This window comes from Euphorbia lathyris, chromosome 6 (assembly GCF_963576675.1).
Source record: "Euphorbia lathyris chromosome 6, ddEupLath1.1, whole genome shotgun sequence".
In the NCBI taxonomy this organism is placed as follows: domain Eukaryota; kingdom Viridiplantae; phylum Streptophyta; class Magnoliopsida; order Malpighiales; family Euphorbiaceae; genus Euphorbia; species Euphorbia lathyris.
This window is the reverse complement of record NC_088915.1, coordinates 23056104-23128192: the sequence shown is the minus strand read 5'-3', so window position 1 is coordinate 23128192 and position 72089 is coordinate 23056104. Positions and strand designations below refer to the sequence as shown.

Here is a 72089-nt window from a genome sequence, read left to right as displayed (position 1 = left end):
AGCTGAGTACATTGCTGCTAGTCATTGTGTTGCTCAAGTCCTATGGATTAAGCAACAGCTCGAAGACTATGGTGTTCAAACAAAGACAATTGAAGTCAATGTGACAACAAAAGTGCAATTGATCTTTCAAAGAACCCAATTCAACACAGCAGAATGAAGCATGTCAGCATCAGACATCACTTCATTAGAGACCATGTACTCAAAGGTGAGATCAAGTTGACCTTTGTCCCAACGGACGAACAGCTTGCGGATATCTTCACGAAGCCACTGGCTCGTGAGCAGTTCAGCATACTGAGAGAAGCTATTGGTATGTTTAATCCTCTTCAGTAAATTCCTGAACTAAATGAATATGCATGCTGAGTGAATTACTATGCTGAATGATTGTTTTTGCTGTGTACTCATTTAAACAGCAAATACTGAGTAAACTTGCACACTGAGTAAGTTAGTTTAAACTTAAACTTAGAAATAATCCCATTATGCAATACTGACCACTCAGAATATCAAACGATTAGTATTCTAAAGGCTGAGTGTTATATCCGTTAGAATCATTGCAAAAGCACGCGTATAGCCACCTAGGATGACGTACGCGCCGAATGTGTCATAAATGCCAGGATTATTGTCGGTTCACAATCCCGAGGCAAAACTGACACATGGATTCGATAAGATCCATTTCTCACCTCTATAAATAATGGGTAATTCCCCATTTTTATTCTTTACGCTTATCGAATACTCTGGCAAAGAAATTCTTTCTCTCTAAAAATCCCTCTAAGCTTTCCCATCCTCAACAATGACTAAGGTTTCCTACAACATCTCCGGTGCTGGCCACTCTAATCCCAGCTCCGATGACACTTCCAGGCAAACCTCTGTGCCGGAACCTACCAAAGTCACCTCGCCGAGCAAAGGAAAAGCTGGCCAAACCTCTAGTCAGGGAAAGCCTGTAAAAGTCAGAACCTACTCCAAGGTTTTTGAGAACGTCCGCGAATGGAAAGTTGAGCCCTCAAGATGGGTATCAGAAAACTTCGTACAAAACGAACAACCCTTCTGCGAGTGGATTTCACAAAATGGCTGGACGGAGCTGTTTTCGGTTAGGGATGACACCTACCCTGACCTGGTAAGGGAGTTTTATCACAACCTCCGCGTTGCAAATGACAACACTGACTATCTGTGTACAGTGGTGAAACAGAAAACCATCTTCATCAACCCTCTCTACTTAGGAAATCTTCTCAAATTAAAAACTGAGGGAGCAAGGCTGAGAAGATCTGGAGATCAGGATGGAACTGGGTATGCACACAACTTCTGCAAACCTGAGGGCCACTCAGGAGAAGTCTCAGCTTCATCCATGGGTCAGCACCAGAAGATGGCTCATTACTTGCTGACCTACTTCATCTACCCGAAGATCAACTACACTACATCAGCAACAAACTTCGAGCAATGCTTTATATGGCATATGCTGACGTACACATCGATCAATATGCCAGTCTTTCTTGTCGCTGGCTTTCTATGCAGCTCTGGTACGCTGAGGCTAGGATCAATCATCACCAGAATCCTCATTGACCATAAAGTTGATCTCGAAGGTGAGGAGAAGACTCGAGGATCTGAGATAACAGCTGCCTCGCTGAGAGCATTAAAATTTGGACAGCCTTTGAAGAAAGGTAAAGCTACTGCTGCTGGACAAGCTGAGGGAACTGCTGAGCCAAAGAAAGAGAGAAGGACTAAGGCCCCAGCTTCCCGCAAAAGAAAAACTACTGAGACTCCTTCCAAAAATGTTGAGTCTCCAGCAAAAAGACAGAAGTCAACTGGTAAGTCAGCTAAGAAACGAAGCAGGCAAGGTGAGCCTGGAACTGAGGAAACTGCTGAGCAACCTCAGAAAAAGGAGAAGCCTTCTACACTGACTCCCCTCAACGCCATACCTACAGACTTTGTTGTACCGGGTGACTCTCACTTCACCCAGTGTCAAGGTATAATAGCTGAGTCCGAAGAACATGAGGTACAACTGGATGATCATTTCATCTCACAAGTTGAGGAAGAACTTGATGGTGACAGTACCGAAGAAGAAGAAGAAGTGGCCAGTGGTCAGGATGACGCTGAGGACTCTGAAGAGACAGCCAGTGAACATGAGACTGAGCAGGCCAATGCTGGGTTTGCTGCTGGAGATGAGCAAGTACTTGATCAACACAATGTTGATCCAGTCCAAGAACAAGCTGACCAGCCTCATGATGAGCAACACGAATCTTCTCCTTCTCACTCAAGAGATCCTAGTCAAACTGTCACTCCACCTCGTAGAAGAAGAAAGTTGGTTAAGGCCAGTGAGAAGCCTGTCAGTGAAGATTTTGTGCCACCACCAACTCTTCCTGACTTTGTCATCTCAAAGACAACTAAGGACCCCTCTACAGTCAAGCTGACATTTTTCAAACGCCAACAACCCTCTACTGCTTCAGCGTCCTTAGAAAAGCAAGCCTCTGTTTCTTCTCAACAGGAACATGCCGACCAAAATGCTTCTGCCACCTCAACCAGTCAGGTTGAGCCGATTACTGTAAATGCTATTTCTTCAAGCATGGTGCTGACTACACACACTTCTGCCGTCAGCACAGACAGTATTCGGATTACCACTTCTCCAACTTAACTCTATGCCGATCAATCAACTATACCTAAAACTCAAGTGCAGATTGAAAATGCTATTCCAGTCACTGACCAGGTCACTCCTTTCACTCCCCTTCCTTCCGGTCACACTGATGTCCCTGAAGGCTCACAAAGCTATCTGAATGCCACTGAGTCCGGCAAAAAGATCGTTGACTCAGTGCAAGCATTGATCAGAGACCTTCAACAGTCCACTCCTCCTGCTGCTGGGTCTTCAACTTTTGAGAATACTCAGCTTTCCCAGGTCACTCAACTTCTCAACGAAGTTAAGGGACTCAAGGACTTGCTGAATGTAATCATTACCTTCCAAGCACAGCAAGCTAAGCAGGATTCAATCGCCAAACTGGCTGAGATCCAGCTGACAACCGTGCAACACTTGAACTCTTTACACCAACAAGTTCAGAACTTATCAGCTGTGCATCCCGACTATGCCACTTCATCTGAAATCAAGATGCTCTTTGCTCAGCTTCACACTAAGCAACTCAAGACCAACGAGCAAATGGTTTCTTACAATCAGTGCTCAGTAGAGAAAATTGGTGAGGCTATTCGCTTGCTTAATCTGAATAAGCAAGAGATGGATACTGACGCAATGAAACAGAATGAGATGCAGTCTATCATACAACAAACCTTCAACCACATTCGTCATAACAATATTCAACGTCAGTATTACGACACAGCCCTTTTAAAGACCTTTCACCAAATCTTTGCTGGTCTTACTAAAGCTCTCATCTGGCAAGGCAAAGCTCAAGCGTTTAGCGTAAACATGCTCAGTGCTGCTGAACTCAACGTACCCGAAGAGGTATCAGCTGATGGAGTTGCAATTTTTGACGGCGTCAACGAAAGCGCTGAGAAACTTAAGGAGCTGTCTAAAGAACTGACTCGAGCTGTCTTAACTGATGCTTTCAGACTTCCTCCTCCTGATGCTGACAAAACAGGGGAGAAAGAACAAGCAGCTAGAGCTCAGCATGAGCGAAGTCAGTCTCAACACAAGAAAAAGAAATAGATAGGCTAGCTCAGTATAGACTAAGTCAGATGTAATCTATATGCCTTATCTATAAGTTTTGTTGTGTAACCACTGACTACTATCAATATATCATATCTGCATCTTTTATTCCTATTCCTGAGTTATGATATATGTTAGTATATGTTACTGTGTACTGAGTCATTACGTATCTTCAATTAAATCAGCTATGTTTTATACTTATAAATCTTATTGACTGAATCAAATGCTGATAACATGTTTGACATTGACTTATGTGCTTATAAAACATTGTCTGTTAAGAACTCATTGAACAACAAATTACTCAGCGCACTCTATATGATTATACCTTCCGCTTAATACTGAGTAAATAGAATATGTTTAATAAGCTGACCTATATCTGAAAAACTGACCTTAGACTTACTCGAATTAAACCTTTAAATGTTTAGAGTAAAACTAAGTCAGTAGCTCAACCCTTACGAGGGGAGTTTGCTAAGTTGAAATAGGTCAACTATCATGGGGGAGCTCAATACTGAGTTCCTAGCTGAATAGTTTTTCCAACATCAAAATGGGGGAGTTTGTTGAAACACCTTTCCACATAATTTTGATTTGACAAAATTGTTTAAGTATAATTGAAATACATATTCTAAACACACTAAGTTTAAATGCTTTGATTTATTCTACTAATGTGTTTGTTCAATGTTGAGTTAAATTGTTTATAAGACACAAGAATTAAAAGGCCCAAGACCAATACGGAAGTCAAGGCCCAAGTCAAACAACTCAATACAACTCGGCCCGCGTTTGTTAAAACGTTATCGCTTTGGACAAAACGCAACTCAGCAAGAGAAGGATCTAGAAGACCTTCGGGAACAACTTCAAGATGAAGCTGCTGAGTAGTCTCGACAAAGCGTACAAGACAGCAGCTGGCTAATGAAAACCTCCAGACAAAGTATTTCTACTTTGGGTAAAGTTCAGACGACACAGTATGCTGTCCAGTTGACTTTACCATAAAAGGAGAGACAGTCTGCTGAGCTGACCGAGAACAGAAGATACACAATTCTGATTGGCCGAGAGCTCTGAGCAAGTCAGGATGACAACGACAGGTAGCCGTTTCCCTCCAACGGTTATTTTGAAATTCGAAATGACCGATCCCCAGACGTCTCTATAAATAGTGCCATCAGAAGCTTCATTCAATACAGAACTTGATCAAGCCATTACGCTGACCAAATTTCTACACAAGTTCTTCAAGCAAAGAAGCAAAGAAAATCTTACACTACAATTCATACATTTGTGTAAAAGTCTAGAGTGATTATTTCAATCGTCTAAAGTGTCTTAGCAAATCATTGTATAGGACAAAACACCTATCATTTCTAGAGATAGAAAGGAGAGGCTGAGTACTCGGTTATAGTACTCAGCAAGAGATTAGGATTGAGTAGATGTATAGAGGAAGGTACTCTTGTTATACTCAGTTGCTAAGATTGTAAAAGGTTTGAGGCTCTACCTTTAAAGAGCTCAGTAGAGGATTCGAAATCTCGGAACGTGTTCCGGGGACATGACGTAGGCTTAGAAGAAGCCGAACCTGGATAAATCTGCTGAGTAAAGTATTTCTTACCTTTAACTCCTTATATATATTGCTTACTTGAAATAACCAAAAACTGACCAAGTAAAGAGGTCAAGTTGAGTTGTGCGCGTTGAACATCTGAGCTCAGGAATAGACTCTAAGTGCTATCTCCTGACTCAAGCTAAGAAACTGATCTAGTCACCAGTTGACTAAGCCAGTATCTTGCTGTTTACTCAGCGCCGCTGTTAAAACCTTTTTCCTTAGAAAAAGAAGTCTGCCCTAATTGCAAAAAAAAGTTTAAATAGTTCCTAACCCCCCCCCCCCCCTTGGAACTATACTTGCAACCTTACAAGGGACCAACAGACCCTTCTTAACACCAAATTAGCTGTTGTTGGTAAAATGTTTAAACAACCCCTCCAAATAAAATTCCGAACCTGGGGAGGGACTCGCATTTTCCAGATTTTTCGCCATAAAAATCCATCCCGAGATTCTACCATGTACATGAGTGATCTGTAAGCCGATTTAACAAAATATACACCACTATGCTCCTCCTTCCAAAACCAATTGTTAATTATAGTCGAGCTTGTAATTGGGATACTTAAGATATTTGCACAGTCGACCTCATCAAATAGATCACGAACCACATCCACATCCCACCTTCTAGACCCAACTTCGAACAAAGAAGATAGCGGAGCATTATTGATTTCCTGAGACAGCTCAGTTATGGGAAAATCATACTCATTCCCTTGAATCCATGGATCAGTACCAATTCTCAACTCATCACCATTACCAATATGTCGTCTACAGCCCCTCTTTGACAAGTCTTTTGCAGTGACAATGCTTGACCCAAACAAAGCTAGGATTTGACCCTCGAGCAGCATTGAGGAAATCACAATTAGGAAAATACTTAACTTTAAAAATACGAGCCACCAGTGAATTAGGTTCTGTGATGAACTGCCACCCTTGTTTCCCCAACATCGCAAGGTTGAAATCATGCGACTTCTTAAACCCTAAACCACTCATTTCTTTAGGAACACATAATTTGTCCCAATTCAGCCATTTAATTCCTTTACCATTCGCGCACCACCAAAATGAATTAAACATTCGCTCAATCTCATTGCAAAGCCCCAACGGGAGTAAGAACACATTCATAGCATATGTTGGTATGGCTTGAACAACTGCTTTCAAAAGAATTTCCTTCCCAGCACGTGAAAGAACTTTTGAACGCCAATTTTTTAATCTCAGATAGACTTTATCTTTAACGAATTTCAGTACCTCCTTTCGACCCTGACCAATTAAAGACGGTAGACCCAAATACCTCCCGTGATCTCGAGTTTCCGTCACCCCAAGAATTTGACAGACTCCGCCTCTATCCCAATTCTTCACAATACTGCTGAAAAAAATAGCAGATTTTTGAAAATTAACGACTTGGCCAGATGCCAATTCATATTCATTAAGGACATGTTGAACAAATTCTGCTTCATCAACCTTAGCCCTGAAAAATAAATAGCAATCATCCGCAAAGAACAGATGACTAATTCTAGGAGCCCGTGGGGAAATGTGACATCCATACCAAATTGATACCCTTTCTTTCGCTTGGATAAGTGCACTAAGACCTTCCGCACATATAATGAATAAATACGGATATAAAGGGTCTCCTTGCCTCACACCTCGACTGGCACAAATAAGCCTGATAGGGGTCAAAAACTCATATCTTTTAGTACGGTTTTAGAGATTATTTTGTATCTTTTATTATCTTTTTATTTGCTTTAATAGTAATTTATCATTGTTTTGTCAATTTTAGATTTTTAAATTACTTTTTATCATTTTATTAAATATTCCTAACTTTTGTCAAGTATTTTATCACTTTTAATGAATTAATCTCTATATGTTATTTTGAGTTTTATCTGTACCCAAAATTAAGGAATTAACCTACCAAAAATAAATCAAATTTGACTTGGTAATTAAAAAGGATTTTTGGTAGGATAATTAATTAATTTTGGGTGAATTATCTAAATAATATTTTATGAGATTATATGCAGATTTTTAGAGATAAAAGTGGAGATTTTTAAGGATCGGAATCAGGGACCCACTCGACGCATCAAATTCAAATAAAAATCATGCAGAAATATTTTGGCAGATTTTTAGGGATTATCTTTGGGCTTTTTGTATTTAAATAATTAGATTTTTTATCCCCAAAGATAAATTAATTTTTATTAGATAATATTTGCAGAGTTATTTTTCCATTATAATAGCTTTTTTTTTTTTTGGTAGGACAAGGAAAAAAAACAAACAAACAAAACGAAAGCCTAACCCGGGATCAGCCTAGGGTGGCTGACCCCAACCCTATCCTCAAGCAGAAGGGACAAAATAGAAGAAGGAGGAATAGAAAGGGTAGAAACACCTAACATCCCCCCATGCCCAGCCGCAGCCAAGCAATCCGCCACACGGTTTTGCTCCCTAAAAATATGGGAGAACCTAATAACCTCAAAAGCAGGACGAAGCCTCAAAATGGCTTTGATAAGGTTCTGGCAAGAGAGATAAGAAACCTGGGAAGCAGAAATCCTATTGATAGCCTCCAAATTGTCAGATTCCACCACCAGCTTCTTAATTCCCATGCGAATGGCAAGCTTAATACCTGACAGAATCCCCCAGAGCTCTGCAGAAAAGGCCGAGCCCAATCCCAAGTTATGGGTAAACCCAGCCAGCCAAGCTCCACCAGCATCCCGAAGAACTCCTCCAGCAGCAATTCTGCCATTGCTAAGGCAGGAGCCATCCGTATTCAACTTCACTACCCCTTCAATAGGCTTACTCCAACCAACCAAGTGGACCACCTTAGCCGGGGAGGGATTACCCAGGGGCTCCCCTTTAGAACTTTGCAAAATAACCGAAAGTTTTTTGGAAAAGAAGTTTAATAAATCAGGAATAAAGGTAGTTTTCTTAGCAAATAACTCATCATTCCTCCATTTCCAAATATGGTGACAGATAAGAGCAAAGAAAATGTCGCCGTGCTCCATATTGGCCAATAACTTCCCCTTAGCGCCCTCAGAGAACCAGTCAATTGCAGAATGAGCCATGAAGGGAGGAAGGGTATGGGCAGGAAGAACCCCCTCCCAAATCTTCTAACTATTAGGGCAATCCCTCAGAGCATGGAAAAGTGTCTCCATATGACCCCTGCATCTACTACAGGTTCCTGATTCAGTCAAGTGCCTCCTCTGCATCTACTATAGCTTTTTATTAATTAGTCTTTCATTAGGAAAACTTTTTATTAATTAGTCTTTTATTAGGAATATGTTTTATTAATTAGTTTTTCATTAGGAATAGGTTTTAGTTTTTCATTATAAATAGTTCCATTTGTTAGCAATTATCAATCAGTCAGTTTGTAATTATTTTAGAGAGAGTTTTTGTAATCCGGTTTTCACCTATCAGTTTTTAGTTTTAGTTTTTCGATCCTTTTATTATTGTAAAAACCATAGCCTTCCTCTTGAAGAATCATCTCCACCTCCTCCATCTCCTTCAACCTCTATTGAAGAACCTCCGAAGTTCCATTCATCGAGGATTGTTCAAGGTCCATCCTTAAGTCATAGGAAGACGCCTGCATTGGTAGACAGGTTCCCTGAAAGGGATTTTCCTTCTCTTTTATATTTTGTTTGTCTCTGATCCACGTTATGAATCCTAGGCTCATTGTATCTTCGTGACAATACTTTTCATCTTTAATAATATTATAGTGTTGTTTTCTTCAATTGGTTTATTGCTTTTACCTTTGTCTTACGCTTTGTCTGATTGGTTTAACTCATTCATAAATCCAAACATTAAGTTGGCACATATTGCGAGCTGAATCTGACCTAGTCAGTGCCTATATAATTGACGACCCTATAGATGATTAAGCCCAAATTGCTGAGCCTTAGAGCTAGTTTCAGCCTTACAATGGAATCACGAACTAGGTACCTCAGAAGGATAAGTAGGGTTAATCGCCTCGGACACAAGTGACTTAGATTAGGTTTTAAATCAGTTATCTAAACAATCCATCTTCATTATTATCGTATCATTCCATGTCCCTTCGGGCAATTACATGAGTAAAGGATCACGTAGGAGTAGAATAACTTAGCTAGGAGTAGAGAAATTTAATTAGTAGTAGTTTAACTTAATCAAAATCAATCTCAAACCCCCCAAAGCCTAGATAACACTAGAGACCGAGTAGCTTGATACTTGCAAGAATAAATCTTGTGGGTTCGATACTTGGACTTGTCCAGATTTTATTACTTGATAACGACAGGGTACACTTATCCCTTAGTGAGCTTAGCGGGCCAACACCACGAGACGCATCAAGGCCCTAACTGATGATCTTCAACTGCAATATGATAACTGACAGTAGAAATACAAACCATAGTTAAATCAACCCATTTATTGCTGAAACCAAATCATGTCAAAACATCCCGAATGAAGCGTCATTCTTGTCTGTCATATGCTTTGCTCATATCTATCTTGAGTGCAGCCAAACCTTCTTTTCCTTGTCTTTTCCTATGGAGTAAATGAGTCGTCTAAAAAGCAATAAGAATGTTATCAATAATGGATATACCAGAGACAAAAGCACTGTGTGAATCAGATATAAGAAGATTCAAAAGAGGCTTAAGTCGATTTGCAATGATCTTAGCTATAACTTTGTATAACAAATTACAGAGAGCAATGGGTCTCAAATCTCCTATAATCTCAGGATTATTCTTTTTAGGGATAAGAACAATATTAGTAGCATTCAATCCTTCAGGCATCCTACCACTTCGAAAAAATTGCTTGCAAATTTTAATGACATCAGTTCCAACCAGAGACTAGAAGGATCGATAAAAACCAAGATTCATCCCATCCGGGCCTGGAGCTTTGTCAGCATGCATACTAAATACATCCTCCTTAACTTCAGCATCAGAGATTTCCTCCAACAATTCTGCACTATGAGCTTCAGTGATGACTGGTTCAATACAATCAATCACCTCAACAAAGAATGAATTTGATGATTGAAATAGAACAGAGAAATACTCCACCATGGTATCCACTAGACCTCCATCCCAATCCTGCCAGACCCCATTCACGTCTCTAATTTTCTCAATTTTATTAGTTTTTCTTCACCCAGAAGCAACGGAGTGAAAATACTTCGTATTCATGTCTCCTTCCTTAAGCCAATGAGCTTTAGAACGTCGTTTCTAGTAAATCTCCATGTCCCCCAATAATTCAAAGTATCTTTTTGATTTTCAAGCAAATTCAGAATAATGCCTAACCTCCCTTCCACTTCGCAATCTGCACAGGTCACTCTTTATTTTATCAATCTCTTTTTTTATTCTCAGCAAATACTTATCACCCCAATTGAGAAGAACTTCTCCACACTGTCGAATTTTATCACAAATATCTTCCGTCGGGTTTCTCCTCCACACTTCCTCCACAACCGTGCAACAATGTGGATCAGAAATCCAAAAAAAATCAAACAAAAAACGATTGATCCAAACATGATTTCTTCTACACAGCAGGGTAAGAAGAATTGGTAAATGACTAGATGATGAATAATTGATCACTTTAATATGCGTTTGAGGAAAAAGATTAAGCTAGTTGGTGTTAGCCAAACCTCTATCTAAACGCTCTTCGACCCAATCTTCAGAACCACGTCCCCGTTCCCAAGTGAAAGGATAACCCGGTGCACCCAGGTCCACCAATCCACTCTCCTCAATAGCATTTTGAAAACCACGTAGCAGCCATTGGGGATGAGGAACCCTTCCCCTTTTTTCCTCATTAGCTAACAAGTCATTAAAATCACCCAAGCAAACCCATGGTAACCCAGAAACTGCAGCAAGATTCTGAAGCAAATTCCAAGACTCAGCGCGTTTTGCCCGTTCCGGAATGCCATAAAAACCTGAGAGTCTCCAGGTTGTCTCAGAATACAAATTAATCGTTACATCAATGAAATTCTTCGATGAAGATGAAACACAAACCAAATCATTAATTTTCCACAGCAGACCCACACCACCACTATGGCACATGCTATTAACCGAAAAACACCCAGCAAAGCCCAAATGTCTCCGAATAGCATCAAGTTTTGCTTCATTAATCCGTGTTTCTGAAAGAAAAATAACATCTGGTTTATAACTTCGAGCTAGATTAGTTAGGAACAAAATTGCTCATGAGTTGCCCAACCCACGACAGTTCCAAGCCAAAATGCTCATAATATTGGACGGGCCTGACTTGCAAAACCCGTCGATAACTCATTTTTTGAACCCACCTCCTTAATTACATATCCATCTAGCTCTTTGTCACCCTCTACATGATCCTCCTTTCTTCTTCTTTTTGGATCAGTTACAACAACACCCTCAATTTGAGTGTCAACTACAGAATAACCGCCAACCCCACTATCGTTTCACACCACCATAGCGCAACTGCTTGCATTTTTTGCACCACCTGGAGTAACCTCTTTGGTTTTGCAACTGTCAGAAGAATTCACCACACAATCAGCCTCTTCTATAACAATGTTCATCTGACCACCACTTCCACTGCCGGACCGCTGTCCAGATTTATTCACAAGCCACTTACTCCCCTTGGAATGATTAGACCGATTGAACTGAACAAGCATATGTGATCCATATGGTCTCTCAATAGGAATACCACCAACTTCATACACTTTTGGACAGTTGTATTCAGTATGATCCAATAGACCACAAATGAAATAGAGACGCCTTTTCTCATATTTGAACTCTACCCAAAACCATTCACTAGACTGCTTCTTAGGTTTCATTCTCCTTTTAAGAGACGACGAGACATTTAAACTAACCCTGATACGCATATACGTCCTCCAGATTCCTTGATAATTATTCGGATCAGATGAGATAAAGCTACCCAAATAATTCCCAATCATCATAGCCACACGTTCCGATATGAAACCACTGGGCAAATTGAAAGCCTGCACCCACAAATCTACATTGTTAAGAGGCACTTCAGTTGGAATATTAGAATCAACCATCTTATGCAAAAAACCATCAAGACTGAAATAATAAAATGAAATAATAAAACTAAGGCTTAAATTATTGTTTGGCCTTGGATCTATCTAGAATTTTATGATTTAGTCTCAGGACTATTATTTAATCACATTTGGCTTCCAATTTATTGCAATTGGTGAAATTTCATTCAATTTAGATAGATTTAACAGAACAATTATCTCATCGACATGTGGTGTATTTTTGACATTTGGACTTACATATTTTAGTTTAGGAATTTGTTTTAATTTTTTTTAAATCTAATTAATTATTTTTACATAAGAAAATCTATGTGACAAAAAACTTATCACGTGTCTAAGTTCAAGTGTCAAAATATCACCATTTGTCGAGGAGGCTCCGCCAAGTCTCCATTCAAATTTGATAAAAATTTCACCAATTGAAATAGGTTAGGAATCAAGTATGACCAAATAATAGATAACGGGAAAATAACAAAATTTTGGATAAATCAAAAGCCAAATAATGCTAAATTAAAGTTTCTTATGATAATCCAAAAAACCACTTAATCAACACTTACTTTAAATGTGATAAGAAATTTAAACACATATTGGCATAATACTAAAAGCAATATAATTTATGTTTGCAGTTAATAATCAAGCAAATTAATTATGAAATTTTACATTCTGATTTACTTTATAATATAAACAAAACCAGTCTTGATCACATGCACCTTAATGAGCATGTAGAATTTGCTCATTCACCGTTAGATCTGTGCTTATTAGAATCCTCAGGTGGAGATTCAAAGCATCCTGATGCTTAGATTTAATAAGCCTATATCTAACGGTGAATGAGCAAATTCACTTGCTCATTAAGGTGCATGTGAAAATTCCTGTAAACAGATAATTAATTAATTTATGTTTGAATGAGTGACTAACCACTGTGAAAGTCTTGTCAGTACCAGTATAGCAATAAGCCAATATACACACATATGCCCATCAAGTGCAGATCTGAGGATCAGTTCAACCTAAACAAAATAATCTTATGCATAGTTTTTGAGCAGAACAAACCTTCAATACACCAACAACAAAAACATCAATTGATGCGGACATCCTAACTGGGATCGCTGATCACACGCACTCTGGCGGATCCTCAGACATCGGACCCACGAAGGTTGTACCTAGGAGGGCGGATCCCCAGGACATACGAGCGGGGCGGATCTAGGAATACACAAGGAGGCGAATCAACATCTACCCCTGGGCGGATCTTGGTTTACTTCCTCCCAAAGTAATTCACCAACAACCCTGACAATCCGTAAATGTACCATTGTACTGATTGTCGGGGCGTATCACCTATTTTACCCTTTTATGGATAGCCTTATTGAAACCCTAGTAGGGGTAATCCTTATCTTTTATTATCTTTAAGGGGATGTATTTAAACCCCCATTTTGTAAGGATGAAACAACTTTTATCAATAAAAAATCATTCTCTTTGAGAAACTAAGGTTTATACCTTGTTTATTGGGATTCACTCCTTCTAGTTTAGCTAGAGAAGAACCTCTTTGTTGGTTTACGATTAAAACCTTCACTTGTCGCTTTCAATCTGTATCAGTTGGTATCAGAGCCGATCGTTTCCTGACCCGAAACTTCTTTTGGCAATGGTTCAACCCCGACAACCGCAAGATTTCATGGAAACCAGTGACCGGAGGTATGAGGAGTTGAGGGAGCACCTCGCGGAGCAGATCCAAGTCAGCCATGAGCGGCAGAGGCAAACCGACCAACGGTTCCTGGAGCTAGACACCTCCCTAGAAAACTTCAAACTGGAGGTTCTGGCTCTAATCCGACCAACCACGGGAGGCTCAACCTAGAGAAAGGAAGGAGTCCCTAAACCGCAGCTTCCACAAATGGGTCCTAGGGATCCTGAGGTAAGAAGACCCAACTATGTCTTTGTGCATAATGCTGATAGTGATAGTGATGACTTTGAGGGTATTAGGGATGATAATACCGTTAGAACTACGAGGGATGTTAGGCCTGTTGACAACCGACGTGTGGAGGTTGCTAGAGTATACCCAGGTCTAGGAAACTTTGATAGAGATGATGCCTTTAAGCTAAAAATAGACTTACCGTCTTTTGGAGGCGAACTAGATATAGAGGGATTCTTAGACTGGTTATCGGAAGTGGAACGTTTCTTTGAGTATGCTGGGATTCCTGATGAGAGGAAAGTGAGGCTGGTGGCGTATCGCTTGAAGGGTGGCGCATCAGTTTGGTGGGATCAGATGAGGGAAGAGAGAAGAAGAGGGGGCAGAGATCCGATTAGATCTTGGCTACGGATGAAGGCGATGTTGAGGGAGCGGTTCTTACCGCCGGATTATGAGCAGTATATTTATAGCTCCTACAGGGGATGCTCTCAAGGGACCCGAAGTGTCCATGAGTATACCTCAGAGTTCTTGAGGCTTTCGGCAAGGGCCAACTTGTCAGAAACTGAAAGCCAAAAGACCTCTAGGTATCTCGAAGGGTTGAGATACAACATCCAGGATCGTATTCGCACACAGATGGTGGTTCGGGTACAAGATGCCAGGAATTTAGCCCTCAAGGCTGAATCCCAACTAACCGGGAGATCCAGGAGATCCGCCACTACTGAGTATACGCCTGGAGGAAGAGATAACATGAAGCCTTATGACAAAGGCAAGCAGGTGGCGAGTGCTAGTGGGGCCAAGGTCAACAGTGTAGGAAGGGGATCTGTCGGAGATACTAGGCCGTACAAGGAAGCACATATACCACCTAAGAGCAACAATCCGTATGCGAGGCCAGCGCCTTTTAAATGTTTTCGGTGCAATGAGCCAGGCCATAGATCCAACGAATGTCCTAGGAGGAAGAGCGCCAACATGGTGGAAAGGTATGAAGATGACTATGACGAAGGGGATGAAGTATTTTGTGAACCCTTGGGAGAAGATGACGATGAGGCAGATGAAGAGAGATACGCCATTCATGTGGTACAGCGTTTGTTACTCTCCAGCCGGATAGAGGGAGATCAGAGGCACAGACTATTCAGGACCCGCTGTCTCGTGAAAGGTGGGCGATGCAATGTGATAATAGATAGTGGGAGCCAAGAGAACATTGTGAGCAGTAGCGCCGTTCAGAAATTCAGGTTGTTGGCGGAGGCGCATCCCGACCCCTATAGGGTGGGATGGATCAAAAACGTGGGTGAACTTAGGGTGACCTAGAGATGCAGGGTACCTATTGCGATTGGTGATTACAGTGATGAAGTCTGTTGTGATGTGGTCGATATGGATGCCTGCCACCTATTATTGGGCCGACCCTGGTAGTTTGATAATGACGCCATTCACGCAGGAAGAGAGAACACTTACAGATTTGTGAAGAATGGGGTGAAGTTCGTACTTACGCCAATGATAAGAGAGCCAAAGGCCGACGAGAAGTCTACCTTGGTAGTCTGTCCTACACACAAATCATTTGTCAACAAATGTGAAGACAGCCAGATGGTGTATGTGGTAATGGTTAAGGTGAATCATGAATCCGCCCAAAGGGGAGAAAGGGAGATGCCAACTGAGGTGACCCGTCTACTTGGCGAATATCAAGATCTGTTCCCTGAAGAGCTGCCAAGTGGGTTACCACCTTTGAGGGACATCCAACATCATATCGATCTTGTGCCCGGGGCTAGTTTACCAAGCCTCCCCCATTATCGAATGAGTCCAAAGGAAAATGACATCATGAGGCAGAAGGTGGAAGAGCTCATTGAGATGGGATACGTTAGAGAAAGTATGAGTCCATGCGCCGTCCCAGCCCTACTTACGCCCAAGAAGGATGGATCTTGGCGGATGTGTGTGGACAGCAGGGCTATTAACAAGATCACTAACAAGTATAAATTCCCTATTCCAAGGTTGGATGATATGCTAGACCAACTTGGCGAATCCCGAGTTTTCTCCAAGATTGATCTCAGGAGTGGTTATCATCAGATACGAATTCGATCTGGGGATGAGTGGAAGACGGCTTTCAAGACCAGAGATGGATTGTATGAGTGGTTAGTAATGCCATTCGGGATGACTAATGCCCCCAGTACATTTATGAGGCTGATGAATCAGGTGCTTCACCCGGTGATTGGAAAATTTGTAGTTGTGTATTTTGATGACATCCTGATTCATAGCGAGACCTTGGTGGAACATGTGGAGCATTTACAGATAGTGTTTGACCTGTTAAGGAAACACCAGTTATACGCCAACACTAAGAAGTGTGACTTCATCATGGAGAGCCTGGTTTTCCTTGGGTTCGTGATTAGTGGCGATGGGGTCCAAGTTGATGGGGAGAAGGTAAGAGCCATCCGAGAATGGCCTACTCCGAGGAACGTGGGGGACATCAGGAGCTTTCATGGGCTAGCAACATTTTATCGACGATTCATCAAGAATTTCAGTTCCATAGTGGCCCTGTTGACAGAGTGCTTGAAGAAAGGAAAGGGATTCGCGTGGGCGGATGCTCAAGAGCAGAGCTTCGCCCTGATCAAGGAAAAGCCGAGTACAGCGCCAGTGCTGGCGTATCCCAATTTTGATAAACTGTTCGAAGTTGAGTGTGATGCCAGTGGAGTTGGGATTGGTGGTGTCTTGATGCAAGAAAAGAGGCCCATTGCATATTTCAGTGAGAAGCTCTGTGAGGCACGGCAAAAGTGGGCAATGTATGATCAAGAATTTTATACTGTAGTAAGGGCGTTGAAAGTGTGGGAGCATTACTTGGTGCGAAAAGAATTCATCCTCTACACTGACCATCAAGCTCTCAAGTACTTGGGAAGTCAGAAGCAACTTCGAAGCTCCATGCATGCCCGATGGTCCGCCTTCATAGATAAGTTCCCCTATAAGCTTATCCATAAGGCTGGAAAACAGAACAAGGTGGCGGACGCCTTGAGTCGAAGGGTGTCACTAATAAAAACAGTCAACCTAGAGACCGATTGTTTTGAACACATCAGAGGAGAATACTTAGCGGATCCTGACTTTGGTAGTATCTGGGAGAAGTGTCAACACCAGCATGGGGATGGGGCGTATCATCTGATGGATGAGTATCTCATGAGGGGCAACCAACTTTGCTTACCCTGCACTTCCATCCGTGAGAAGGTTATTCGTGATCTACATGGCGGATCCCTTGGAGGACATTTTGGGCGAGACAAGACATATGAAGCAGTGAGTTCCCGTTATTTCTGGCCTAAGATGAGGAGAGATGTTGCCTACTTAGTAGAACGATGCTATATTTTGCCAGACCGCCAAGGGACGCACTACAAATACTGGATTGCAGTTGCCTTTGCCTGTGCCAGAGACCATATGGGAGGATCTGTCCATGGACTTCGTCCTAGGGTTACCCAGAACTCAGAAGGGCATGGATTCCATCTTTGTCGTGGTTGATCGGTTTTCAAAGATGGCTCACTTCATACCTTGTCGTAAAACTAATGATGCCTCAGCGACTGCTAAGCTATTCTTCAAAGAGATTGTCAGGCTACATGGCGTACCTAAGAGCATTGTCTCGGATCGTGATACGAAGTTCCTCAGTCACTTCTGGCGAACGTTGTGGGCTCTGTTTGATACGTCTCTGAAGTTTAGTACCACCGCCCACCCTCAAACAGACGGACAGACCGAGGTGGTCAATAGAACTTTGGGAAACTTACTGCGCAGCAAATGTAAGGATAAGCCCAGGATGTGGGATGTGGTTTTAGCCCAAGCTGAGTTCGCCTACAATGGCTCTGTACATTCGGGAACCGGGAGATCCCCATTTGAGGTAGTATACACAAAGACCCCAAATCACGTCCTTGATATAGCCCATCTTCCTAGAGGAAACGTGACTGCCAACCAGCTGGCTAAGGATTATGTGCAGATGCACCAAGAGGTGAGAGAGACTCTTGAGGAGAGAAATCAGAAATTAAAGGCTAAGGCGGATGAGCACTGTAGGGACCTGCAGTTTCAAGTTGGGGATGAGGTTATGGTATATTTGGGCAAAGAGAGACTCGCCAACGCCACAAGCAGCAAGCTTCGGCCTAGGAAATACGGGCCATATAAGGTCACCAAGAAGATCAATGCCAATGCCTATCATATAGCATTGACGAATTGGCTTGGTAAAATCTCACCGGCGTTCAACATCCGTGACCTTAGCCCGTGGAAGTCGGATGGCCCTTTGGAGTTCAACACAGACAAATCAGTGCCGAATTCTTTTAAAGAAGGAGAGAATGATGCGGACATCCTAACTGGGATCGCTGATCACACGCACTCTGGCGGATCCTCAGACATCGGACCCACGGAGGTTGTACCTAGGAGGGCGGATCCCCAAGACATACGAGCGGGGCGGATCTAGGAATACACAAGGAGGCGAATCAACATCTACCCCTGGGCGGATCTCGGTTTACTTCCTCCCGAAGTAATTCACCAACAACCCTGACAATCCGTACCTGTACCATTGTACTGATTGTCGGGACGTATCACCTATTTTACCCTTTTATGGATAGCCTTATTGAAACCCTAGTAGGGGTAATCCTTGTCTTTTATTATCTTTAAGGGGATGTATTTAAACCCCCATTTTGTAAGGATGAAACAACTTTTATCAATAAAAAATCATTCTCTTTGAGAAACTAAGGTTTATACCTTGTTTATTGGGATTCACTCCTTCTAGTTTAGCTAGAGAAGAACCTCTTTGTTGGTTTACGATTAAAACCTTCACTTGTCGCTTTCAATCTGTATCATCAATAACCTAACATAAACATGTCAAACTAAAAAGCAACATTGAGTTGTTGCTTGTTAAAAACCTTATCATATTAGAATTAAGAATTCCTCCAGATTTTACATGATCTTTCCTAACCCAATTGAAATTGATTCATGAATTCTTATCCTTCCTGTTAGTAGGAATGTCCTAACTCTGCAAAATACTCTTATATGTATTCTAATGTACAAAGCTTACCTGAGAAAAGATGACAAACTATATTATCTTGTAAATTTTCTTTCGACCATAACACCTACAAACTTTGGAGCTAATATGTTAAAACCAAGCATATTGACAATCATTACAAATTTATTCACCAACCTGCAAATAGTATTAATAATCGAATCTTTTGAATAGAAAAATTGTTAATTTCCTTGAAAATAATAAAACTAAGATAGCAAACAAACAACATAATACTTGAAGGACCAAAGGGTTGAAACATATTCTAATTTAGCATCATCAAAAATCCAAAATTCCAGCACTCAACATACACTAATTAGTATAAACATACACTAATTAGTATAAAGGAGCATGAGCATACGATGCACATGCAATCATTTTAATTATTAGGCTTAAATGGATCTTAGAATCTACAAATCATAAGTTACTTAAAGACATGTAGCACTTTTATTAAACAAAAAAAAATTACATTAAAGACAAAGGAAAACCCTAACTCACCCTATTTCAATGTGATTCGAACCCATGACCTCTACGGTCATAATTAAGCTCTCAACCAATAGGCTAAGTGCTTCACCACAAGAGAGAGCAAACTTGTCACCAAAAGCAAGAGTTTTAAAAATAATAAGAGAAGTGTTTTAGAACATACTAATGTACACAATATTATTAGTGATTTTACATCTAAAAATACTCCCCTAAAATGTCAGGATCGGCCCTGTTTAGGACTCTGCATATTTTTATACAAGTTCTTTTTTTCCATTGGATGGAAGTTAACATTTTCACTTTCTGCCTTTAGCTTTTCAACTTCTCCATGAGTTGAATCATAAACTTTTGAACATGAAAAATCTGTATGGTCTGAAAAATCACACACAAAACAAAAAAAAATCTGATTCTCTCGTAGCGAAATTCTACCCAAAACTCATCTCCAACTGGTCGTCTTAACTTCATTCTCCTCATAAGTGGTTTTCGGACATCTATAGAGATACGAACTCTCATATACTCTCTCCAAATACCTTGAAAGTTATTGAGATTAGAGACTATAAATTTTTCTACATGATTTTCAATAATCATAGCCACCCTTTCAGATATGGATCCTTGGAGAAGACTATAAATATGAACTTAGACATCTATGTAAAAAAGTGGAATCTTAGTTGGTAGTTTATGTTGATTCATTCGATATACAATCAGGATTTTATTGTTAAACATTCATGAACCATTATCATACACTCTTCTTACATCAATTTCATGAAAAAATTGAAAAAGGAATAAATTAGAGTTGACAAATAATAATAATAATAATAATATGTCGAGTGTTTTGGAATCTTGGATATGTGTATCAGTATGAGTGTATGATTGTCCAATTGGACTCACTTGCAATTTGTTAATATTTGGCTTAATATATCAAAAACCTTTTGGATTTGTCCAAAAAGATTGATTTGCCCCTGAACTTATATAGTGTCTCGTTAGCTCCCTCAACTTGCTTAAAACAACGTATTAGCCACTTGAATTTATTTAAAATGATCTATTGACCCCCTGAATTTGCTTATAATGATCTATTTGCCCCATTGAACTTGTTTAAAGTGTTATATATTGCAATTTATCTCAATTCGTAAACAAAAATCAAAACTTAAAAAGTAAATGCTTAATTCGTGATTTTAAGTGGTTAAAACAAATTAACTTTTTATTTTGTATATTTTTATGATGTTTTTATAGATTTAATGACTTAATCATGACACTTTAAGCAAGATTATGGGGCTATGAGACACCATATAAGTTCAGAGGACCATTCAACTTAATTAGACAAGTTCAAGAGACAATTGATGTATTAAGCTTTAATATTTTGTTAATGTTATGATTTGAATATGGAAAAACACATCATTTGACCATTGACCTATCCAAAATTTGTGTGTTGGTCACATTTGACCTTTCAACTACCCGAATTAGTAAAATCAGACCCAAAATGGATGGTAAGTTAAATCAGGTTGATTTTGTTACCACTATCGCTACCGGATTTTTCAGGGGCACGAACGCCGGAAGCTAAATCGGTTAATAGTTTTTCCTAATTAAAACTATTTTTTAGAGTCGCCACCAATCAAAATTAAGGCGTGATTGGACACCGAAATTTATAAATTTTAATGGATAAGGAGGTCTGCGAAATAGAGATTTTTTGGTTCGTTTGTCGGTTACGTGTAGGGAAGAAAAACTTGATTAATCACCCTACCCCGCCCAAATATTGGTACTAAAAGGTGTGATTTTTGTGTTAAATTTATTTGATTATCTCGATTTTATTAATACTTTTTTATGTAATAGAGGCATATAATTTTGTTACATGATTAATGTAGTGGGTATTTAATATTTATGTAACATTGGATCATTAATTGTATCCTTTTAATTTTAATAATTCGGGTAATATTTAATTCGCATCTCTATGACATAGAACTACGAATTGACTCGTTTAATTTTATATAATTTGGTAACGGTTAATCCATATTCCTATAAAATAGAACTGTGAATTAACTCGTTCGGTTTCTGTTTATTTAGTAACGTTTAATTCATATTTCTATGACATAGAGCTATAAATTAATTCGTTCATTTTATTTCGTCGTTTAAATCGTGATAGAGGTATGCTCCTTCCTCTCGTTTCCGTTTGGCTCGTCGGATCTTGGTTTGTTTTATTTGGGTATTATCACTTGTTTCTTCCTAATTTATTTTCTGATTTTACTGTTTTCTCTGTTAACATTTTCATTTTTTATGCTCTGTTTTCTAAACTTAGCATAGAATAGACAAATGGATGATTTTGGTTCCAAAATTGACAGGTTCTTGGAGTTTTTGTTGTGTGAAAGGTAGCCATAGACATGGATCAAGCTTGCTTTTGCTTCTGTATTTGCTGGAACAATAGAAGCTTCCCTTTTTTGTTTGATTTTGTTTGCTGGTGTTTGATTTATTTTTTGCTGGTATCTGATTTATTTTTTGCAGGAGGGTGGAGTTCGGTGAGGATATAAGGGGTGCAAAAGGGAACTTTAAGAGAGAAAAGAAGGGTTTTGCTCTGTTTTTTTTTTACAAAACTCCTCTTGAAAACCAGAAACTGGTTGAAGACAGCTTAAGAAGAAAAGAGGAAAACTAAGAAGGAGACTATTCAAAACCAGAACCTGGCTTGAACCAGATTAAGAAGAAGAAAATGGTGAAAGATGGAAGTTTAGGAATAGAGAAAAAGACTCTGTCCTCTCCTCAGAATCAGAACCTGGCCTGAAGACCAAGACAGAACTCCTCCAAACCAGACCTGGCTTGGAAACAGATGAAGAAGAAGATAAAAAAAAATAGATCTAAGAAGACGCAAAAAAACAGAGTAGCAAGGAGATTACTCAAGAAGAAAAATGAGGAAACTTAAGAAGGGAGAGACATAACTCATCCTCAAAACAAGAACCTCGCTTCAAGATGGGTTAAGATGAAGAAGGAATAGAAAACAAAGATTTAGAACAAGAAAAATGAGGAAATGTGAAGAACAAAACAGAGCGAATTTGAAAAAAAAGAAGGACACGAAGTGAGGAGTTGGGGATGTAGGACCCTGCTTGCCCTGCTTTTCTGTCTGTTTTGCCTCTCTATTTATATTTATAGAAAAACAACAGAACTTGTTGGCTAAGTAGTATATTGTATTTGTATTTGTATTACTACATTTTTAGTATGTATTTGAGCTTGTTGGAATGGATTTTGTAGACTGGGCCTTATACTTTTGGGCCATTAATTGTAATTTTAGAATTGCTAATAAACCTCTACTTTTATCTTGTTTTTATTTTATCTACTTTCTCATTTTATTTTAATTCTAAGAATAGGTTAATTCAATGTTTAGAATGCTAAATAATAATTAGTACGTTAGTTTTATTATCATTAAATTAATCACTTAACTAAGGATTTACGATCTAACAATCGTTAGCATATTATAACTAGATAATGTAGTCAAATAAAATAAAATCCATATTTAACTAACGAAATAACATTCCTTTAATTAATAATGAACACCATAAATTAATTGATTAAACCTTTATTACATAAATATTTAATCAACTATAAAGATTATAAATATAATTTCACTTTCTTTTGCATAATTACTAATTTTTCAACAAATATCAATGTATTAAGCAAAATATCTACAATGTAAGCATTTACAAATAAATCGATTAGAATTGTAAAAACTAAAAGAAATAAAAATTTACCCCAGACAAAATGGATATCTACAACCACAATTAATAAAAATTTCACAACCTCGGGATATTTTAGTTCCCAAATCTAGTGTCTTCATCTTCGATTCCTTTTCACTTCCAATTTCCTTCTTTGCAATCATTTCATACCTTTTTCTAGATCTCAAAATCACTGCTACCCAAATTTTTCATCTTCTCTTCTTTTTTCTTTATGCAGATTTCTCTGCTTTTGTGATTATTCATTGAATACAATTACAATACAAGCTTGATTTCCTAATCATCAATTCAAAACAGTTTTTTTTTTTCACGTTTTCATGGATCTCTTTGCAGTTTTTATTATTTTATTTATGAAACCTAAAACCCTTTCTTAATTATTTAATCTGTTTTTCATTTTCATTATTGCTAGCTCAGTTTCTTAACTTCAATTTTGATGGGTTGTGCTCCCTCCAAAGAAAAGCTATAGTGACATTGTCGTACTCTTTATACACGGTGCAGGTTAACATGATGCTCATTAAGGACACGATTGGAACGATGGAAATATAGAAGAGAAACGTCGGGGAATGAAGGAATCGTAGAAGAGAAGACGTTGGAAAAGAAGGAATCGCAGAAGATGATTGCAGTGGTTGTTGCCGAATCGAAGATGAAGATACTAGGTTGGGATGTAAAATATCCTTTTAGAATCAAATGAGATTTTGAAATTTTTACAAATGCCACAATAAATTGTTTATGTGATAACAGAATCAAATGAGTTAACTTTCTATCCATTTTGGGTTTGATTTTACTAAATCGGATAAATGAGGGCCAAATGTAACCAAATAATAGGTCAGGAACTAAACACGCAAATCTTAGATAGATCAAAGACCAAATGATGCGTTTTACCTTTATATATTTTTAATTGTTTGCTTTATTTTTATATTACTTTTTTGTTAAAACAATAGTTTTATAGCCTAATGCTTCCTTAACCCCCTTAACTTGTCCAAATTGATCATTTTACCACCAACTAATCAAATGTCTTATTTACCTCTTTAACTCTATAAAAGTGGTATTTCTCACTCCCTCAATTTATCCATTCTCCCCCCCCCCCCCCCCCCCCCCCCCCCTCCCCCAACCCCAACTCATAAAATGTCATATTTACCCCCCTTAACTCCACAAAAGTGGTATTTCTCACTATTTACAATCTGTTATCGAGGCCTAAATTGATACATTTTTTAAACGTTAAACCTATATTGGTACAATTTTGTACGTGAAACCTGAATTGATACATTTTATTCATTCCTTCTGTTTTCAACTTTTTTGGCTAGTTAAATTTTGATTATCTAATTATTGTAAATACAATATTATTGTAATAAACGCATGAAGGATCAATATAATTATCAAATTAAAACAAAATAAAATAGTTCATATTAAAAAAAATATTTTTAAACTCATTTGAATAAGTCCTATTAATTTTGTACTATAAAGGAGTGAGAAATACCACTTTTATGGAGTTAAGGAGATAAATATGATCATAAGAGATGAGAAATACCACTTTTATGGAGTTAATGGGGTAAATAGGACATTCGATAAGTTGGTGGGGGTAAAATGGCCAATTTGGATAAATTAAGGGGGTGAAAAATACTATTTTTAGGGAGTTTAGGGGGTAAATATGACATTCGATGAGTTGGAGAAAATTACCAATTTGGACAAGTTAAGGGGCTGGAGAAGCATTAGACCTAGTTTTATTAAAATATTTTCGCTAAATATTTCTTTTTTTTTTTTTAGAAAAATGCTTGTAATTTCATTAGATAAAAAATGAAGAAGTACAATAAGCAAAATGTAAGGAATAAAACATCACATGATTACATGCTAAAGCAAATACAATATCCACGAAATGATGAAAAGACTACAAAGACAAAAAAGAACCCATAAAAGGTACAAAAACACAAAACAATAATATATTTCTCGTTAATTCAAATCTGTAGAAAGACATCTGCAATCTAAATTTTATCCTTTAGACCATTCCGAACATTCGGATCTGGGTCTTTTATTGTTGCAATCTCGTAGATTTATTTATCTACGGATAAGATAAATCATTTACGCTCTTGCTAAATCCCGAAAAAAACATAAACGATGGAATAATAGAGATCAGAAAAATCAAACCGATAAAGAGTTCTGATGAAATATATAAACACAGACTAAAAAAGCAATAAAAAAAATTACAGAAATCTAACCCGGTTTGAGGAAGAAGAAGTAGGTCATTTATCCTCCTCAAAATAGATCAACAAAATAGAAAGATTCCGCTGAATATCTCGTTAGAACTATATGTATTTAGCTAAAAAAATCAATTGCATTCTTATACTTTTAAAATAATTAATTTTGATATATTAACATCGTAAAATCATGTGTTGGAATAAAGAGAAATTTTAGAAATATTAAAATAAGTAGTAATAAATCACTTTAAGCTAAGAATCCATTATTCTGTTTTGATTAGGATTCTTCAATTGGAATCCATCTCCTTTTCCCCATTATTCTCTTTGTTTTCTTTAACTGATGATTTTCCATCTTCTTCTTTTTCTTCTTTCTCCGCCTCCCACTCTTCTTCATCTTCTTCTTCTTCTTCTTCTTCCTCCTCCTCCTCCTCCTCCTCTTCAACTTTCTTTTTTTCCTTCATGAGATTCAACATCCAAATAGTTCTTAGCCAGAACTTGAAAAGCTTCAAAACAACAGTAAGTCAATTGAATATGTTTATCCATTCTTCCTCTTCTAATCAAAGCAGGATCAAGTTTTTCCACATAATTAGTAGTAAACACAATTATCCTTTCCCCTCCACAAGCTGACCATATTCCATCAATGAAATTCAACAGTCCTGATAATGTAACCTTACTGCTTTCCGCTTCATCTTCCTTTTTCTTCTTCGAAATCGGATCTATCTGTTTCTCTTTCTGGCCGTCCTCCTCTTTCTTCGATTTTCTCTGACCGGTCAGATCCAAAGAGCAATCGATATCCTCAATCACAATTATCGATTTTCCGGTTGTCGCTATCAACAGCTTCCGAAGATCACTGTTGTCTTTAACAGTAGTCAATTCAAGATCATAAACATCATAATTCAAAAGATTAGCCATCGCAGCTATCATAGTGGATTTCCCGGTCCCCGGAGGACCATAAAGGAGATAGCCGCGCTTCCAAGCTTTTCCGATCTTAGCGTAATAATCTTTCCCCTTACTGAACTTGATAAGATCATTCTTAATCTCGTTCTTAAGCTTAATCGGCAGCCCCAAAGTATCAAACGACGCCGGATGCTCAAACACAACATAGCTCCATTTCGCAGCGTTCCATCCATGCCAATTATGGCTGGGATTGTTGGTGTAAAGCTTCCTCTGCCGATTCTCCACAGAAATCGCCTTTCCTTTTTTAATGACATGATCAATATAAGAGGTAGTGATAATTTCTCTGTAACGCCGGTGGACTGTGAGCTTGAAATAGCGGTGGTCGTCTGTTTCCGGATAGAGAGAAATGGACTGATGAGTTTTAGGTGGTTTTTTAAAGGAAGCCCAACGGATTTGAATTCCATTAAAACGATCGATGATTTCTTCGTGATCATCCATGGTAAGAATAAGAGAGTTGCTGCCTTTGGAAACATCAGCCTTAAGTCTCTTAGCATCCTTGGAGGAATTGGCGCTGAGATAGTTTTGGATGGCGACGTAGGCCTCGCTGCGCTTGAAGAGTTCGTCGCCGGTGTATTCGTGGAAGGTAATTTGAAGGTAGGGGTTGAAAAGAGAGATGAATTTCTGAGAATATCGACCAAAGTAGATGTGAAACTGATAAGGGATGAATTGGTTTAACATAGTCCAAGTAACTACGATTCCGGTAATTGCAGAGCTTCGCTGAAGCCATAGCTCAGGTACGGTCATTGTATTGAATAGAAAAAGACTATATGAATGAAAATAGTGCTTTGTAATCTGTATATTAAGCCTATATATACACAGCAAAATACAATCCTAGTATAATTGGTAAAAATATAATATATATTATTTTTCATTATTTCTCACGTTTTTTTAAATTTAAAAGGGTAATTAATTTATTAGTCCCTATATTTTGACAAAACACACTGTTTAGTCCCTGTATTTTCAAAAACACATGGTAAGGTCCTTAACTTTTTTCTCAGTGAACTGTTTAGTCCTTCTGTCTGTTTGTTAGATTTTTTAACGTTTATGACTTCGGAAATGACTAAATTATCCTTTACTATTTACCCTCAAACTTTAGAAGAGGAAATCCAATTTAGAAAAAGAAGTCGTTTGTATGGAGAACAAGAAAAAGAACAGACCCAATGCTTACGATTTTGAACGATTAAGAAGAAAATCAAGAAGAAGAACACTCAAAGTTGATTTCAGATGCATTAGAGTTTAAAGGAAAGGAAAATAAAGGAAAAGAATAACACAAATCCAAATTGACTAACAAAATTTTCATGAGAGTCTAACGGCAGGGACGAAACAGTTCACTGAGAAAAACATTAGGGACTAAACAGTTCATCGAGAAAAAGGTTAGGGACTTTATCATGTGTTTTTGAAAATACAGGGACTAAACAGTGTGTTTTGTCAAAATATAGGGACTAATAAATTAATTACCCAATTTAAAACTATTTGTATTTTTTGTTTTTATTTTTGTTTTCTCCTTTAATCTCTCCCACAATCTTAACTAAGGTCTTCTATTTGTATTCTATTTCAAGAGAACGGCTTCATCTTTATATCTTCATGTAAAACCTCGCTTCATCTCTATCTCTTCATTGTAAAACCTCATTAATGAGAGAATGAATTAGTACTTACTTTTACTCTCTTAATTTAATTATCATTTTCGTTTGCCTTTTGGAGGTTGTATTTGCCATTCAACGTATCATTGTCAGTGTGAACTCTTATCCTTGGTCTATTGTTTTTCTGAATTGATAGCATGCACTCTTATTCTTTACACAAGGAGGAGCATCAAGCAAGCGTATATTTATATCAATTAGTGTTGTAAATCATGATAATTTTAATATATTACTCTTCTGTTGAAGAGTAAATATGCGAAATGGCCAAACTGGTTCGTGGATGTTTTCACTTTCTGCTTTTAGCTTTTCAACTTCTCCATGAGTCGAATCCTAAACTTTTGAACATGAAAAATCTGTATAATCTAATTCTCTCGTAGCGAAACTCTGCCCAAAACTCATCTCCAGCTTGTCGTCTTCACTTCATTCTCCTCATAATAAAACAGTTTTCGGACATCTATAGAGATACGAACTCTCATATACTCTCTCTCTCTCTCTAAATACCAAGGTCGTAAAAGACGTTAGGCTCTAGTCGGGCGGACATACCCCTTACTAATTAATCGGATTTGTATTTATTTATTTTTTATTAAATAAAGTATTATATAAATACAATTAATATATAAATTATACTATATAAAAATAATAATATAAAATATTTAGGATGAAAAATATACATATTTTAATAGTATTTACATTAACATCCTTAAAAAATAACAAATAAATCAAAAAAATAACATTTATAACAAAATGTGTCAAAATAAAATAAAATTAATATTTTTAAAAATAAAAAAAAAATTGTATCCATTTTTCATGATATTATGCATGGATCAGATATATCATTTAATAGTTTAAGATTTTTTTTATTTTTTTGTTATTTAATATTTTTTTAAATTAAAAAAATTGACATAAAATTTAAGTACCAAGCTTTTCAAAAAGGCCGCCTCGGACCACCTAGGAGCCGCCTATGACTGTTTAGGAGGCTAAAAATCGATCAACCGATTTATGCTACCCGATTAGTGGAAATCAGGACGGTGTTCTAAAAATCCCCGTCTTGGCCGATTTTTAAAACACTGCTAAATACCTTGAAAGTTATTGAGATTAGACACGATTAATTTTCATACATGATTTCTGTTTCGTGCCTTTTTGGTGTGGATTGGATCGAATTGCGAGCGTGCCAGTAGCTTTGTTAAAAAACTACAAAAAGAGCTGATAGCTAAGATCTAACTTATAATCAAATGAAAATGTAAAAAGCTTAAAGGACATAAAATTCTTAAAGTTCGTAGTGGAACCTAGAAGACTGGTAATGGCTACACTAAGATGTTGCAAGAGAAAGAATCTAAAGAGATAAACGTGAACTTGAATGAAATTGAGATGTTTATATTGATCGAACTGAAAGACTAGAGCTAGAGCTTACAAGTTGAAAGTAAGATTCAAATGAACAAATTAAGCTTGTAGAATAGCTAGAGTTCGTAATGTGAGACTTGTTTGAATTCCATTAGGATTTGATTTCATTGTTGTTGAATTGGTTGAGTTGGATCCCTCTTTCTCTTTATTTTCTCCCTTAAATACTCCTTCGTGGTGCTAATAACCGATGCTCCCATGTTCTCTCTCCACTACCCCACGTTCTCTTCATTGGCTCTCTCCGCACAACAGGCTCTAGTTCCGTTTGTGGATTCACACCACGTTCCCGAACCACCCACGTTCTTGTCCCACGTTTATTCTCAATTCGTGGAGTAAGCCACTGTTCTAAAGAAACACTGCTTCTCCCGTCGTTTTGGCCAGCTTGTTCTATTTCTCACGAGTCATGCTAACTAAGCTCCATTCTCTGACTCTTTCTCCTGCTGGCGCTTTCTCTGTGCTGATCCTTCTCAGTTAGTCCCAACATAATTATAGGAGAAACAATTCCCCCTCAGGTATTAGTTCTCGAAATGTAGAGTTGGTACCTGGACGCTTTTGCCTTTTCTCCTTTTCGCACTCCTGGCGGCTGATCATAATGACTTGTTAGCTTTTTGAGTTTGTAACTGACTCCGCCATAACTCCTACTTGAGCTATAACTCTTCCACCAATACACTTCTAGCCGTTTTCAAACTCTTCGGCTCTCTTTCTTCTTTTAAATATTCCCTTTTCACCTGAGGATCTTCACCTCATTTTTAATTTTCCAAAAGAAACTCAGCTTCTTCTCTCGTGCGATTTTCTCGTTCTGGTAAGCTTCGTCTCTGCTTTTTCTCTTTTCCTCTGTTTTTGGCTTTTACTGCGTTGATCTTTACTTGCATGTGTGTTTTCTTCTCAGCAATGGCGAAATCTTCTGCTACTCCACACACCGGTTCCTCTTCGACACCAAACCCTCTGGTAGGTTCTCTTCTTTCTTCTATTCGTTCTTAGCTTTCTTTCTCGTTTTATTCTTTGCTGAGTTTAGGGTCTATTTCTCTCCTTTCTTTTAGCAAACTCTATACACTATGACCAACTGTCCCCCAACCACCGCTTTGCCGGACTTCCCTTATCCTCTGGCTTCGGACCATGAGCCGCTGGCTTACAAGGATCTTAGTCGCCCTCCCTCCAGTGGATCAAGCGGTTAAGGCCAGTTTACGGGACTCAGTGGGAGAGGCAACAATCTCCGATTTCATCAAGCTGACTTCTCAGCAGCTCGTTTTCTCTGAAGGGCTGGTGCTCGGGGCACTGTCAATCGTCTTATTATTCTCAATCAATTCTTCCAGGGTTCCCCCATACAATCTTTCCCAACATATAAACTTGTATATTGTTGTAACCAGTTGATTTTATTGTGAAAGTTTTTTTATGTCGTACTCATGACATGCATTTTACATGATGTGTTTTCAATTTACACTCTCATGCCATGTCTTTGATGCACAATCTTTTTAAAAATTTGATTTTCTATATTTTTTAATGTGTAGGAGCTCAAGTTTTAATCACTTCTTTGAGTGAGGGGTTGCGATTAGATTCTCTAATTTGCTTTTGTTCTTTTTCTTTTAATTGCATTTCTTGGTGTTCTTCTCAATATGGTAATTTATATTATTGTTATAATTTATTATCTTCTCATTTTCCAACATAATTTATGTGCTTTTTTATCTTATAACTTAAGTTCGCAAATCAAAAAATAATCTATTAAATATAAATCTAAAGGTAATCTACTTAGTCTAATCAAATTCAAGTTGTAGTTTCCATTCTTATCTCCCTGCTTTCTATTAAGATGCTTTAAGCCAAGGTCTTAACACCAGTAAGCACCTAATCATTGTGTTTATTCATTTACCTTATGTTTATGCGGTTCTGATCAATTAATCAGTTTTTAATGATCTGCATCTTTTCCTTTAGTTATTTGAATTTGAAGAACTATTCTATGTCTATTGTCTAATTTCTCTGTTTGGTTAAAAAAATGCATTTCAAATGCGATTCAAACCGTAATTCATGTGGCTGAATTGGTGGAAGAGCCATTGCCTATCTCTTGCTGGTAGAACCACCCTGATTCATTCTGTTACCTCCTCTATTCCTTCTTACATTATGCAGACGATGATTATGCCGATAAATGTGTGTCGCCTTTTGGATCGTTTGAATCGTCAATTTTTGTGGGGTAGTGTGGGTAGCCGGTATAAAATTCACCTTGTCCGATGGGACATTGTGTGTCGGCCAAGATGTTGGGGTGGCCTGGGAATTCGCCCCACGCGGGAGTTTAATTTGGCTATGGTGGCGAAGCTTGGTTGGAGGTTAATCACTGAAGATTCGACCCTTTGGGTTCAAGTTTTGAGGAACAAGTATATGAGAGGTACGTCTGATCTTAAGGAGTTTCATGCTAAGCAAAATTCTAGTCATGTTTGGAAGAGCATTGTGCAGGGTTCAGTTTTATTGAATCATGGGCTTGAAAGGCTCGTCGGGAATGGTACTTCAACGAAATTCTGGACTGATAGATGGGTGGGGGATAACACTCTTGAGGAAAATTATATTTCAGTGATTCCTGAGAGTGTTAGAGGTAGATCTATAGCTTCCTATTGGAGGAGGGAAGGGGGCTGGGATTGGGAGATGCTTCATGGTCTGATTCTGAGCTCTACTTTGCTTCACCTGGCATCAATGGTCGTTTTTTCTGGCAACGAGAAGCAAGATTCCTGGAGGTGGCAGCTCACTAGTTCAGGTATGTTTAGCGTCAAATCTGCGTTTAGTTTAACCCAAGTCCAGGGGGGATTTGATGAATACTAAGAATTGGAAGATGATTTGGAATTTGCAAATCCCGGAGAGATTGATATACTTTATTTGGTTACTAATGTATGAAGCTGTTTTGGTTAATGCGGTTTGGATGGCGAGACATCTGAGCGAGTCTAATGTGTGCTTAGCATGCGGTTTATCGGAGTCATTATTGCACGTTTTGAGGGACTGCAGTGAGGTTGTGGGGCTTTGGCGGATCCTGATACCTGCTGCGGATTGGATTGAGTTTTGCCGCGCTGATCTTAGTTCTTGGCTGTTAGTTGGTCTCAGTAAAAAGGGGAATTGGCGTGGTATAGGTTGGAGTACCGTGTTTGTCTATACCATCTGGTGGCTATGGCGGTGGAGATGCTCGGCGGTGTTCGATCCGGATACTGCTGTTTGTCGAAATAAGCTGGAATTTGTATATGGTAAAGCTGGGGAATGTCAGAAAGCCTTTTTAGATGAGCAGCGCATGAGAAATAGAAGTAGAAGGACTATCATGGTTAGTTGGAAGCCCCCGTCGAAGGGCTGGATCAAGGTGAATAGTGATGGCGCTTGTAAGGGAGCTGATGGGTGTCGAGTCCACCAAATAAATATTTATTTACTGACCGACTACTGGTTTGCAGATATGGTAAGTAAAGATCGTATCCTAAGGATTAATACTGATCGTTTCGTATTATAACTAAATCTAAATGAAAGTAAGTGGGGGGTGAATGATTGTTGGGTTGATTATTTTGAGATGAATTTTGTAAAGTTGAATTGCAATTAAATTGTGTTACTCTTATCTGACAAAAATTACCGATCAAGGGATAACCGCAGGCTCGACCATTATTTCCTTTTTGATCATTGAAAGTGCGAAGATATCATAATTAACATGACCCAAGTTGGTTATAGTCGTTCCTTATTCATTCCCGACCTAATCCTTCCTAAATTGTAAAGCAAATCCTAAAGCGCCTAAAGATAAGCTCCTATTCGACAGACAGTTCTAGCTTAGCGCTTAGAATTTAATCTATCGAAAGCATTACGAATTAGAAGGACCCAACCTAAGTTAACCGAATTCTTAGCGATTCCGATTCAAACCAAATTACATGTTCATACGCTTGATAATAGTTAGGATTTCAGATGATTACAAATCCTATGGCCTAACGTTGTTTCAATGAATGAGAAACCCGAAGCCCGACCGAACTAAAGACTAACCTTTCATTAAAGATCTGATTTTATAGATTGATAAACATGTAAACGGATCATAAAATTAGATTACTGTAATTAAGAATGACAATCTCACAATTGGAAATAATACTAGCCTTTGATTAATCCCTTAATCGATAAAAGGAAATTAGCCACTCATAGCCATGAACGACTATGATAGCTCACAAAGATAAAAATTGATCAAAGTAAAAAGAGAATGAGAAATTGTGCCAACAGCGTACAAAAACCCTAACAAGGAAAAATGAAACTATTGATTATCAAAAAGTGTCTTCCAAAAGCAGAGGTGGGTTTCTTTTATAGTGTTGATTTAAGAATCTTCGATTTCCTGAACTCCCTCCTTGATTTCAGGGATTTCCTTCGTTCAAAACATGTTGTTGAAACTGTGGAGATAAGTTAGTTTCTGATTCTGCTGACTTGGCGATCTGAATAAGTCGACCCTCTTAGTCTTGGGCAAGACTAAGCCAGTCACGTCCGCAAGGCTGAACTTTGAGTGAAAAAGATCCAAAACGGCCTTCCAACCCTTCTTTTCTCCAATTTGATCCCTGAAATCACTTATGCAACAAAACAAGTGAAAAGGTCCTAAAATGACATAATTAAGAATGGAATATTCATAAAATGACATAATAAACTTGTCGTTTTGGACACTTATCAAGAGCCCTGGGTCCGACGGCTGCAGGGGGCGTTGCTCGGAATGACAATGGAGTTTGGGTAGGAGGGTTCGCTGTTAACTTAGGTATTTGCAGTGCTGTGCTTGTGGAGCTATAGAGTCTGTACTTCGGGTTGAAATTTTCTTGGGATAGACATTTCCGTAGAGTTGTATTCGAAATGGACTCGCTTGTGGTTTTGGATTTGGTGAAGAGTGGTAAGGATCATAGTCATAGGTTCTTTTGGCTGATTGATGAGTGTCAAAGATTGTTAAGACGGGATTGGGAAGAGGTTAGGTTGATTCATGTTCTCCGCGAAGGTAACCGTGCCGCGGACTGGATGGCGAATTATGCAGGAAGTTTACCCTTGGGTCTTCACGAGTGTGAGGTGCCCCCTGCAGGCATCCTGGATATCTTATTTTCTAATATTTGTGGTACTTGTCTTCCTAGGATGACTAGTATCACTTAACTTGTTCTTTCTTGTGCTCCGGGGTTTCGTCCCCTCCATTAAGATAAAAAAAAACGTAATTCATGTAGGAGTGTTGGAGAAAGGGGCGGAGACGGGCCCGGGGGCCCGGGCCCCTCCGGAACCACCATGGTTTCCAAGAAATTTAGATTAGGTGATGAATTAGCACCTCAAAATTGACACAGATCCCGTTAGGTTCTTTCTAAATCCAAAATTCCAATTTTTTAGGCATGTTAGGCTTTCTTCTAAATCCAAATTTCTAATTTTTCTTTTGGCCTATTAGGCCCATCTTAATCTAAATTTCTAATTTTTTTTGGCCTATTAGACCGTCTCTAAATCTGAATTTTTGCTATTAGACACTGATTTAGCAAAAAAAAATTTACACATCACGTGTAAAATCGGTCCCCCAACCAAACAATCATGTATTCGCCATTGGTTGGAGATCATGAGAGAATGAATTAGTACTTACTCTTGCTCTCTTAATTTAATTATTATTTTTTTTGTTTGCGTTTTGGAGGTTGTATTTGCCATTCAACATATCATTGTTAGCATTCCATTGTTTTTCTGAATTGATAGCATGAACTCTTATTCTTTACGCAAGGAGGAGCATCAAGCAAGTGTATATTTATATCAATTAGTGTTGTAAAATCATGATAATTTTAAGCTATTACTCTTCTGTTGAAGAGTAAATATGTGAAATGGCCAAACTGGTTCGTGGATGTTTTCACTTTCTGCTTTTAGCTTTTCAACTTCTCCATTAGTCGAATCCTAAACTTTTGAACATGAAAAATATGTATGGTCTGAAAAACCACACATAAAACAAAAAAAAAATTGATTCTCTCATAGCAAAATTCTGTCCAAAACTCATCTCCAGCTTGTCGTCTTAATTTCGTTTTCCTCATAATTAAGCGGTTTTCGGATATCTATAGAGATATGAACTCTCATATACTCTCTCTAAATACCAAGGTTGTAAAAGACATCCTACTCGAGCAAACAGGTCCCGGGATTAATCGGATTTGTATTTTTTGTATTTATTTATTTTTTATTAAATAAAGTATTATATAAATATAATTAATATATGAATGGCCTAATACACAAATAACTCCCTAAATTTGTTCAAATATTACAAATACATGCAGTTCCATTAAGGTCGGATAGTACCAGATACCCGCAAGTACAGTATCCGTTGCTATCCTAATTCATACCTTAGTGCTAGACTACATACATGTGATACAAGTCAAATTGAAAAAATTGTTAATCTGACAAAAAAAAGGAGGGTTAATCTCCAAATAGGGGTCTTTTGTGTAAATAATTACACATATATATATAGTTAGAAATGTATTCCTCACAAGGGGTTATTTTTTACCATAGTTAAAAATAATCATTAAAAAATAGTCTAATTATATATATATATATATATATATATATATATATATATATTAAATTTATTATATTAAATAAATTAATATTTTTTATGTATATTTTTATTATTATAAGTATTCATTAAAAATTTGATTTTAATAAATTTGTTGGACAAAATGAATAAAATTATGAAATTAATTAATTTAAATACCAACAAATACATCATTTTATAAATAGTCATGTTCGTTCGTGAATAGTCGTGTCAGTTTGTGAACAGTCATGTTCTTTCGTTAACAGTTGTGTCTATCCGTGAATAGTCATATTCGTTCGTGAACAGACATGTCGTTTCAAGTACTATTTATACAGAATGGAACTGTCATATAATCAAGGACTAGAAAAAATAAAAATACTCTCTGAAATTTTCTGTTCTTTTTTTCTACTTTGATAGTAACGAATTTATATACAGTAAGAGCTCGCTTGTGTAATCTGTTGTATCTTAGGAGACGATTTAAATCTGTCTTAAAGAGACTATCAATACAGAGATATTACAGTCTATGTTAAATAGTACAGTTTCTGATTTTAAGACAAGTTAAAAATATAATTGATAATTTTTATTTAACTTAAGGACCTAATTGATGATTTTGATAGTTTAAAGTTTAAATTGACTTTAAAATTTTAGTTTTAAGTTCAAATTATTGTTATGTCTAATAAAAACTTTTTATGAGGTTGTTCCACATCTTGTCTCTGACTTGGATAATGATTTGCTTACTCGTTGTCCGGATATGAATGAAGTTCGTATGGCAATCTTTGCAATGGATAACAGTAGTTCTCCTGGACCTGATGGGTTTTCTGGGGTCTTTTTTCAGTCTTTCTGGGATATTGTTGGTGCTGATGTGTTTGCTGTTGTCAAAAGCTTCTTTATGAGTGGCATGATACATCCTGGCCTATGCTCCAGTATTATGGTCCTTATCCCGAAGGTGGAGGGTGCGATATCTCTTGATCAGTATAGGCTTATTGCAATGAGCAACTTTAGTTATAAAATAATTGCAAAAATTTTGGCTGATAGACTCGCTTCTATTGCATCTCGCATTGTTTCTCAGAATCAATTTGGATTTATTCCTGGACGAAGTATTCACCAATGCATTTCGCTTGCTTCTGAAGGCACTAATATGCTTCGTAAAAAGTGTTTTGGAGGGAACTTAGCCTTGAAGGTTGACATCAAGAAAGCTTTTGACACTTTAAATTGGAATTTTTTACTTGCCGTGATGGACGCTTTTGGTTTCTCTATTCAATTCAGAGACTGGATTCTGAATGTTTTATCTGCATCTCGGATTTCAATTTTGAACAATGGAGCCATTAGTGGATATTTCAGATGTTCAAGAGGGGTTCGACAAGGCGATCCGTTGTCTCCTATTTTGTTTGGTATTGCCGAGGACTTTCTTAGCCGTTGGTTGCTTCACCTCGTGGATACTGGGCGACTTGCTCTAATGCAATATACTTCTGCAAAGGTGTTTCCGACTCATTTATTTTATGCTGATGACATTCTTCTCTTCTGTAGGGCCTCTTCAGGTAATCTAGCTGTTATTAAGGGTGTATTTGAGTTGTATGGATCTATCTCGGGTCAGTGTGTTAGTTGGAACAAATCTGAATTATTTCTGGGCTCCATTGTTTCTTTTGGACGTGGCAATCATCTTGCTGATATTATTGGTATTCGTCAAGGGTCTGTTCCATTTCGCTATCTTGGAGTCCCTTTGTTTTTTGGTTTACCAAAGACACGACATCTGACTAGTTTGATGGATAGGGTGCTTGCTCACTTTGCTAAATGGAAAGGGCATTGTTTGTTTATGGCTGGGAGAGTGGCTCTGGTAAATTCTGTAATTACTGGTAGCTTCATTCACTCTTTTAGCATTTATAAGTGGCCCTCTGCGCTGCTTACACGTATGACTAGGCATATGAGGAATTTTATTTGGTCTGGGTCCATTAATTGCAAGAAGCTTATCACTGTCTCTTGGAAAATTTGTTGTCAAAACTTCAAGGATGGAGGTCTTGGAATCAAGAATTTGTCTATTCTAAACAAGGCATTGAATGGAAAGATGGCTTGGGGTCTTCTTCAAGAAAAATCTCTCTGCTTTAACTTACTTAGAACTCGTTTTCTCAATAAAGCGGGACAGTCACGACATTATATCATGAATTCTTCTATTTGGGGCTCGATAAAATCCATTTATTCTGAAGTTGAGCATCACTGTTTTTGGTGGATTGGTCAGCACTCTGAACTTAATTTTTAGAATGGGGCCTGGATGTGTCCTTCACTGGCTGCACAGGTTGGCCTATCTGCTAGTCAACAGCGTCGTTCTTTTGATTTGGTGGAGGATTATTTGGATGGTAATAATTGGCATAATCTGCCCGTGTTACCTGCAGATGTGGAGAATAGATTGCGGAATATTAGACGGGGTAGGGACGATGTTGATATTTGTGTTTGGAAGCCTGCTACGAGTGGGGTTTTAACTGTTAAGCTCATGTACGCTTGGCTTAGATCTCCTCCTACTCAACAGCCTTGGAGTCGTTTTTTAAGGTGTCAGAGTGTTCCTCCTGCACACTCGCTTATTGGATGGTGGGCTTATCTTGGGTATTTGCCAACACATGATCAGCTTCAGTTGCGCGGCTGTCAAGTTGTTTCTCGTTGCAGTTTATGCTCGTTAGATTCTGAAACGTTGGACCACCTTTTTGTCTCCTGTCGGTTTTTCAAATTTATTTGGCATGGTGTTAGCTCATTGTTTGGAAGACGAATTAACACAGACTCGACTCTTAAGAATCTGGTTAATCATGCTGTTATTCAACATTTCAGTACTCAAATCGTTGATTTGTGGGCGGCAGCAATTGTTAATACAATTTGGGCTATATGGCTTGCTCGTAATAGGTCCATTTTTGAGGATGAGAGGGTTGATACTTCCGTCACGCTGAGACGGATTTGGGGAGCTATTCGTGAATCTGCTCACACTGGACGAGGCTCCGTTTGGAATTCGCTAGTTGAACTTCAAATCTTAGGTGAGCTCGGGATTGAAAAGCGTCTTGCTAAGGCTCCGCACATTACTCCGATTTTTTGGCAACCACCTCCGAGGGATTGGATTAAGATCAATACTGATGCGTCTGTCACGGGTGCTCCTGGTCCTGCGGGTTGCGGAGGTATTTATCGCTCGCATACTGGCATGTGCCTTGGTGCGTTTGACTTTCCGATTGAAAGTTCTTTTGCTTATCTTACTGAACTATCTGCTGCTATTTACGCCATTGACATGGCTATCAGCAAAGGTTGGCAGAAAATTTGGCTTGAAAGCGACTCAATGTATATTGTGCAGATGTTCAAATCTAAATCTTGTTCGGTTCCTTGGTTGCTTAGACAAAAATGGTTCAATTGTTTAAATCAGATCGATTTTGTGGCTTTTGTGGTGTCTCATATTTTTTTTTTGAAGGAAATCATGTTGCGGATTCGCTTGCAAATTATGGACGGACAGCAATAGCTTCGACTTGGTGGGATGTTGTCCCGGATTTTTGTGGATCGGTCTTTTTTCATGATCGTATAGGACGCTGCGTTTATCGCTTTTCCTAATTCTTTGGCTTCATTTTATTCTTTATTCTTTTTGTATTATGACATTCATTTTCTCTTTTAATAAATTTGGTTCGAGGCTTTTTTTAGATCTGTGGTGGGGGTGCCAGCATAGTTGGGATGTCCGCCGCTTACCATTCCTCGCTAACCAATCTTTAATAAAAAAAAAATATTGTTTTTTTAAAATACATAAATATTATTTAATGTAATAATTATTTATAAAAATAATAAATATTACTTTTTATATATCTGAAAACAATATTGTTTTAAATAAAAAAATAAATTTTTTTTTTATATAAGAGTTGGCAGTGGCTTCCATGGAGCCACTGCCAACATTGCAGCCTTGCAGGAATCCATAAGGATTCCAGCAAGCATTCATCCCATTACGGCAACTTTGCCGCCGTAATGGGATAAATCAATAAAATTTATTTATCCATTACGGTGCCCAATGCACCGTAATGATACTATTTTTAACCATGGGTTAAAAACAGCTCCTTCTGAATAAATAATTTCTAACTATCTCTATATAAGAAATTATTTTTTTTATTGGCACCTTTTAGGTGTTTAATTAAAAAGGATATAACAAGTCATCATATTTATGTTCCTTTTAATATTTTTATTATCGAAACGCCCATTTAACTAAGATCTTTAAGAAAATATTCGGCAAAAATTTATTTTACTGATTTTCAGTGAACCATAAATACAATGTTAGCCAACAAAAAAAATTAAGGAAAATACCCTTGAGATTTTTTTACTAACCATTTTAATATAAAAAGTTTTGAAAAAATATTTTACACTTTCTAAGAAAGGAATTTCCTAACTGTTTTCGTTATTCACAAATTCCTTTTTCGTTTTTTTGTTCTTGTTCTATCCAATTATCCCTATAATAAACAGGTCGGTAGCAAATTAGATGGATTTATTCATTTAATAATTAGTGAAAAATAGTAAAATTGTGAAAAATATAAAAACCCTTTAAAAATTGTGAGAAATACAGTAAACAGCAAAACTTGGAAAAAAAAATCTACTCAGAAATATAAAATTTCCTTCTGGTTAATTAAAAATATCTGAAGTCTGATATGTGAATTGTTTCGTAAAATCCTCCTAGTAGAAGTTGAATTTGCAATTTTAATAGTTAAAATTTAAAACAAAATTTCATAAATATATGAATTTTTACTCTGAATAGAATTGTCCGGTTATAAATAATTGCACTGAAAATGCTCAGTTAACTATTGTGAAGTCTGATAAAATTTGACCAACTTCTAAACTAGACGTTGGATAAAATTCATCCTAACTTTTTTGCAATCTATGTAACTCAAACATTAAACTTGAGTTACACTTTCCAACAAGTCGGATAAACTTCATCCGACTTCCCGTTGCAAAGAAGTTCATCAAATTTCTTTGTAAATTTTTTCAAAGACAAAAAGGACCTAAAAGAAAAGTCTGCATTAAAAAAATTAAGTTTTTACGTATCACTACCTTTTCTTTAAATTTGTCTATAAGCTTTTATCTTTAAAAAAAAATAGTTTAAAGAAATTGGATGAAGTTCATCAATTTATTTCTTCCTTATTGGGAAGAATCATCCAACTTCCCTACAATTTTAAAATCGGACAAACTTAGTAGACTTCACACTGATTAGTAGAGCACTATCTACAATTATTGCTAATAGGATAATTCTAAATGATTCAGAGTAAGAATTCGAAATATATAATAATTAATAACTGTTGCACTGATATGTAATGTTTAGCTTTCTGGTCATGTTATCAATCAGAATAGCATATATCGCCCAAATCAGGGTACATAAAAACAGAGCGTAAAAGAAACCAACCATTTATCTAAGGGAACGTTTGGTTTGAGGTATTTAGGAATGGGAGGATTTCATTCCTTTTATTCTTATTTGTTTACAAAAAAAATCATTCCCTTTATCCACTTTAGGTTAATCCATTACCCTATGCCCTCTAAAGAATTGGATTCCCTTTATCCATTCCCTTTCCTAAACATATCCAAACACATAGTGAAATTAATAGCTATTCATTTCCTTTAGTTTCCCTTTCTTGATTCTTTTTCCCTCAAGCCCCTAAATTTACTCAACAAAATATAGTTCAAAACAGAATTGATTGAGCAAATAAAGGAGATCAGAGTGTGGTATATATAAAATCAGTCACGCGTGAAATCAGAAACACGGATCAATTAGTTTAATCATCATATCTCAGAAAAACGCCCAATTTCATATATATATAGTTGAAGAATGCACATAATCAGATTAAAGAGTTTGAAGAATGCGCATAATTATCAATCATCAGAGTTTAAAAAGCATGAATCATGGAAGAAATCCATCATATTGTTGCAGTTTTTTCTCAGCACTTGATTAAGAGAAGGTTGCTTATGAAAGCCAAACAGAAAACACAAAGATGATATGAAATAATCGAATCAAATCAACAAGATATAATCGAATCGAATCGAATCAACAAGATATATAAAAGCCAAACATAACTTGATAGCAATACATACATCTCAACAAGCAAAATCATTAAGTTAAATTTGGATCTTTCATACTTGAAAAATAGCAAAATAATCGGTAATCAAGTATTTGCTACAACAAAGAAAACATAAACAACATAAAAAAAAAAGTTCCAATTCTTCTAGCTACCATATCAGAACAGAAACAGAGATTTGTAGTCTCACCAAAACCATAAAATCAATAGATCGATGATCAACGGAGCCTCCTAGCTTCTCTCTCAGACTCGAGAAGGGTTAGCACATCTCCTTCTCTAACTGGTCCCTTGACATTCCTCATAATGAAGCGATTCTGATCATCAAGAAACTTGACCCTAACTTGAGTCACCTGCCCCCTGGATCCAGTTCGACCCATAACTTTCACCACCAAAGCGTGCTTAATCGTTGAATCCATCCTCACAGCACAGAAGACAAGATAAAAACGCTTGAAAGAGGAAGACGGAGAACAGGTAGAGAAGAATATATAGGGTAGAGCGAAAGGCTAAAACCCTAATCAATCTCCGATGTGAGGCTTTAACATCTAATGGACATATTTAATGCCAAGCCCGGCCCAATTGCAATGCTCTCTTCTTTGGACATATTTGGGCTTTTTACATCAAATCATATCTACTTACAAAATTACAAAATACATGAATATTATAATGGGAAAAGTATAAAAATAAACCTTGTTGTTTGACCCATTTTCGAAGTGCATCCATGTGGTTTAAAAGTTTGCAAATCAGTGCATTGAACTTCATTCCGTTAGTAAAAAGGGGTAAAATTGACTAACGGTGTTAAAAGTCAAAAGAAAAATATTTAATTTGATATTTATATTTAATAATTTTATAAATTAAGCATCCTTATTATTTAACTATCACAAACAAACCTCAAAATAAAAAATAACAATTCAATTATACTATCTTCTCCATTACTTTTTAATTTTTTTCTTTCTCTCTCATTTTTTTTTTATTTTTCTCTCTCTAAAATCAAGTTTCTCTCTAGAATCACAGTTCAGTAATTTTTTCCCATTAAACAATAAGTAGACCTTATGTACACTTGAAAGCAGTACACTTGAAACCTTCATTTGTGTACGTCGATTTTGGAACCAAAACTTTACTTGTCTCGGCTTCAAACCAAGCTCTTGGCTCAGTTTCAGCCTTTGTTTATCATCAGTTTCAGCTCTTCCCTACGATTACTATTTTCCTTATACATATTAAGTTTTCTTCCGCCGACGGCAGCGCCATGGTTGCAGATCAAAGAACGATGTTATCTTCTCTCTTGAACTCGGATCTCGTCGTCTACTCTAACGAAGAAGATGATGTTCCGAATAGCCATAAAACCAGTACTACCACCAGCACTCCGACCAGCGGCGAGGCGTCTCCGTATCTGATGTCGTCTCCATGGAGCCAGCCGTCTCCTTATGCTAAATCTCCCTGGATCTTTCCGTCTCCGATAATCAACCATTTGAAGCTCAGCAATAATGGCCTAATCGGATCTATGGTGCGGGAAGAAGGCCACGTGTATTCTTTGGCGGCTGCCGGAGATTTGTTATATACAGGTTCCAATAGCAAAAACATTCGCGTTTGGAAGAATTTCAAAGAGTACACTGGATTTAAATCCAATAGCGGATTGGTTAAAGCCATTGTTATCTAAGGTGATAAAATTTTCACAGGTCATCAAGATGGGAAGATCAGGATATGGAAAGTTTCTTCTAAAGACCCTAGCGTCCACAAAAGAATCGGAACCTTACCTACTTTTAAGGAATTCATTAAGAAATCTGTAAATCCGAAGAATTAAGTTGAAGCTCGCCGGCACAGAAACGTTCTATTCATCAAGCATTACGATGCCGTATCATGCCTGAGCCAAGAGCTTGGTTTACTCATTGTTTAATGGGAAGAAATTATTGAACTGTGATTCTAGAGAGAGAAACTTGATTTCAGAGAGAGAAAAATTAAAAAAGATGAGAGAGAAAAAAATTAAAAAGTAATGGAGAAGATGGTATAATTGAATTTTTATTTTTTATTTTGGGGTTTGTTTGTGATAGTTAGATAATAAGGATGCTTAATTTATAAAATTATTAAATATAAGGACCAAATTAATTATTTTTCCTTTGACTTTTAACACCGTTAGTCAATTTTACCCCTCTTTGCTAACGGAATGAAGTTCAAGGCACTTACTTGTAAACTTTTAAACCACAGGGGTGCACTTCGAAAATGGACCAAACCACAAGGTTTATTTTTGTACTTTTCCCTATTATAATTATATCTATACTATTATATAAAGATGAATCACTTGAGAAACAGTGTAAATCCAATTGATTCAACACAGTGTTTTTTTTTCAATTTTTCCAATTTAACCCCTCATTCCTTCTATTTCTACTTTAAATGATGTCCTTTTAAGTAATTTCGGTCATCCCTTACATTCAATTTCAGTCTTCCTCCCACTGCATTGCAAAACGACACCGTTCAATATGGGCAATTTAGTAATTTCAATCTCCAACTTTAGGGTTTGATTACTACCCCCTCATTCTGCCCCTTCGTGATAGATCTGTCCCTCTCTCTAGATTCCATCTTCTTTCTTCTTCAGTTTGAGATTTATGGAATTCCTTCCTCTACCCATCACAATTCCTTCTTCCCAAGTGCCTTTCCGTTCAAGAGATGAGAAATGGAAAATAAAGACCAACAACAATTTCCCTAGCCGCCGCTGTGGATATTGACGCTGATGATGGCTTAATCCAAGTCTCCGGTTAGTTCGTTTCTCTTTTCCCTTTTCTCTTTTTCTTCATTTTTTATTTCTCTATTTTCTTTTGGTCTTATTGATATGTTTGTTTGTGTCCAAGGATTGTGAGATCTAGAGATTCTTATGGTTCTTCTGGTGAGTATTTCGTCCTCCATTAGTAATTTTTCGCTGATACAGTTTGCTTTTTGGGTCTTACTGGTCTATTTTTATTCCTGGATCTTAAGGCGCAGAGACAAATACGATTGGTTGACTCTTCTTCATGTGGCTGTTGCTTATTCTCCTGGTGAGTATTTCTTCCTTTGTTCACATATTTTCCCCATTCCATTTCTGTCTCCTACTTTTTTGGCTCTTACTGATCTATTTGTGTTCATGGGGCAATCATATTTTCTTTTCCAGATTTAAAGCAATTTTTGGAACATCATGTCTTGGCGAGGTAAATCTAGCGTGTATTTATTCTCAAGTAGACATGGATTTTTTCTTTTATTGTTTGCTTGATTCTTCTAGTATGTTGGTGGTTTAGCTTTGATGGCTTTGGAACTGTGTTGGCTATACTTCAAAATTCTTTTTCTACTTTCTTGCCTGACAGGTTCAAACTTTATTTCCTATGGTGCCGGAGGTTTAGAGATCACAGATTTGGGGGGGTTTTCCATGGCTGATGTTCTCGAAGCTCTTCCCAAGGTGATCTTATTATTCCTTTGTTTCGTATTTATGATGTCTTTAGTTGCTTTTATTTTATTTTTTATTTTGCTGTCTATCAATCCTAATTTCTATATTTTGATCAGCTTGAATTAATTATCTGTGGTAATTACTAACTAATACTTGATTCAATATGCTTTTATGTTTTTCAGAAGTGGAACTAAAAAATAAGTCATGGTACACCAGGACTAACATTATCATCATCAGAATTTTCAAAAGTGAATCATATGTAGATATTAAGGTACAGATAATTCCGAGCTTTAGTATCTTTCATATATTTCATTTAATTGAGGATCTAGGCCAAGTTGAGTACATTTTGAAGATACAAAATAAGTCATGGCACACCAGTATTAATATTATCATCATTAGAATCGTGAAAAGTGAATCATCAGTATAGATATTAAAGTTGATAATATTCTTTTTACAGATAATCCTGAGCCTTGGTGTCTTTCATATATTTCATTTGGATAAGGTACCAAAGTAGGCCTATGGTTTTTGGGGAAGTATCAATTTAGGCTTCATGTACATAATAGCACCAATATAGGCTTAACCTTAAAAAAGGTACCAATTTAGGTCTCGATAATGGAATGAGACACGTCATTGATGTTACTCCGTTAAGTTCTGTCAATTGTACATGGAGGGAGAAATCAGAACATAATGGAGTAACAAAAATGACGTGTCCAATCCGTTATCGATGCCAAAATTGATACATTTTTTAAGCGCTAAGCCTATATTGGTGCTATTTTGTATGTGGAGCCTAAATTGATACTTCCCCAAAAACCATAGGCCTATTTTGGTACCTTATCCCTATTTCATTTAAGTGAGGATCTAGGATAAGTTGAGTACATTTTGACTGAGAAAACTGGAACTTTGGTAGAGAATAAGATGGTGTTTAGAAGATCTGTATCAATGGGAATGCCTTGAAAGATTTGCTCTCCTTCTATCTCTTACATCCACATGCTCTTTCTCTTATTCAGGACTAACTTTTTCTTTATTAGTCATTCAAATATTGTTATGTGTTTTCTGTGCTACATTTTGTTTTATTAATAACAGTTGCTGTCACCTATATTCCTTTCTACTAAGGAATGTCTGCCATTGAAAAGAAGATGGTATTATGATTTTAATGACTTGTACATAAGACACAGACATGAAGTAAGAATATATATCTCTGTAGATTTTTCCAAGAGACTATTTTTGTAATATATATATATATAAATTATTACCAATGTTATTGTTTAATCTATGTTGTGATGTTGGTTGTTTAATCTGCTATATAAACATGGATCCATGTGTCATTTTTTTTAACCAATCAACCATCATCTTATTGTTAAAAAAATACATATATTTATATCAATGGAAAGAAGTGAAGTACTATAACAATTTTCTGTCACAGCTCTTACAATTCCAATTAAAACTTATAATAAGCTTTGTTTCTGACGTTGGTATTGTGTTTTTTTATTTTTTCTTAAACTATACTTTTATTATTTTGGAAATCTGACAACGAGTGAAAAAAATTAAGAGAATATTATATTTTTTCTATTTGATTATATATTTAAGAGGCACACTATGCCTACAAATGGATCATGCAATTGCTGCTTGTCCTTCCTGTTTTGAAGATTCAAAGTCTAGATTAGGATTCTGATTTGCAAAAGGCATGGAGATTATGATTTTAAAAGTCTAATAAAAGAAAAAGTTTTAGGCATGAGGATTTGCAACGGGCCCTTATGTTTATATTAGCAAACAAGCAAGTAAAGCTAATTATTCCATTTTCTTTTACCTTCAAAATAATATCAAAACTTGACTTGGAATTATTATAATTTGATCTTCACTGGCATGTGGAGTTTGATCTTGCTTTTTGTATTTATCATATGGTTAAACTCATGCCCACGGAAAAATAAATATGGTTAAACTCATGCCTACAGAAAAATGGTTTCTAATTTATTTCGCTGTACTACAAATTAGGATTTTATTTTTATTAGTTCAGTTTCTTTATCCATATTCATTTGATCCTATTTTATGACTAATTGCAAGAGATGGCCTTTGGATTTTGGAAATTCAAAGAATAGTTACTTTTTTTCACTGTTATTGTTTTACCCTTGGTTTAGTTTGGGTTTTAATACTAGCTTCTTTCTCTATTTCAAGAGACTAATTAATAGCTTTATATAAACATGGATTGCTACAAGTTATGAGTTAAGAAATAATTTTGTTTTAAATGGAAGAAAATAATGTGCAGTTAGATGGAGCAGGTTTGGTATTTTGTTAGAAGCTAGCTGTGTTGTATTGTTTCGGTTTCGGATATCTAATATTTAAAAAAATTAAATGTCCCGAAGCGTAGAGAGGGTTTTATCCCTAGTATACTTATAAAATTGAAAAGCAATGAACAGTACCAATTTCAATTTTTTTTCAAATTGTTCCAATATTACCCTTTAACTCACTTTCCAATTTTATCCAACTTTTTTTAAATTTATTTTCATTTCACCCTCCCACTCATCTTCCAACTCTATGCACTTTCCAATTTTATCCTCCATTACACCCTTTTTAACATGTGCTTTTATAACACCCATCCACCTATAACAAAACGACGCCGTGTTTTTTTGCTTTGAAAGAGGGTAAATTACACTCATGGCCACTGAACTTTACCATTTTAACATTGTGACTACTGAACTTCAATTCTTAATAGTATAGTCAGCGAACTTTAAACTTTTTAACACCGGTGGCCACTCAACACCTCGAAACAACCATTGACGGTGTCAAAATAAATAATTCGAAGAGTTAATGATATTTTAAGGAACTTTAACTCTTAAAAATTTTTGTTTTGAGGTAATTTAGGTGTTGTTCGGTTAGGAGAGAAATTAAATATTTAGAAAGAGAAAGTTCCAAAAAATGTGATTTTGGACAATAAACAATGTGATTTTGTAATAAATTATAAAATTGAAAAGCAATGAACAGTACCAATTTCAATTTTTTTTCAATTTGTTCCAATATTACCCTTTAACTCACTTTCCAATTTTATCCAACTTTTTTTAAATTTATTTTCATTTCACCCTCCCACTCACCTTCCAACTCTATGCACTTTCCAATTTTATCCTCCATTACACCCTTTTTAACATGTGCTTTTATAACACCCATCCACCTATAACAAAACGACGCCGTGTTTTTTTGCTTTGAAAGAGGGTAAATTACACTCATGGCCACTGAACTTTACCATTTTAACATTGTGACTACTGAACTTCAATTCTTAACAGTATAGTCAGCGAACTTTAAACTTTTTAACACCGGTGGCCACTCAACACCTCGAAACAACCATTGACGGTGTCAAAATAAATAATTCGAAGAGTTAATGATATTTTAAGGAACTTTAACTCTTAAAATTTTTTGTTTTGAGATAATTTAGGTGTTGTTCGGTTAGGAGAGAAAGTAAATATTTAGAAAGAGAAAGTTCCAAAAAATGTGATTTTGGACAATAAACAATGTGATTTTGTAATAAATTTCGTTATGAACAACTTTAATTCTTGAATATTTTCATTTTGTGGTCGTTAACGGTCATTTTGAAGAGTTAGTTAAAATTGAGTGTACCAATGTTAAAAAGTATGAAGTTCAGTAGTTATACCGTTAAGCATCACTATTAGATCCAAACTTACTAAAAAATTTAGGTGAAAATTCTCGAATTGAAATTTTTTATTATTATTACCACTTCGAGTTTTCTGATCTTATTAAAAAAAATTCTACTTTAAAAGTTTTCTTAAGCCAGCCCAATCCTTCAACCAAGAATAAAATTATTTACATAATTTTATTTTTTCGTTAGCTGCTTTTAATTTTTTGACTGTGAGGTTTTTAAGTTCGGATATTGATTTGGTTAAGTAAGCGTTAAGTGTAGAAAACTTTTGTATTTTTAGTTATTATATATTTATTGTAACTTGAAACATAACTAAACTACTACCAATCGCGTGATTCAAGTGGTTAAAATACAATTCAATTTAATAAAAATTAACATGTTATTTCTTTCCCGAAGCGAAGCAAGGGTATCTTTCTAGTTAAATATAAAGTTACAATTAATACGAAGAGAAAGTCTGAAGGATTCGAATTCAAATAACTCAAGCCACCATAGCCGATTTCATTTTGTCTAATCGGAAAAATAAATGGGTTAGTTAGGTTTAAACTCATTCGCAATCGGAGAGCGGATCAGATCTTGAACCCTAATTCCTCTTCTTCTACCCCATAGCCGATTTCCCCAATCCCTGGTAATTAAAATTGATTTCTACAAAAACTCCATCTCACCTATTATTTCCTTCTCTTCGCTTCAATTATGTGCGGGTTACCGTATAACTTTAGCATTGCTGGTTGAAGGGAATTATTTTGATTTAGGGTTAAGATTGCTGTTTGTGATGTTTGATGCCAACTCTTTGTTCACTCTCTTTGCTTTCCGAATCTCATTACAATCCTTGCTACTCTCCACTTTGATTTAATGAGATTTTTTGTTGAGGTGACAAATAGAGCTGCTATTGTCTGTTCAAATAAAATGAAATCTGAATATAGTTCATAGCTGTGGTTTTTTGTTCGATCAGTTGGGTTAAGTATAAAAATAATAGTCTCTCATGTTGGAGTGGTTTTAGGTCTTCTCTTCTGAGAATTTTTTTTCTAGTTCTATTAATGAGTGTCCTGAGCTGGAACTGTCGTGGCTAGGCAACCCACACACAGTTAGCGTATTGAAGGATCTTGTAAGGATCCATAGGCCTATGGTTACGTTTTTAATGGAAACTATGATCAAAGAAGACAAGATGAGAGCGGGGTGGCAGGAAAATTGGGTATGGAGGGTCTTTTATGGTTAACAGATAAGGTCACGGGGGTGGATTAGCATTATTCTGGAAAGACAATCTGTCAGTTTCCATTCAATCTCCTTCCATCAATCACATTAGTTCTTTAATAACACTCCCAAACGGTCCTAAATTCAAGTTAACTGGTTTTTATGGCTTCCCCGAAAGGCAACGGCGGAGAGATTCTTGGGAGTTGCTGCGATCCCTCAAGGACCAAGATGATCTCGCTTGGTGTTGCATCGGGGATTTTAATGATATCCTTTGTTCACAAGAAAAGCGGAGGGGGGGGAGAGACCCCAACCCAACTGGTTGATGGAAGGTTTTAAAGAAGTCGTGGAGGACTCTGGCCTAACTACAGTTGGTATGATTGGTCATCCATTCACTTAGGAGGTCGGGCGAGGTTCAGACAGGTGGATTGAAGAAAGACTAGATCGGGCTTTTGTTAATATCAGGTGGAAAGAGACCTTCGCGAAAACTAATTCAAGGAATCTTGTTACTGTCTCGTCGGATCACTCGGCAATCCTCTTGGAATGTAAGGTTTGGATACAAGGCTCTAGTATTAAACGCTTTAGATTCGAAAATGCTTGGTTACGGGAGCAAGCTTGTGCGACAATTGTGAACGAAGCGTGGAAGTCGGCCCCATATGGCAATATTATAAAAAAATCGCCGAGGCTCTCAAGAAGTGGAGTTCGACCTTAGAATTGAATTTTAGTCGGTTATTAAATGCCTTTCGAGTTCAGATGCAAGAGGTTAAGGGGAGACGTGATGCTTATGGTGTGGATAGGTTCAAACAAGCTGCAAAAGCATATGCTGAGACGCTAAGGAAGCAGGAGGACTTGTGGAAACAACAGGCCAAATTGTTGTGGTTACAAGATGGAGATTCTAATTCTAAATATTTCCATGCATATGCTACGGATAGGAGGAAAAAGAACAGTTTCTCACAACTTAGAGATTCGGATGGAAATTGGCGAATGAAGGGCAACGGGCTGGACGATCTGTTAGTAGATTATTTCAGCGATATTTTTACAAGCCAAGGAAACAATGATGCAGCTCTGCTCCCATTTATACAAGTAAGAGTAATAAGAGAGTAGAATGATCAGCTATCTCAAAGGTTTTCTAAGGAGGAAGTAAAAGAGGCTTATTTTTCCATGCATCCGGATAAAAGTCCAGGTCCTGACGGGCTGAATCCGGCATTTTATCAAAAATTTTGGAACATAGTAGGGGATGATGTGTGCGAGGTATGTTTCTCTATTATCGGGACTGGAAAACTCCCACAAAAGTTGAATGATACCCTAATCGTTCTTATTCCGAAGATTAGTAATCCTGAACAAGTTTCAGATTTACGGCCTATAGCACTATGCAATTTCCTACTCAAAATCCTCTCAAAAATGTTGGCGAATTGTCTCAAAGCAATCCTTCCATCCATTATCTCAAGTACACAAAGTGCGTTTATTAAAGGAAGATTGAGTTCCGATAACATTATTGTGGCCTATGAGACAATTCATAAACTCCGCGGACTAAAATATGGTAAACATGGTACGGCTGCCCTAAAACTAGATATGAGTAAAGCCTACGATAGAATCGAATGGGGTTTTCTAGAGAATATGTTACGGAAATTAGGATTCGGAGACAGATGGATTCAATGGATAATGTTGTTGGTGTCTACTGTGTCCTATATGGTAGTTCAAGATGGTAGAGAAATTGGCCCAATAATTCCAAAGAGAGGTCTGAGACAAGGAGATCCCATCTCCCCATTCCTGTTTCTGATCTGTGCTGAGGGGCTTTCGGCACTGCTAGCTGCAAAGGAGCAAGCAGGTCGAATTCACAGCTCTTATGTATCACGTAATCCTCCTAAGGTGTCACACCTCTTCTTCACCGATGATAGCTATTTATTCTTCCGGGATAATGCGAATGAGGCAAAGGAGGTTCAAGCATGTCTACAATGTTACGAACATGCATCAGGTCAGTGTGTCAACTTTCAAAAATCCTCCGTATTTTTTAGTGGTAATACGAAGATTGATGCTAGATCAGCGGTGTGTAATGAACTTGGAGTCTCTGAAGTCAATGACATGGGCTTTTATCTAGGAGCACCGATTGTAGTAGGAAGAAGCCAAATGCAAACATTTGGCTTCTTAAAAGATAGAGCATGGAAACGCATTAATAATTGGAAAGAGAAATACATGTCACGTGCCGGAAAGGAAGTCCTCATCAAATCTGTGCTTCAATCGATCCCAACCTATCTGATGAGCATCTTCCTCATGCCAAAGGAATTCTGTGACGACTTCAATAAAATGCTGAACAGGTTTTGGTGGAACTCATCAGGATCATCATCTTCTAGGCTTCATTGGAAATCTTGGGAGAACCTTTGCTGGCCTAAATCAAGCGAAGGACTCGGGTTCAGAAATACCCACATATTCAACCTTGCCTTACTTGCAAAACAAAGTTGGAGGATATTGCAGAATCCGGATTCACTGGTGACTCAAATACTTAAGGCTCGGTATTTTCCTAACTCTGATTTTTTGCAGGCTCCTTTGGGTCATAACCCTTCCTTTGTGTGGAGGAGCATCCTGGCGGGAAAGTGAATTTCTTGTGATGGGTCTCCGAAGGAAAATTGGGAATGGTAAAACCAGCGCAATCTGGAGCTCCCTGTGGCTTTCTGATGATTTCCTCCCTCTCCCTACCAGCCCTCTCGATACCACACTACCTACTGGTCTAGTGAAGGATCTGCTAAATGAAAATGGCGCTTGGAACCTTGATCTCATCAGTAGAATCTTTAATAGAAGGGATGTCCAATTGATCTGTTCAATTCCGGCGCGAAGGAGGCAGTGTGAGGATGACTGGTTCTGGCCTGATGAAAAGTCTGGTAATTACTCAGTAAAGAGTGGTTATCTCAAAGCACTTGGATCCCACCCCTTCTAACACGACAAATCTCTCTATGATTAACTGGAACTTAATCTGGAACTTACAGGTGGCCCCAAAAGTTAAAAAATGTTTATGGAGGATCTTCACAAGCTGCTTACCGACTATGAGTAACCTGGCATCCCGATGAAGCTCCCTCCCAAACTGTTGTCCAATATGCAACGCTTAATGGGAAGACGATCTTCATGTGTTTATCAGCTGTCCGCGAGCCTATCGAGTGTGGCAAAGCTTCTTTCAGGACAATAAGGTATCGACGGTCACAGATCTCATCTTCTGGCCTTCAAATTGCATTGGAGGGGCGTCAGGGACGGGAAATGAAGTAGCGATGCTTTGCTGGAGTATTTGGAAAGCGCGGAATGATAAGGTTTGGAATAACAGGGAACATACACCAGAGGAAATACACAGTATGGACTTATCGGAATTGCGCGACTGGAGAGAAGCTCAAATCGCCAATCTAAAACACCCCCAGCCACAGTCGGTCGTAATCGCAAAATGGAAGAAACCGTCGGAAGGAAGCTATGCAATATTGACGCACGTGTGGATGACCAGAATAAATTCAGCTCCTATGGGTGTCTGCTGAGGGATCATCAGTGTAGATGTTTTGCTGCTAAAATGGGGCACCATGCGGATATCACAGATCCCCCGTTGGCAGAGGCAATATCGGTAAGAGAGGCTCTGTCCTGGATTAAGGATTTTAACCTCAGCCATGTGGAGGTCCAATCAGATTGTCTCGTGGTTATTAGTTCCATACATCGATTATCTTATTTATCGGATGTAGTGAATGATTGTTGTGATTTGTTAAGAGCCTTGAACTCATGTTCAATCTCCTATGTAAAACGTCCAGCGAATTTAGCAGCTCATAGCTTAGCTAAGGCTGTTACATCTAGATCTGTTCGTGGTGAGTTGGCCTGTCCACCACCGATTATTTTTGACATTCTCGCTTCTGATCTTAGTTAATAAAGTTTACCTTTTTTCAAAAAAAAAAATATAAAGTTACAATTAAGTCATATCACCAAACTTAATTCTTAATATGTGATTATTTTTTATACATTATGATTTTATAATATAATTTACAAAATCTAGACTCCAATTCATAAATCACAAATCTTAGAAAATATATTTTAGACTTGTAATTTATAAATTCTAATCCTTAAAATATATTAAAAGCACTGATTTTACTAATTTGACATAATCCAAAATTATGACTTGACATAATATTAAATAGTTTTTAGAATATGAATTTCTGTGTAATTTTTCCTAAATCATTTTACAAAACTTAATTCAGTATGTTACTGTTTTCTATATATGATTTTATATCCTAATTTATAAATTTTAGACATCAATTCATAAATCATAAACTCTAAAAAGTATATCTTAGACTCCTAATTCATTCTTAAAATGTATGAAAAACAATTATTTACTTAGTTTTACATTGTTTAAATTAGTACTTAATGTAGTTGTTCCGTGTAAATTTTCCTTTTTCTTTCCCTTTATTTTTATTTATTTATTCAGTTTCTTCCACATTTATACGATATTGTATATTTATCTCTAACGCACACAATAAAAAAATTTCCACCAATGTTTCTAATCAATATAAACTTTTATCTCTTTCTACCAAAAAAATATAAACTTTTATCTCTATCTAAAACGAAATTTGAACATCATAATATAAACCGTTATTTAACACGTTTCTTTTTACCATCACAAAATAACAATTATATCTAAAATATTTATTGTATCACTAATATAGTTACAAACTACTTATCAACTAGAGTTATTGAGATAGACTCCCACGATGCTATGAATGTTTTGAAGGGGGACTTGGATTGTCACCACCCACAAACTTGGCTTCTATGGAAATGTCGACAGTTACAAGACAATGAGTGGGAGGTGAAGATCAGACATACGTATTGTGAAGGAAATCAAACAGCTGATTGGATGGAAAATTTCGCAGGACAATTTTCATTGGGTTATTACGAGTGTGATGGGCATTTTGTAGGCCTCCAGGCTATTTTTGAGAGAGACAGGCTCGACCAATCTACCAGAAGAATAGGTATCGTAGACTTTTGTTTTATTTGCTGGCTCCGTCTTCCTCTTTACCAAAAAAAAAAAAAACTTATCAACTAAGTATGTCACATATTTCATTATTAGCGCGAGTGGTGGAGTTAGGAGTCAACAATCGGGAGCTATACTCGATGAAGAATTTTTTTTTTCAATAACGAATTAAAGACTTGCCAACGGTAAACGTTGTTGTCGTGTGACCAACAGATCACGGGTTCGAGTCTTAGGAGCGGATTGGTAAGGGAAGGCTTGCCCCCAGTACACCTTGTGGTGGGACCCTTCCCCGGACCCTCGCTCAGCGGGGACGCGTAGTGCACCGAGCCATCCTTTTAACGAATTAAAGACTTTGATTCTTACTGAAATTATGTTTATATACAAAAGTTTCTCCTAAATTTTACAAGTTAATAAAAGGTTTATTATTATTATTATTATTATTATTATTAATAAGAAAAAAACATAAATTTACAAATTAAATGTAAATTACATAGACTGATCAAGAGCAACAGAAGAAGAAGGACAAAAGGTAATAAAATACTCTTTAGCAGCACAAGTAACAAGCGGAGAAGGCGAATCAAATGCATAACTAAAATAAGCAGGGCAAGCCTCCTTAAACATCTTAGAATACACACTTGGCTTACACTTCTCAGGGCTACCATACTTATTCCTGCAGCAGAAGTTATCCAAATCGAAAGCCAAGCAACCACTTTTACAAGCCACAACTCCACCATCCTTATTCACTACCTGCAGCTCAGGCGGGCAGGAATTTATCAAGCTCTTCGTGCATCCTCCGATGCTACATTTTGGTGTCATTTCCTTATTCGTTACTGAAATTGGAAGGTTGTATCCATCAACTAGGCTTACATCGTAGAAATTAGGGTTTCTTTGTTGCAGAGAGAGTTCGAGGAGAGTGACGGGGGGTTTTCCAATTGTGCTGTTACAAGCTAATTTTCCATCGCAGTCGCCTGTTTCACAGGTGGATTTGGAGGTGAAATTGCAGGAAGTTCTTCCCCAAATTCTGCCGTTCCAATCCCATGGAGCGGTAATGCGGTGTGTTTGGCCTGAAGGTAAGTAGAATCCGCCGCCTTCTGCTATTATTGGATGCCCTGCGTTTGGTGCTGCTGCTGGCCATATTGGAAATCGGCATTTGTTCCGAATGTTCAATGTTACTTCATGTGCTAATTGATTAAACAACAAATTTAGAAACTAAATTAATATACATAAGATGCATTTTAAGATAAATAAGTCAGGATGAAAGATCAAATTTATCAAAAAGAGGGAAGAATTACCGGATGAGAAAGAAATGATGAAGATGAAGAAAAGAAAGAAAGCAGGTCCGGTGGTGGGGTTGAGGAATTTCATTTTGAATGAGGAAAATAGGTGCAGAAGAAAACTGAATTTATAGCTGAAGAATTCATATATGGGTTGTTTAATTTTAATTGCAGTTTAAGGTTTGATAAAAGAACAAATATTGAGAGAGAAGAAAGAGGGATGACTCACTTATCTTTTAATTTGTGTAATTAGTATCCTCCCTTCCCTTAAAAGTAAAACAAACATATATGCATTAACAATTTGACACCTGCACGCACATAAGCTTACCGTCTATGGGACTAGTATGTCGATTTTCCTCCGCTCCAACAATCTTTTACTTTAAAATTTTGAAGAAAAAGAGTTAAAAGTGACTTTTAATTGGTAGGGTATCTGTGGGAAGTGATAATCTCAAACTCTTATCCGTTTATTTTGAATTATTCGTACTCATGTCATTACTTTAATAGGTATATTTTTTTTGCATCTCATACTCGTTCCATTCAATTCACAGGTATCTGCGGGTTTCTTACCCGTTAAGAATCAATATGTAAAACAAAAAATGTTACGATTTTAACAAAGTATAAATTTAATAAATCATCCATTTAAAAACGGAAAAAAATTGAACTTTAATCAATAAGGATAAAGTAGTTTAATGGTATCACTTAATGGTTGAAAAACAAAATATTGGGTTTGAATCCCACATTTTACATCTAAAAAGCAATAATATTTTTTAATATATAAAAGATTTATGACATGTAAAGGGTGTATTCTCATACCCGTCACTGGTAATGGTTTTGATATCATACTCATCTCATACCCTTTTATACAGGGTACCGGTAGTCCTATTAGGATCGGGTAGTTTCGGATACCTGTTGTCATCCCTAATGGTTGCAGGTGATATGTATTAGTCACTCCTCAAATCATTAAGAGTCAATTGTTTATATTATTTTTAGAAAGTGGATTAAGAGTCTTTTAGAGATATTCTTAGTTAGTCATCAAATCATTAAAAGTCAATTGTTTATATTATTTTTAGAGTAAATTGGAGATGTTCTTAAAGCATCACAATTAGCACCAATTTATTCAAACCATTTGTAAACAAATGCTTAAACACTCCAAAGTAAGGCCATGTTTGATAACAATAAAACACTTAAATTAATAGATTTTTTTTTGAAAGAAATCTCAGCCTTTATTAATTACTTGAAAGAATATCCTGGTCGATTACATCGGTTAACCACTCAGGAGTAACGAATGAAAAAAATACGTTAGCATTGGAACGGACCTGCCTGGCAATTAAGTGGGCAGCCCTATTCGCTAAACGAGGGATATAATTGACAATAAACTTGTCATTATCTGATATAATGCTACAGCAATCGTTTAAAAGTGCACCAAATTCGGATCGGTCCAGGACTTCTGCCTTTAGCCCTTGCACGATAGTCTGTGAATCAGTCTCGAATTCCACGTACTTCCAATTCTGCTCCATTACCCATAGCATAGCATTGCGGAGGGCAATTACTTCAATTGTTTTGGATTCCTTTGTCCCGTCTAAACAGCTACTGTGATATGCAATGAGTCTACCTTGTTCATCCCGGATAACAGCTCTTGTCCCGCTTTGATTTGTGTCCGCAAAATTAGCACCGTCAATGTTACATTTGACGAATTCTACCTGCGGCGGCTTCCATTGTGTCTGATTAACTGGACGTGGAACCACAGCAGCCTCGGTTCTCCGATGAGCCAATTCCCATTCCTGCAATTGTTGTCTTGCATTCCTCGCTGTTCTACTGGCATCGCACGCCTCTCCTCGCCAGATTTTATCATTTCGCTGCTTCCATATTGCGTACATCATGCACAGTCGCTTTTCTTTTAGCCCAGTTCCGTCGTTTGGTCCGAGTGACAGTAGCCAGCTCGTTATGTTTTCTGCTGGGAAAACAGGAGGTAATAAACCAGCAGCCCTCCAGCAGCCCCTCTCGAATCGACAATGACCAAACAAATGTGCTGCGTCCTCCATTCCATCATCGCACAACACACAATCAGTAGCAACCTGGATGTTGCGTTTTGCGAGTTCCATCCTCGTAGGCAGACAGTTCGTCCCCAATTTCCAAGCGAAAGCTTTTATTTTAGGAGGGACATCACTATTCCACAGGTCTGACCATCCATTGATCGCATCACGGTTATTTGTAGAACCATCAATGGCTCGATAACCAGATTTGGAGGTATAGTTTCCATTCTTTGTATAAGCCCATATCAATATATCTTCTGAACTTCGCAGTGGTGCTACAATCTGACAAATCTTTTCTGCCTCAATTTCACTGAAACAACCAAAAATTCTGTTTCTATCCCATAATCGAGTTCCAGGAATAAAAAGATCAGCTACTGTTAAATGTTCCAGCCTTGGGACCATATATGAATTGATAGTGCAATTTGGAATATCCGGCACCCACGGATCTTTCCATACATTAATTTTGCTTCCGTCTCCGACTCTCCATCTAAGCCCAAGATGTAAAATATCAATTGACCCCCACACGCTCCTCCAAATAAAACTAGGGTTATTGCCTAATTTGGAAGAGAGAAAAGTACCGTTTGGAAAATACTTAGCTTTAAAGATCCTACTAATCAGCGACTGAGGGTGTTGAATCAGTTTCCATTCTTGTTTTGCAAGCAGTGAGAGATTAAACATTCTGAGGTCCCTAAACCCCATTCTGCCTTGATCCTTTCCTGCACACAATTTAGACCATCGAAACCAATGAATATTCCGTTTGCCGTCGATTTTCGAACCCCACCAAAAAGAGTTCATCATCTTCTGAAGCTCCTCGCTGATTCTTTTAGGTAGCAAGAAGGTACTCATGCAAAATGTAGGCAGAGCCTGTGCTACAGACTTCAGCATGACAGCCTTCCCTGCATTGGATAGAAATCTAAAACCCCAGCTTCCGAACCGTTTTCTCAACCTGTCAATCAAGAATTGGAATAAACTGTACTTTGACCTACCAATCAATGATGGTAGCCCCAGATATCTGCCTGTATCCAATGGAATTGTTACATTTAGGATATTGCCAATAGCTTGCCTATCATTCTGCTTAACATTGCTGTTGTAGAAAATCCCAGATTTATTCATATTGATAGCTTGGCCTGAAGCAGCTTCATATTCTCCCAATAGCTCTATCACTATGTTTGCTTGTTCCTCGGAGGCTCCAAAGAATAAAAAGCTGTCATCTGCAAAAAAAATAAGTGAGTAACCGACGGTGCTCCATTACACACTTTGCACCCATGAATAAGACTGGCAGTTTCAGCTTTTGATATTAACAGAGATAGAACCTCAGCACAGAACAAGAATAGATACGGTGAGAGCGGATCTCCCTGTCTAAGCCCCCTTCCTGGTGAAATTGGACCAACCAACTCTCCGTTTACCGCCACATTATATGACACAGTTTCCACACATAATCTCATCCAGGCTATCCATTGCTCATGGAACCCCATTCTATACATTACAGCCCATAAGAAATTCCAATCAACTCTTCATAAGCTTTGCTGATATCGATTTTTAGAGCAACCTCTCCGGTACCACCCCTCGTATGCCTTTTCATGTAATGGATGGTTTCGGACGCAATTTGAACATTATCGATAATTAACCTTCCAGGGACAAAAGCAGATTGGCTTTCACTAATCACATTTGGCAAAATGACCTTGAGTCTGTTTGCAAGGACCTTTGTAATGATCTTATAAAGAACGTTGCAAAGTGAAATTGGTCTAAGGTCTTTCATGGACTCAAGCGCCTCGCACTTTGGAATAAGAACAATGATGGTGTCGTTTAGATTGGCCGGAAACTCACCTCTTTCGAGCCACCATGAACATGCTTTGAAAATGTCCATACCGATACTCTCCCAAAAATGCTGAAAAAAGCCTGGATTCAAACCATCTGGCCCTGGTGATTTGTCTGGGTGCATTGAAAACACAGCCCCTTTGAACTCTTCATAAGTAAAGTTACTTATCAAGTTCTGATTCATCTCTTCCGTAACCACAGGATTTACCACATTAATCGTATTTGTCTGAGCCATGATGGTCGGTGCAAACAAAAGACGAAAATACTGACATATATGATCTCCAAGAGCTCGTGGTTCAGAAATAATCGTACCTGACTCATCCAAAAGACAATTGATCATGTTCTGTCTTTTCCTGGCGTTCACACAGTCATGAAAAAATTTGGTATTCTGATCTCCTTCTTTGATCCAAAAAGCCTTTGCTCTTTGTTTCCAAAAAATAGATTCTTGTTCAAGAACTGTCTGAAGCCGCTGATGGGCCTTCTGATACCTCAATACAGATTGCCTATCACTTCTGTCTCTCAGTTGTGTCATTTCGGCTTTTAATTTGATGATCTGCCCCTTAAAATCAATTCTGAACTTAGCGCTCCACATCTCCATGGCTTTTGCACAAAACTCTAGCCTTTCAGTGGTGGACAGCCTCTGGTTAGTTAGCCAATTGTTTCTGACCAGCATATCGAAACCTTCTTCCGTCACCCATGCTGCTTCGTATCTGAACCTACGCCTTCCAACCTTTGCGGCTTTCTCCGCGAGATTAAGGACCACAGGTAGATGGTCGGAATAACCTGCAATCATGTTCCTCAATTTGTAATTGTTAAAACGTTGAATCCAATTGGCACTAGCGAAAGCTCTATCCAATTTCTCCCGGACCCAACCTCCTGTTCCCCGCCCCCTTTCCCATGTAAAACGACTCCCTTCCATGTTTAATTCACATAAATTGCATTCCGCAATAATACCTGCAAAATCAGACATCAGATAATTTGGGAATAGGGCTCCTCCAATCTTTTCGTTTTGTTGAAGGATGCAGTTGAAATCTCCCATCATCATCCAAGGTAAATTTGAGGAAGAATGCAATCTTCGAATTAGCTCCCATGATTCTCTGTGTTTATTTCTGTCTGCTAAACCATAAAATCCAATAAATCTCCAATTCCCGTCAGTCGCATTTGTAATGATTAACTCAATATGGTGATTTGAGTAACTATTAACAGCAGCTGCAGCCTTATTTCTCCATAAAACCGCCAAACCTCCACTTCTCCCTCTACAACTGACCACAAAACAGTTCTCGTATTTCAACACCCTTCTAATCCCTTCCATTCGGTTCTCATCTAATAAAGTCTCCATCAAAAATAACACATCAGGTTCGTTGGCCCGAACCAACTCGCCTAATACATGAACTGCTCGAGGGTTTCCAAGCCCCCGGGAGTTCCAACTTAGCCAACTCATTGCTCTCGGCGGGCCTGATTGCCAGGCCGCGCCGCTTCATTTGTACTAGAAAATTCCTTATCAAAGTTAGAAATAGAATTTTCTACCTGAACTTCCTCTGACCAGCTTTTTGCCCCCTGTTCTCCCTTCTCCCTCAGTGGTTCGTCATTTATCTCCCCTTTCTCTTCCCTTCTTCTCTTTTTTGCCTCCAGCAATTCTACCTCATCGTCTTCCTCGTTTAGCATCGTAGCATCCCCCCCTGTATTGTCCATATTTTCCTCATTCTGTGACCCTGACTGTTTCGGTGTTGTTGCGTTGTGTGTAACAACAGGTTGCCTATTAACATTAGGATTCGAATTTTTTCCTATTTCCCAATTGCTAGTCCACCCCTCGTTTCTCATATTGATCCCCTGACGTTTGTTAATGAAACGATTATTTTGTTCCGATAGAATGCCCATGTTTACAATGTCCACCCCACTGCTATTTCCTGGTTCCCTCAGCCAGCGTGACCCCCCTTGATCACCTCCTCTTCGTATAGGCGCTTTTAGCCACTCACCCCATTCCTTCGTCAGTTCACTCGCTTGCTCTTCGAACAGCCTGCTACAAAACCTGTCTGCATGTCCTAATAGACCACACAAGTAGCAAAAGATACCCAGTCGTTCGTACTTAACTTCATTATTGACCACTCAGTCTGTGATCGCTTTATCCTCTTATACCTCTTGAGCGGCTTCCTGACATCCATCCTAACTCTTATGCGCATATACTGTCTGTAGCTACCCGTTGTATTTGTTGTATCATACTTAAGAAAATTACCTATAAAATTTCCGAGCTGCTTTCCGACTCCCTCTGACATTGCTCCAATTGGGAGTTCATATATCTGTACCCAAATCTCCATGAATTCCAAATTAACAGCTTCCGGGTTTTCTCCATTGTTCCACACATTCATCACAAGGTTATAGTTGTCGAACGACCAGGGTCCTCCCGCTAATACACGGTCTCGATCGACTCTATGATAGAACTCGAACGAATATAAGTTCGGCGCAATTTCCTAGATTGAAATTCCTCTTCCTGGCCGCCATAGGTTAGCCAACTTTATCTTCATAGCCGGAAAATTTACCAGTTTATCAGTGATTAACCGTCCAACAAAACGTAATCCCCCCTCGATACCTGGTGTTGCCGTCGTTCGGAGCCCTAAATCCAAGACCTCTGATTCATCGTCTTCGATCCTTAGGTTGTTCATGTCGTCTTCCATATTAACTCTCTTCGATAGCTCACAAAAACACACTTAGTCGTCACAAAAACAGGACGAACCCTAACCGGAATGGTGCCGCCGACCAAGGAAAACGAAAGAAAAGTCGAAAAACTCTCACAGGTTAGGGGAGACAAAAACTCTCACTAGGTTAGGAGAGACTTCATTTAGTTTAAGTGTATTTGATAATGATTTTTTATTAACCACTTAAATTATTCAATTAAGCTACATATCACTTATTTTGTTAAGTCAAAATATTTAACTTAAAATTTTAAGTTAAACATTATCAACTAATATTTTAATATTCAACACTTATTTTTAATATTTATTAAACATTTATATCATTTAATAATTTCAGCACTTATAATATTCAACACTTAAAATTCAGTATTTATTTTTTCAGCACTTAATTTTCAGTTTTATCAAACGACACCTAACTCAAATAGAAAGGATTGCTTCACATATATATAAAAAAATGTTAATTTTTAAAAAAAATGTAGTTTTTTTTTTTTACAGAATGGTACCTGTGACTTTTTGTTCCAAAACAAACCATGTGGTTTATACCGTTAGCAGAATCAAGACAAATCATTAACTCTGTTAAAATGATGACGTGATATGAGAGTATTTTTTTAGGGGGGAATTTGATTTTGAAAAGTTAACTTTCTCTTCTTTTTATTCTTCTTCTCTTTTTTTTTGATGGAATTCCAAATTTCTGAAATTCTGGAATGCTAGAATTCCATAGTTTTCTGGGATTCCAGCATTCTTCCAGTGTTTTGGAATTTTTAGAATTCTGGAAATTCCAAAATTGGAATTCCATTTCAATTCTGGAAATCCAAAAATTTGAAAAGAAAACGAGTAAAAAACCCACAAATATCTATTTATAGAAACATGAAATCATATGAGTTTTTTTTTAAATTAACCCTAAATAAACCATATGTAATTTTTTAATTAAGCAATTCGAGATATTTAATACATTTAATACATTTAAAATTTTTATGCCCTTGTAAAATCAAGTTTAAATAATTACTTTGTCCTTGTAAAACCACTTAATTAACAACTCTCTACACTTTAGAGTACTATAAAATATATTTTTCGGCTACATCCTTGTTGTAACAACATTTCTCTGTTAAATGAAAAGTTTAAAACTCGAATATCATCGAGGCTCATGAAAATAAAATAAAAACAAGAATGAAAGGAATTCTGTTTTTTATTAGAGTGGAAAGTATTATATTAACTCTATTTATCAAAGTTGTAAAAATGTTAAACGCTAGTCATGCAGATATGGCCTTCGGGGATTAATCGAGGATTGGTCTTGGATTAATTAAATTTATATTTTTGTATTTTATTATTTTTTAATAAACAAATTATCATATAAATACAATTAAACTATGTATTATACTATCTAAAATATAATAGAAAATAATTTAATATAGAAAAACATGTATATTTGTAACATATATCCTTAAAAATATGCAAATAATAACATTTCAACCACAATATAATTGAAACAACTCAAACAAGTAAAAAATAACTTTAATAAATAATACAATTCACCAAAAACTATGAAACAATGTCTTTAAAGTCTTAAGCCATATAATGGAAACAAGTAGCAAACACAATTAAACAAAAATATCTTGAAATAATAAACACAATTCGACAAAAACCACGTGATAATATTCAAAAGTAAATTATAATAAAATAAAATAAAATATGATGTTTCGTTCACCGTGTCGGCAGGTGATCTAGGCGCCATCTAAGCACTACCCAGGTGGCCAAAAAGCCTAAAGGGCCTATCGAAAAAATCAGAACAGATTCTTGATTTGAGGGCCTAAGGGGTCCATGTGGCCTTTTTTTTAAGACTGATATTTATACTACAAGGTAAAAAAAAAAGACTAAAAACAAAATTACAACTAAGAAAGAGAGAATGAGAAAATCACACTAAAAGCTCGGAGATCTAAAAAAAACTGTGACCCTGTGATTTAGCTAAACACAAATGGCAGAGATTCCTTTAGAGATGGATTGCCCACGTTTTAGAGTTCCTTGAAGTTTTGGATTGATGACTTGGAAATGATCACTTGATAATCGAATTTGTTAATGTGTGTTGGCTGAGGAAGGTGATGCTGTGAACAAGAAACTTGGCAATGTCAATCTTGAATTTAACAGTAACTAGTGGAAGTTAAGTCGCACTTATACTACTGCATATTTGGTGCTCTACATTTTGGTTAAGAGGGATGAGCTTAAGTTTGGGCTTTTATTGATGGAAAATGATTGAAACTTAAATGTGATTCATGAAGCCCCATCCCCCTAAAACTGGGCATATTAAGAGTGAACATACCAAGTTTGAATAGTAAGTTACCATCAAATCTGAATTAGAGCGGAGGATGAATGGAATGGCGTTCAAGACTCGAGATAGGTTGTCTGGATGGTTAATGATGCCATTTGGAATGACAAACTCCCTGTTGAAACACCTTTCCACATGATTTTGATTTGACAAAATTATTTAAGTTAATCCATGATTAAGGGGCAATTAAATTTAAGTGCTTTGATTTAATTGTACTAATATGCTTGTTCAATGTTGAGTATAAGTATAAACGAAAACAGAATCAAAAAGTAAGACAGGACGAAGTCAGCATGAGAACACGGCACAAGCTGAGTGGAGTGCAACTCCGCATAACAGAAGAAAAGCCATCTTCAGAACAAATACTTAAAGATGAAGCTGACCAAAGAAGAGAAGTCCTTCTCTAAACTAAAGCTTGCAGACGAAGCTGACCACGGAAGCTGAGTAAGAGTGACTCAGAATGAAAGAACAAAAGCAACGTCAATAAAGTCAAGCTGAGTGTTCGTCAGGACAGCACGAATGATCCGTTTGCTAAAAGATAAGATCCGACAACTGTCTGCACCAATACTTGAAACCTTAGAATTACGCATAGAGTCAATTCCGAGATACATGGGTCAACTGTCCGTTAGCTAAAAGACGAACTGGCACTAGAAGATGCACCTGCATGAAGAAGACAAGCCTGACGCCTGCGAAATTCAGACGACAGGATTGGCCTGCAAATCTGAAGCTGACCAGAACATGTCGCAAGAAAAAAGCCGTTTGAATCCAACGGATAATTCCAGATTCAAATCATTACAGCTTCAGACCTCAACTATAAAAGGACAAGTTCATTCTTGGATCCTTTGCCGATTACTGATTTACAAAAAGAGAAAAATACAAAGCACATTCAAACAAGAAAAAGATCTTACACCAAACTTCCATTTCTGTGTAAAAGCTAGATTGATTTTGTAATCATCTAAAGTGTTCTTCTTTTAGAAAGAACAAGATTGTATCAATTGTAGAATTGAGAGAGTGGTGCTGAGTACTCGGTTTTAAGTACTCAGCGGTAGAGAAATCTAGGTGTTCGGTTATAGCACTTAGTAGGAGTTGAGTAGACGAATAGAGGAATGTACTCTTGTATATTCAACTGCCTTGTAAACGGTTTGTGCTCTACCTTTAAAGAGCTCGGTATTGGATTGAAAAAGCCCGGAAGGATTCTAGGGACTGGACGTAGGCGGAGAGGCCGAACTAGGATAAGTCGTGCTGAGTAATTTCTAACTCTCTCTCAATATATCTATATATGTGTTGATTGATTAAATTGCTCAGGATATAAATTGTACAAGCTGACACTGTGTAATCTTGGTGCTGAGTTGGAAGCTGACCTCAAGTGTTATTTCCCAACTCACAAGCAAAATAGTTCTAGTCAGCATCTGACTAAAGTTGTGTTACACTTCTCGGCTGTGCTGACCTGAACTAAGTCAAAGCAACTAAAGAATTATCTTAAGTCAGCATAATTAAGCGAAAAATTTATATTAGTTCCTAACCCCCCCCCTTGGAACTAATCATACGGGACCAACAAGTGGTATCAGAGCCAAATAGCTCACTACTCAAAGATATAACTATCTTGAGCTGATCCCGATAAATGGCTGAGAACAGCACTCGTTTCCTTCCCGAAAATCAAACAACACAGATACTCCTTGAGGGATTATCGATTAGTCGGCCTCCCCTGTTCTTTGGATCTAATTATACCTTCTGGAAGAACAGGATGAAAAACTTTATTCAAGCCACAAACATGAGTGCATGGCTTGCAATAGTACAAGGTCCATACGTGCCTTATAAAACTGTTAACAATGAGAAAGTTGTTAAGAGTGAAACTGAGTGGTCAGAAGATGACCTTAAGAAATTACAAAACAACGCTTCGGCTATCAATATGCTTCACAGTGCTCTAGATGCTGCAGAGTACAATAAAATCTCAGGTTGCGAGTCAGCACAGGAGATTTGGAAAAAGCTGGAGGTGACCTATGAAGGCACAAGCAAGGTCAAGGAGTCCAAAGTGAACCAACACATGAGACTGTACGAGTTGTTTGAGATGAATGAAAACGAAGACATCTCGGAGATGAACTCAAGGTTCACCAATATTATAAATGAGCTCAAGAGGCTCGGAAAGAATTTCACCGAAGAGGAACAGGTGAAGAAAATATTGAGAAGTCTTCCCAAAAGCTGGCAAGCTAAGAAGACAGCTGTGGAAGAAGCTCAGGACCTGACCACATACAAATACGACGAGCTGATCGGATCTCTGCTGACTCATGAGATCTCTATGAAAAATTTTGAAGCAAAAGAGAAGTCAGAAGACAAGAAGCAAAAATCACTTGTCATGAAAGCTGACTCAACCGAAGCTGACTCGTCAGATGATGAGGAGATGGCTATGTTCACAAGAAAGATGAAGAAGTTGTTCAGAAAGAATGACAAGAACAGCAAGAGATCATACAAAAGAGGCGATAGGTACAAAGCTCAGTCCAGTGATAGCAGATATAAGAAGGACAGCTCAAGGCCTGTCACATGCTTCGAGTGCCATCAAACTGGGCACATTAAGTCAAGCTGCCCTAACTTAAAGAAAGAAAAGAGGGGAAGCAAAAAGGCAATGGTGGCCACTTGGAGTGACAGTGATGAGTCAACCTCATCAGAAGCTGATGCAAATGAAACAGCAAACATATGCTTCATGGCCGACGACGCTGCTGACCAAAGCCAATCTGAGCAAACTGACCTCTCTGATGGTTCTGACCAAGAGGAACACTCCAATGAGGTAACATCTCTACTCTTGCTTAGAAATGAAATGGTTAATTCCCTGAGTGATTTATATACACTGACTAAAAAGTGTAACAAGAAAATAAAGGCACTCAGCAGGCGGTGTGACGAGATTGAAGAGGTCAAACTGAGTGACCTCCGATATCTTCTCTAAGACAACTCAACTTTGCATAACAACATAGAAATCATACACAAGTTTGTCTCGGAGGTCCAATCAGATTCAAAGAAACTGAGAAAAGATGCCACAACCCTACAGAACCAAATAAAAGGTTCAACTAAAAATAAATCACACGCTGAGTACTCAAGTACTGATCAGCGTAGACAGTTCACTCGGTGTGACTGTTGTGGGAAAAGAGGACACAAAATAGACGTGTGTTGGTATAACAAGCGGACTGTCCAATGTGATTTCTGCGGAAAGAAAGGCCATACCACTAAGGTATGTTGGCATGCTCAGCACAATAGTGCTGACCAAAGACAAAGTCACCCTAAGATGGTAACATTTTGTGACTTCTATGGTAAAGCTGGCCACACAATAAATATATGTTGTCACAAACTAAAACATGATATAGCACCTGTTTATGCTAACCAATGAGGACCCAAAAAGAATTGGGTACTTAAAGATGAATAGTCTAAATTGCAGGTGAGCCTGAGATGCGCGGAGAAATCTAAGCTGTGGTATATTGACAGCGCATGCTCGAGGTACATGACTGGTGATGAGACTCAATTCATCACACTTGAGCGTAAACAAGGTGGAAGTGTAAGCTTTGGAGACAATAAAAAGGGTAAGATGGTCGATTCAGGTACTATCGGAGGTAACCCTACTATTGAGTCAGTCTCCTTAGTTAAAGGTCTCAAATATAACCTATTGAGCGTAGCTCAACTGTGTGACAACGGTAGAAAGGTTGTATTTTACGCCACTCATCGTCGGATACTCGAGGGAAAAATAAACAATTTAATTTTAACTGCCCCTCGTGTTGACAATGTATATATGTTGAGTTTAGAAAAACAGTTTTCTAAAAATATATGCTTAGTATCTAAAGAGGATAACTCCTGACTATGGCATAGGAGACTTGGTCATGTAAGCATGGACCTCCTTGCCAAATTAGCTAGAAAGCAATTAGTTGAGGGATTGCCCAAATTGAAATTTGAAAAAGATCAATTATGTAATGCTTGTCAGCAAGGTAAACAAACGAAAAAGTCTTTTCAAAGTAAAAATATTGTCTCAACCAAGAGACCATTGGAATTACTACACTTGGACCTTTTCGGACCTGTCCAGCCACTCAGCTTGGGCGGTAAGAAATTTTCCTTAGTCATTGTAGACGATTTCTCTCGGTACACTTGGATCATCTTGCTGAGTAGCAAGAATAAAACATTTGAGATGTTCACAACATTGATTAAAAAGCTTGAAAATGACAAAGACCTAAGAGTAGCTCATATTAGAAGTGATAATGGCGGAGAATTCAAAAACCAACAGTTTGATGAATTCTGTAAAGTCAGTGACATTGACCATAACTTTTCTGCTCCTAGGACGACTCAACAAAATGGGGTTGTTGAAAGGAAGAATAGAACAATAGTCGAAATTGCTAGGACAATGCTGAGCGAAAATAGGCTTCCAAAGTATTTCTGGGGTGAAGCTGTCCACACAGCATGTTATATACTGAATAGGGCTTTAGTTAGACCTATACTCAAGAAAACCCCTTATGAACTTTGGAAAGGACGAAAGCCCAACATTGGCTACTTTCGTGCCTTTAGGTGTAAATGTTTTATACTCAACACAAAAGATAACCTTGCTAAATTTGATGCTAAAGCTGACGAAGTGATCTTTTTAGGGTACTCAACTAACAGCAAAGCATATAGGGTGTATAATAAATGAACTCAAGTTGTAGAAGAGTCTGTCCATATCGAGTTCGATGAAACTGACCCTGCAGGAAAGACAACTCAGTCTGCCGAAGATGAACTAAGCTCAGCTTCCGCTGACCAAAATGAAGCCTCTGAGTCATCAGTGCAAGGGCTGACCAAAGGTAAACACGAACCCAAAATTACCTTTGTTGACCAATCTACTCCTACAGATATTGTAGAAACATCTATTCCAGACAACTCAACATTACCTAAAGAAGTCAAAATTCCAAGAGGACACTCGGAGAAGTCCATTCTTGATGTTGCTGAAAACAAGCTGATGACAAGAGATTAGCTTAGAAAATATCTTAGCAATGTTGCGTTCGTCTCAGTCTTTGAACCAAAGAACTTCACCGATGCTGAGCACGACGAATTCTGGATCAATGCTATGCAAGAAGAGCTTGATCAATTCAAAAGAAATGAGGTATGGGATTTAGTACCAAAACCTAAGAATCAAAAGACCATAGGAACTAAGTGGGTCTTTAGAAACAAATTAGATGAGCAAGGCAATGTAGTCAGAAACAAAGCCCGACTTGTAGCCCAAGGCTATAGTCAGCAAGAGGGCATTGACTATGGTGAGACCTTTGCTCCCGTTGCTAGGTTAGATGCTATACGTATATTGTGTGCATATGCTAGTTTCATGAACTTCAAACTATATCAAATGGATGTCAAAAGTGCTTTTCTTAATGGATTTATAAACGAAGAGGTATATGTTAGTCAGCCTCCTGGGTTTGAAGATCCAAAGTTTCCAAACCACGTTTATAAACTCAAGAAGGTCTTGTACGGCCTGAAACAAGCACCTCGTGTTTGGTATGAGAGGTTGACCAATTTCCTGCTGACCAGGAACTATGTCAGAGGCAAAGCTAACATAACCTTATTCATTAAGAAGAAGGGTAAAAATACCCTGCTGGCACAAATTTACGTAGATGATATAATATTTGGTGCTACTGATGAATCTATGTGCAAAGAATTTAGTAAACAGATGCAAACTGAGTTCGAAATGTCTATGATGGGCGAACTCAACTTCTTCCTTGGACTTCAAATCAAGAAAGGTAAGAATGGCATCTTCATTAGTCAGTCTAAGTACGCAAAGGAAGTGTTAAAGAAATTTGATATGGAAGAATGCAAGCTCATATCTACACCAATGGGTACTGACACTGTCCTTTGTGCTGACGAGAAAGGTAAGTCTGTAGATAGTAAATTATATCGAGGTATGATTGGCTCTCTGCTCTATCTTACTGCTAGTAGACCTGATATTCAGTACTCAGTATGTTATTGCACAAGATATCAAGCTGACCCGAGAGAATCTCATCTTATAGCTGTAAAAAGAATTTTTAGATATTTGCAGAGCTCAGTTAATGCAGGTTTATGGTATCCAAGTTCAAATGACTTCACACTCATTGGATACACTGATGCTGACTATGGACGAGATAAGCTAGAGCGTAAGAGTACTTCAGGAGGGTGTCACTTCCTTGGAAGCTGTCTAGTATCTTGGTTCAGCAAGAAGCAATCATCAGTGGCCCTGTTAATAACTGAAGCTGAGTACATTACTACTGGAAGCTGTGTGGCTCAAGTCCTATGGATAAAGCAACAGCTTGAGGATTATGGTGTAAAAACAGAAACAATAGAAGTCAAATGCGACAACAAGAGTGCCATTGACCTATCTAAAAATCCAATCCAACACAGCAGGATGAAGAATGTCAGCATAAGGCATCACTTCATAAGGGATCATGTACTCAAGGGTGAGATCAAGCTGACCTATGTTCCTACAGATGAACATCTTGCGGATATCTTCACAAAGCCTCTGGCTCATGAGCAATTTAACATACTAAGGGAAACCATCGGTATGTCTAATCCTCTTCACTAAAATTATATGCTTAAAATGAATGTTGAGTGATTACCATGCTGAGTGACTTATGATAAAAAAATAGTAACCATTGCATGCTGAGCTAAATATGAAGTATATCACCCTATGCTGAATAGACATACATACTGAGTGATTAACATATGCTGAGTTACTAAGCATGACAAAATTCTTCTATGTAAAACTGACT

General features: G+C 37.4%; 2 protein-coding genes, 1 long non-coding RNA gene, 2 other non-coding genes and 2 pseudogenes across 5 annotated transcripts; 2 read left to right on the top strand and 5 right to left on the bottom strand.

Annotated features, from left to right (window-relative positions):
• Positions 1-25560: 25560 nt before the first annotated feature.
• On the bottom strand, positions 25561-27316 carry LOC136232892 (AAA-ATPase ASD, mitochondrial-like; annotated as a pseudogene).
• Positions 27317-40525: 13209 nt separating this feature from the next.
• LOC136234486 (small nucleolar RNA R64/Z200 family) lies at positions 40526-40618 on the bottom strand. Its single transcript, XR_010691367.1, has one exon. It is a non-coding gene; the product is annotated as a small nucleolar RNA R64/Z200 family (small nucleolar RNA).
• A 1180-nt stretch (positions 40619-41798) lies between these two features.
• Positions 41799-41874, bottom strand: LOC136234482 (small nucleolar RNA Z199). Its single transcript, XR_010691363.1, has one exon. It is a non-coding gene; the product is annotated as a small nucleolar RNA Z199 (small nucleolar RNA).
• A 160-nt stretch (positions 41875-42034) lies between these two features.
• Positions 42035-42487, bottom strand: LOC136232052 (small ribosomal subunit protein eS28x). Its single transcript, XM_066021096.1, has one exon. It carries the CDS (start codon positions 42413-42415, stop codon positions 42218-42220), a length of 198 nt encoding a protein of 65 aa, XP_065877168.1. The 5' UTR covers positions 42416-42487; the 3' UTR covers positions 42035-42217.
• Positions 42488-43028: 541 nt separating this feature from the next.
• Positions 43029-43890, top strand: LOC136233621 (protein JINGUBANG-like; annotated as a pseudogene).
• Positions 43891-44573: 683 nt separating this feature from the next.
• On the top strand, positions 44574-46396 carry LOC136234033 (uncharacterized). The gene is made up of 6 exons (XR_010691025.1): positions 44574-44745; positions 44840-44874; positions 44964-45022; positions 45136-45172; positions 45326-45417; positions 45588-46396. It is a non-coding gene; the product is annotated as an uncharacterized lncRNA (long non-coding RNA).
• A 9313-nt stretch (positions 46397-55709) lies between these two features.
• LOC136233620 (thaumatin-like protein) lies at positions 55710-56661 on the bottom strand. Its single transcript, XM_066023348.1, has 2 exons — positions 56516-56661; positions 55710-56404 (listed from the first exon to the last, which is right to left on the bottom strand). Exons 1-2 carry the CDS (start codon positions 56586-56588, stop codon positions 55710-55712), a joined length of 768 nt encoding a protein of 255 aa, XP_065879420.1. The 5' UTR covers positions 56589-56661.
• Between the last annotated feature and the right edge of the window lie 15428 nt (positions 56662-72089).

Coding starts and splice junctions, on each gene's coding strand:
- LOC136232052 (XM_066021096.1), bottom strand. CDS start 42,415: ATGGATTCAACGATTAAGCACGCTTTGGTGGTGAAAGTTATGGGTCGA.
- LOC136233620 (XM_066023348.1), bottom strand. CDS start 56,588: ATGAAATTCCTCAACCCCACCACCGGACCTGCTTTCTTTCTTTTCTTC. Junction 56,405..56,515: donor CATCATTTCTTTCTCATCCG/GTAATTCTTCCC, acceptor TTAATCAATTAG/CACATGAAGTAACATTGAAC.